The sequence below is a fragment of the Oncorhynchus mykiss genome, chromosome 15, assembly GCF_057628025.1.
Source record: "Oncorhynchus mykiss isolate SJ-2025 chromosome 15, ASM5762802v1, whole genome shotgun sequence".
NCBI lineage: Eukaryota > Metazoa > Chordata > Actinopteri > Salmoniformes > Salmonidae > Oncorhynchus > Oncorhynchus mykiss.
This window is the reverse complement of record NC_143036.1, coordinates 25412465-25480170: the sequence shown is the minus strand read 5'-3', so window position 1 is coordinate 25480170 and position 67706 is coordinate 25412465. Positions and strand designations below refer to the sequence as shown.

Here is a 67706-nt window from a genome sequence, read left to right as displayed (position 1 = left end):
TGTCTGGTCCAAACAAGTATGACATTGTTGCCGTCCGTAGCATTGAAGGCAAGGGAAGCCAGTGAGCATCTGACCTCCCTTGACAAAAACAGTATAAAATAATTAGCCAATCAGCATTAATCGAGCTCAACCGTGAATGCACCAAACAAAGTGTCAAGGTAAACCAGTTTGGATTTGGCTACTCTTCTTCCATGGCTTAATCTAACGAAAGGTCACAAGTGTTTCCCTAAAAGCAGTCTGGGTTTAAACATCTTCTATTGTACAGAATACTAACAGTTTATCAATTGATGGTGACAGAAGTAGATTACTTCCCAAGCAAAGTAAAAATGTTGTCTCCTCGGTTATAGGTTGTAGCTCAGCTTCTGAATGACAAAAAAATAAATGATATCCCCATATGCATCAGAGTCGGACCTTTCCCTAAATGCTTCTGCATTGCTTGCTGTTTTGGGTTTTAGGCTGGGTTTCTGTGTAAGCACTTTGTGACATCTGCAGATGTAAAAAGTGCTTTATAAGTACATTTGATTTGATATTTTACAGCTTGTTTCTAGCATAAAGCATCGCAGACCAAAGCTCTGTTATAGATCACTTTATGTAATCGGATCCTAACAAGGGTTAGGCAGGTGCTTTTTGCCATTTTCTTTCATAGAACGTAGACCTATGGCATACTCTCTCATACCCCCTCAAATTCGAATCTTCATTTTAACAGCCCTTCACTGACACGGAGGTAGGCTATTTAAAGAGTACAAGGTGGGTGGAGGAATTGACCAACAAATCTATGGGTATAGCAGCCTTATAACCTAATTGAATCTGTCAAACAGGTAGGCCTACCTCCTAATTCTTACATAGGAATAAATAGCCATCAACACACAGACTTTTACTAACAAGAGGGCTATTTTAAAATTAAGACGTTTTAAATGAGTTATGCCTACTTTCAGCACCATGAGCTGTCCATTTCCAATTGATTGTGCTGCAGCTGCTGCTTCAAGTTTCAGCACCAAAATATAAATTATTCGAATCTGGCTTATTGTGAGTTCAATAACTCTAATTAAAATGAGACACTGAACAGAGTCTGCTGTTCCTCAGTATTGGCTTGTCAGCTTCAAGGGCCTTGATCTCCTCTGTGAAACTATCCCTCTGGGCATCTTTAAGCAGGGAAGTCTCCATGTCTTGCCTTGAGGGCTTGGGATCCCCAACAGTTGGAATCATAGTTTGGTACACGGACTCACAGAGCTCCTTCCAACTGTGAGTTGCTCCAGTCTACCTTTACAGGATAAGGAGTAAGGTTACCTGACCACAGAAAGTAGATTTGTGAGCATTCAGCGATGTCCTCTTCTCTAGCTGTTCTGGGCGTCACAGGCCAGGTGTCAGGCGACTGTTGTAGGACGGGTAGACCTTGAGTCCAGTGGTTCACTCAGGTTAGCTCAGCCAGAGTTTTTTCCCCCTCGTGATGTCATCTGCTGGGTAGTTAGCAGTGTCGACATATCTCCACTCCCTAACGTGAGATATTGTATCTCAGCGACTCTGGTACTGACAAACACTTTGCAACGTCACAACTTTGATTGCAGCCAGTGTAAGTCGGTCATTGAATCTGACCACAGGGTAGTCTTGCGGATCTCCAAAGTAAGCTTAGTTTGCAGAAGACGAGCTAGTTGTGTTCCAGTCAGGGCAGCACTGAGCTCCAGGCGGGGTATTGTGAGTTGGCGCTTGGGTGCCACACGAGATCTTGCCACGAGTAATGAGACGTACTTGTCCTTGGTCGTCCTCGGTGCGGAGATGGCTCTTTCTGGAGCATCGCAAAAGATGTGGGTGTTGGTGGTCACTATGGCACTGACATAACACCTAGGGGTGATGACCTCTGACAGTGTCGGAAGTTTACGCTCCCACTCTTTCCACTGGTCTAATAGGGGTGCCTGTAAGATGGTGTCTTGCCATCCTTCTTCCAGAGCCCCTGTACCAGGATCTTTGCTCTCGTCGTGTAGGGGATGATATATCCCAGGGGCTCGTACTGGCTGGCAAGAGTACGGTAGATGGTCCTCATGGTGGGTGTCGGCTCCACCACAGGGTGGTACTTGTACCCCAATGTATCTGTAGGTCAGTGCCAGCGGAGTCCTAATGTGGGCTCTTCAGGGTCCACACAGTCTTGGAAGAGCCACAGTTCTGTGCTCACAGATCTAGGTTCTTTAGGGAGATGCTCAACAATGGCCGGGACATTACTCGTCCATTGACAGATCTCGAATCCTCCCGTGGCAGGCAGCGTCTTTGTCGTGTTCACCAGCTGGCGTGCTTCCTGGGATGCAGGGAGGCTATGCAGGCAATTGTCGATGTAGAAGGCATGTTCCACCATCTGTAGCACATCCTCGTTATCATCCTTGTGATCTCACATGTTGCTGCAAGGCGAATGTGGCGCAGCAGGGGCTGTAGGTCATGCCAAAAGGAAGAACCTGCCATTCGTAGACGTCTGGTCCTTGGTCACTTTTCAGATCCCTCCACGGGAATCGGAGAAGGCCTCGGTCTTAGGGTAGCAGGCGCACTTGATGAAACATGGCCTTGATGTCTCCACATATGTCTCCACTGTGTGCTGTATGAATTTCAGGAGGATGCCAAGCAGGTAAAGGACGGTAGGTGGGTCCTGGTAGTAGGAGTTTGCTAAGAACTTGGCCCTTGTATGCTGAGAAACAGTTGAACACTAGCCTGTTCTTTTCATTGTGGTGCAGGATGTACCAGGACTCCTCTTCCATGTCAACCTCTTCTTGGGGGAACTTGATCACATAGCCTGCAGTTTCTAGCTTCTGAAGTTCTTGGCAGTAGATCTTTGCCTGCTCTGGCTTCTTGGGTAAACACCACCTAGGGCTCCTCAGATGAGCCAAGACTGCCTCCTTTGGTACTTTCAAGCGTGGAGAGTCCTTAACTCGGAGCATTCAACATCTCCTGCAGTCACACGTACGGTCTTGGAACGGGTCACCATCTTCTTGTTGTGGTAAGGCATGGTATCAATCTGCCACAGCTTCTCCTCATGGCAGAAAGAGGCCATCTGAACAGGAGATGGTGGAAGTGAACAGGCACTGATGTTCCTTGCCAGAATTGGACGGGGAGTTGGAAGGCCCTTGGAGTGGTTAACCAAGTGTTCTGTTGACTGCAACAGATCCACCTTGAGGGCCCATGTGCACCGGTTCCATTGGTGTCAGCGAGTGGGGGTGATCTGAACCGATCAGGGGACTGGCCTTGGTGAAGGTCTTGAGGGGAAGACCTCGGAGGTGTTGGTAATGCTTCTGCAAAGCCTCCACTGGAGTACTCTGCGAGGTCTAGGTCATCAGCAGTGAAGGCTTTGGTTATACTGAACTGCTTGGACGGGTTGCACACTGGTGAAAACTTAAGTGACTGAGTGGCCTTTTAACTGCACCACCTCTTGATGTACGGTCCTAAGCATCAGGGACGCCAGCTGCTGAACAGCAGAGGGAAGGACAATGGTTCGCTCTGCGCTGTCATCTAGGACTGCATAAGTTTCAAGGTGCCTGTTACCATTGTGGAGCTGGACTTTGACCACCTTTAGCATCACACGGCCAGAGTGATTTGGTCGGTCCAGGTAGACTGTAGTCGGAGGTGTCTTTGCTGATGTTGCACGGCTTCTTTAGGGTGCAGGTGTCCTCGCCCACACCGCCAGCACCGGTCTTTATCCTTGACCCACTGAGCTATTTGGTGTTTGGAGAGCTTCTTAAACTTCTCACAAGAACTGAGGTAGTGCTCTTGGTTCTTGCAGAAAGGGCAGTATGGTTTAGGCTTCCCTTTGCCCTTGGATGCCTTCCTTTCCTGCGGAGCTGAGGACTCTGAATGCTCAGTAGTCTGGTCTGTGTTGTAGAGGACGGTGGCAGACTTGTTCTTGTTGTGGGGAGGTGGGCACTGTTCTTTAACGCTCTTTTCCTCTTTGTGGTACAACTTGAAGGCTCGACTGGCGTTCCGCTTGGCCCGAGACTTGACATATAACAATGCAGTCAGGTATACATGTGGTCTGTGTCCAGAGGGAAACAGGATCAAATAAATTGATACAATGTAAATCCAATAAACACTATTACATTAAACAGTAATGTCAGTAATCTCTATGCACAATTTACAATAAGAGAAAATTAACACCATAATTCCTCTCAAGAATTAACGTTAGTTACTCCAACTGGTAGGTCATAAGGGAATATTAGAATATTCCACCCTGAAACCATATAATTGTATGAAATTTATTAGAATCATAAAACTATAATCTGATGATGCGTGTAGTTTTAGTCAGAATTAGAACAAGGACCTTTTGTTCCTTTTTAGTAGGTAAGCAGGGTGCAAGTGCGAAACAAATGATAAGAGGAGCTATTCCCACCCGTGGAGGGGAGAAACTGTTAGGCTTGCAGAAAATTATGAAACATGTTGCAGATTAAACAATGCATCTGTATAAGTGGAAAAACACAGACTGTTAAGATTTGAATTTACGTAGGATATCTACTGTTTGTGTGGAAGTATGTGCGCAGCTATAAAATGTATGTCTTTGTATAATGGACTTCAGAACGTTCTTGTGAATAAACTGAACTATCTTTTTGCATAAGCTGAGTCTTTAACTAATTATTAGTAAACCCATGGTCTTACAGATCTCGGGGATTGGTCAGAGTTATTGATTGTCAGTTATTATCATTGGGATTGAAAATTCTCGTGATAGTAGGCTAATTACATAATTGTGCAAAATGGTATGAGAACTGGTGAAGAAAGTTACCCCTCTACATACACATTTCTTGTATTTACATATAACAATAGGAATACTATAAAAGCATTTGTTCTGACTTCCATTTGGTAAAGAAACGCACAAATATCCCCTCCACGAAAGCCAACCGAACGGAGAAATTATTTTTTGTTTATATACTAACAAATGGTTGCCATGGTAAATAATCCAATAATAATTGGTAGGACATATGAAAGGAACCTACAAAGAGTTTGCCGGAATCTCTAAATGAAAACACTGGCAGATCAATTCAATTTAGAGGATTCTAAATGAATATCTAAGGGGCTTTTATACACTTTTAAATAGACCTACTGTCACACCAGCCTTCACTTTGGCTCCCCCTCCTGTCCAGCTCAGGCGTTCGACGTTGCCGGCCTTCTAACTGCTGCCGAACATACTGCTGGCAAACGTCCTTCACTCATCAACTCCTGACATGTCTCGTCCTCATTACACACACCTGGTTCCAATCCCCACTCTATCACTGTATAATTACTCCCTCTGCCATTTGTCTTTGTCGGTCATTGTAGATGTTGCTTATTTTCCTGAGAGGAACCTCTCCTACTATTTCCTGAGTACTTTATATTTTGCACTTTGGGTTCGCCCTGTGCCTTTTTGTTTAAGATATATTTTGAGCACAACATTGTTTAGGTTTCGTCTCCTGTCTACTCCTCTCTACACCAGTGACAGAATGACTGAACCAAGAAAACAGGAAGCAGCAGGACATCCAGAACTCTCCGCTGTAGGAGCAAAGCTCCGCCACCATGACTCGTGCCTGGAGCACCTCGGGACTGCCATGGACGAGTTGCTCTGGGTCGTACACCAACTGCAGGCTACACCACCACCTTCCCAGACCCCACCTGACCCGTCTCGGCCCTTCATCGTAGAGGTGGAAGCCTCCGAGGTTGGAGTAGGGGCTGTTCACTCCCAAAGCACTGGAACGCCGCCTAAACTACATCCATGCGCCTTCTACTCACGAAAGCTGTCTCCTGCGGAGTAGAATTACGACGTGGGTGTTCGTGAGTAGTTGGCCGTCAAGAAGGCACTGAAAGCATGGCAGCACTGGCTGGAGGGTGCTAAACACCCATTCATTGTCTGGACGGACCACAGGAACTTGGAGTACATTCGAGCAGTGAAGATGCTGAACCCGCGTCAGGCCAGGTGGCCCCTATTCTTTGCAAGATTTGACTTTACCCTCCTGCCGGATGGGATTAAAGAATGTTAAGGTCGATGCGTTGCCCTGGGTGCATGACACAGAGAATCGGAGGGAGAAAGTGAAACCCATTATTCCCCTGTCCCGCATTGTGGCTCCTGTCATGTGCACGCGGACATCCATCGAGCCCTGCGACAGGAACCTTCACCTGCCCACTGTCCCGAGGGGCGTGTCTACGTGCCCTCTGATGTGCGGGACCGTCTCCTCGCCTGGTCACACACCGCACCTGTGTCGGGACACCCGGGTATAGCCTGTACTATCGACTGTCTCTCCTCCAAGTACTGGTGGTCCACCTTGGCCCGAGACGTCCAGGTTTTCATCTCTTCCTGCTCCACCTGCACACAAAGCAAGACACCTAGACATCTCCCAAATGGCAAACTCGACCCGCTGCTGGTTCCACAACAACCCTGGTCCCATCTCTCTGGACTTTGTCACAAACCTTCCCCCCTCGTAGGGGCACACCACCATCCTGGTTGTTGTGGACTGGTTTTCCAAAGCTTGTCATTTGATTCCTCTGCCTGGTCTCCCTATGGCCCTGCAGACTACAGAGGCTCTCACATCTTCAGGCACTACTGGATCCCGGAGGACATCGTGTCTGACCGGGGTCTTCAGCTCACCTCCCGTGTCTGGAAGGCCTTCATGGATCGACAGGGGGTCACGGTCAGCCTCACCTCTGGGTACCAACACCAATCAAATGGGCAGGTGGAAAGGGTAAATCAGGAACTGGGTAGGTACCTTCGTAGTTAATATCAGGACTGGCCGGGGGAGTGGGCTGCGTTTCTGCCTTGGGAAGAATACGCACAAAACTGCTACTAACCTCACACCCTTTCAGTGTGTTCTAGGCTATCAGCAGGCACTGGCACCGGAGTCAGATCGAGGCTCCTGCCGTGGACGATTGGTTCTGGCATGCCGAGAAGGTATGGAACATCGCGCACACCCGTCTCCACTGCGTCGTCCACCGGCAGAAGGCGCAGGCCAAATGTTACCACTGTGTGGCCCCGGACTTTCACCCCAGTGACAGGGTCTTGCTTTCTACAAAGGACCTTCCCCTCCGACTGCCCTGCCGGAAGCTGAGCCCGCTGTTTGTGGGGCCGTTCAAAGTCCTGAGGAGAGTAAATGAGGTGACGTACAGATTACAGCTCCCTGTAAATTACTGTATCTCACCCTCATTTCATGCATCTCTCCTCAGGCCGGTGGAAACTGGTCCCTTGGCTAGTGATGGACCCCACGATGCACCTCACCCTCCTTGGATGTCGAGGGGACCCCGGCATACTCTGTCCGCAGCCTGTTGAACTCACAGCATCGTGGGGGGCTTTTCCAGTACTGGGTCGAGTGGGAGGGGTACGGTCCCGAAGAGAGGTGCTGGGTTCTGGCGTGGGATGTCCTGGATCCTTCTCTCATTCGGGACTTCCTGACCGACCCTCACCGCGTTTCCGGGGTCACCCCCAAGGTCGGCAGCGCCTCGGGGGGGTGGTACTGCCTCACCAGCCTTCGCTTTGGCTCCCCCTCCTGTCCAGCTCAGGCGTTCGGCGTCACTGGCCTTCTAGCTGCTGCCGAACATACTGCTGGCAAACGCCCTTCACTCATCAACTCTGGACTTGTCTCTTCATCATTACACACACCTGGTTCCAATCCCCTGTGTGTGTGTGTGTGTGTGTGTGTGTGTGTTCCCCCTGCCATTTGTCATTGTAAATGTTACTTATTTTCCTGAGAGGAATCTTTCCTATTTCCTGAGTATTTTGTACTTTTGGTTCACCCTGTGCCTTTTTGTTTATGAAGATGTATTTTGAGCACAACGGCATTAAGGTTTCGTCCTGCTTTGACCTATGGTGCGTAAATAAATTCAGTAGTTCTAAACCTGCGACTGCCTACTCCTCTCTACACCAGTGACACCTACATCAGGGGCAAGAAACATTGTTTTTAATAAAAATCAATTATAGTAGTAGCAAGCTATCAAAGTTGACCTTCAATCCATCCTTCTCGAACAGAACATAGGCTAGTCCTAATCCCAAAAAGCCTTTGACTCTACTCCTGAAATGCAGCGGTAGGCCTACCCAGCACAGCCATTGGTTAGGCAGCACAAAAAATTATTTTTGATCAGCAAGAGCAGAGCAGGCCCAGGCTCAGGGGTGGAATAGCCATTGCAGTGTGTAATGCAGCCTAGTTTTATTTACATCCCAGCAGTGCTCTTAGAAATATAATTTTGCTCTGTGCTTCTCCAAGCATGCACTTTGTAGGCTATTGATCGTTTTGAAATACTATGCCTATAGGTGCACTTTGTAGGCTATTGATTATTTTGAAAACACTAAGCCTATAGGTGCACTTGATATTGCACAGCTAGCAGAGAATCTGAGATGAAGGGCGGCATCGGGCACACAATATATAGCCTAATAAAGTAATTCTAAAACAGAGAAATAGACATTTCATGACATTTACCTTAACCATTCAGAATGAGTGCCTAAACTTAACCAGTAACTTTACCTTTAAACTTGGATAAATTTAATACAGAGCAGCATGAAAAACACTTAGAAATGTGATGTTTGGAGAATGTGGATGAAGATCTAATTCTGCAGTGAGACTGTGAGAGACAGCAGCTTGGGGGCATTCTTAAAGGCACAATCTTTCATTTCAACAGCCTGACCTGGCCACTTCAATGATTATTGAAATAAATAACATCTGCTCATGCCCAATAAATTGTGGAACATAGGTTGATCATATTGTAAAGCAGTTGAAGTCAGAAGTTTACATACACCTTAGCCAAATACATTTAAACTCAGTTTTTCACAATTCCTGACATTTAATCTGAGTAAAAATTCCCGGTCTTAGGTCAGTTAGGATCACCAATTTATTTTAAGAATGTGAAATGTCAGAGTAATAGTAGAGAGAATGATTTATTTCAGCTTGTATTTATTTCACCACATTCCCAGTGGGTCAGAGGTTTACATACACTCAATTAGTATTTGGTAGCGTTGCCTCTAAATAGTTTAACTTGGGTCAAATGTTTCGGATAGTCTTCCACAAGATTCCCACAATAAGTTGGGTGAATTTTGGCCCATTCCTCCTGATAGAGCTGGTGTAACTGAGTCAAGTTTGTAGGCCTATGTGCTCGCACACGCTTTTTCAGTTCTGCCCACAAATGTTCTATAGGATTGAGGTCAGGGCTTTGTGATGGCCACTCCAATACCTTGACTTTGTTGTCCTTAAGCCATTTTGCCACAACTTTGGAAGTATGCTTGGGGTCATTGTCCATTTGGAAGACCCATTTGTGACCAAGCTTCAACTTTCTGACTGATGTCTTGAGATGTTGCTTCAATATATCCACATCATTTTCCCTCCTCATGAAGCCATCTACTTTGTGAAGTGCACCAGTCCCTCCTGCAGCAAAGCACCCCCACAACATGATTCTGCCACCCCCGTGCTTCACAGCTGAGATGGTGTTCTTCGGCTCGCAAGCCTCCCCCTTTTTCCTCCAAACATAATGATGGTCATTATGGCCAAACAGTTCTATTTTTGTTTCATCAGACAAGAGGACATTTCTCCAAAAAGTACGATCTTTGTCCCCATGTGCAGTTGCAAACCGTAGTCTGGCTTTTTTATGGCGGTTTTGGAGCAGTGGCTTCTCCCTTGCTGAGCGGCCTTTCAGGTTATGTCGATATAGGACTCGTTTTACTGTGGATATAGTTACTTTGTGCCCGTTTCCTCCAGCATCTTCACAATGTCCTTTGCTGTTGTTCTGGGATTGATTTGCACTTTTTGCACCAAAGTACGTTCATCTCTAGGAGACAGATTGCATCTCCTTCCTGAGCGGTATGATGGTTGCGTGGTCCCATGGTGTTTATACTTGCATAATTTTGTTTGTACAGATGAACGTGGTACCTTCAGGCGTTTGGAAATTGCTCCCAAGGATGAACCAGACTTGTGGAGGTCTACAAATTTTATTCTGAGGTCTTGGCTGATTTCTTTTGATTTTCCCATGATGTCAAGCAAAGAGGGACTGAGTTTGAAGGTAGGCCTTGAAATACATCCACAGGTACACCCCCAATTGACTATCAGAAGCTTCTAAAGCCATGACATCATTTTCTGGAATTTTCCAAGCTGTTTAAAGGCACAGTCAACGTATTGCATGTAAACTTCTGACCCACTGGAATTGTGATACAGTGAAATAATGTGTCTGTAAACAATTGTTGGAAAAATTAGTTGTGTCATGCACAAAATAGATGTCCTAACTGACTTGCCAAAACTATAGTTTGTTAACAAGAAATTTGTGGAGTGGTTGAAAAACGAGTTTTAATGACTCCAAACTAGGTATATGTAAACTTCTGATTTCAACTGTGTATATCAACCATGCCCATTTAGATGGTTCGTTTGACAAAGTCTATGAAGAAAATTAATGGCGTTTTTGTAGGGTTTTTGAATAAACGCTGAAAATAAAGTATGTGGTAAACCCAGGCTTAGTAGATTTTACACGTTTTTTTTTATATGAGATGATCAGCTAACATCACTTTTTGTGATTTTTGAGGAATGTATGTTATTAAAAAAAGGCTTCATAATTCATAAAGTTCATGTTAACTGACTGCTATTATCTCATATAACCAAACGTATAAGATTTCCTAAACCTGTTAACCTCAGACCTTATTTTCTGCGGTTTACCTTAAATCCCTATTCTTTCCACATTAGTTTATCCCATAGGGATGGCTGAATGAACTAGATCAAACTAATTTCCGGGTTTTAGGACTACACACTGGCGAGCTCTATTGCGTTTCAAATACAACGTTTTTCAATTTCGGACCAACTCCACCTATCTGGCTCCTGGTATCGAATTGAAAGCTTGCTTCGTCATTCCTGTCGCAGTAAGTTTCCGTGTTTTTGCCGCGTTCAAAGCAACTGGGAACTCGGAAATAAGTCAAATGATGACGTCAGTGATCTTCAGGTCGGAAGGTCTGTGCTCTCCAGTTCCCACGTTGGAATTCCGAGCTGGATGACCTTTCAAATTGATTTTTTTTCCCAGTCTGAGCTCGTTTTTTTCGAAGTCCCAGTTGTTTTGAATTCGGAAGTCAGAGATTTCCGAGTTCCCAGTTGTGTTGAACGCGGCATTAGCTCCAACAACATCTCACATATGCTATGGTTGGTGTGCAGTGATGGCTTTTATAAAGAGGAAAGAACGATCGAAAGAAAGGTTCGTAGTTGGAAAATATTATAGGCTTCCTATGGGGTTGTGTTGTAAGAGATTCTTGCAATCTAATGTTGTCGTCGTCCACTTGGAAATTGCCAGGGCGCGTGCTGACAAGCCTGACCGAGCACAGAGGTCTGACTTCGGGCAAGGAAATGCAATTGAGACCCTGGGATTTCCGTGTTTGTAGGCCAGTCTATCTTGTGATTTGACCGTAGATGCTGTTTGTTTTGACTGTCTGGCGGTGAAGAGAATGGATACATTGTTACACGTCTACTAGAGTAGACGAGATGTTAACGATGTATACATTTTTCCAGGACATTAGAATTAAGTTTAATGTACAGTCTGTGATAATTACGCTACATTTGTTGCATTCATTGTTTACCTACTGATTCTTTAAGAATATAACTGATACATTCTTCATGACCTTAGTACAGCTATCTTCCCCCGCCATGAACTCAAATTAGGTTGTGTACTATAGGCCTATTCCATTATAAATATTTTTGCTATGAAAACTAACCAATCGGATTCAAAATATGTTTAAAACTGTTATTTTAAACTGGATGGACTGTCAGTCCTTGAATCCATAGCCCCATCTATGCATTTGAGAGTGGTTTACATTTGTCCAGCACTATACCATCCCTTATAGCCAGTGGCATTGTCCAAATGGCAAATCAATTGGAACTTAATGTTATTATGCGACTTAGTCATTAGATGGGAAAAATGTAGTTGAGGTTATTCTAGGTCATTATTTTGAGTCATGACCTCAAACATGTGGTAGTTCTGTGTGAAAATGCAGCAAAAATGTCTGAATTGAAGGAGCTCTTCACCGCCATTGTTTTTTCGGTGTCTTTCCCCTAGGTTTTCTCTGCTGTTGCTGGACCTGGAAGAGTATTACTTTGAACAGCACACAGTGTATCATGTGACAACCAGTTCAGCCAAAAAAAGGTAATGTCTGAAATTGACTGACTGACAGATCCACCCATTTTCTATCCCCTATCTATGTCATGGTGGATAGCAGCACAGTAGTAGCAGCACTGATACTCTTTACTCCTTGCAGAAAGATCAGAGGGTCACTCAAAGTATGCTCCAAATCCATCATATTTGAACCTGAGGACCATGTGGTGCCCATTTTAAAGGTGTGTTTTTGTGCATTGTAGTACAGCACCACTTGCCACGGAGGAATTACTCAAATGGCGCTCAAGAGCCCGTATTTACAAAATGTTTCGAAAAGGAGCACTGATCTTGCCTTTAAAATCATAATGAATGGATAGGAGGATCTGATCCTAGACCAGAGCGTTGCTTTATAAATAGTTTACATAGGTTTGTTATTCATACTGATTTTAACCTCCACCAGATTCCTCTCAGAGATTGCAAAAAGATTGAAGCGGTTGAAGAAAAGGACCAGAATCCTTTCAATGAGTAAGTCTAATTTAATTTGCAATTAAACTGGGTTTATACACATACATAAACCAATAAGATGACAACTTCATTGATTTTAATGTTTTATTTTATAGGAGCAAACCAGCTGGCCTCACCATTTTATGCAAACAGGTGTGTTTAATTCAAGTGTTTACATTTGAATTAAGGAACATTTACCAACATTTTGTCATAGAATGTTGCTGACATTATTCTGTATAAATAGGTTTAGTACAACTAATCTAATGCACATTTTAACTTCAGGTTTACCTCATCAAAGAGAACAATGTCGTTGCACCTTACAGAGTTGAAAGGGTGAGTACATGAAATGTCAATTAGATTTGTGATGCAGGTTGTCCGATTATAAACATGACATGATTTAGAATCAGCAGCTGTAGGAAAATTGATACTTTTGCACATTGTATGACTTTTCAAACCATTTCTAATAGGGAGACAGTACCTTTCTCTTCCATCTGGAAGTTTCCAGTAAAACGGAGGATGTTGTCCAAACATTACTTCAGGTATGCAACAGTACCATAGCCGGATTATTACAACCGTGAAAGTGCTTGCCTTCCATGTTGTAATGCAGCTTTTGCTTGCTCTCATTTATTGTTTTCATCCACTTCTCCAGCTGCATAGGGCCTCTTGTCTGGACAAGCTTGGAGACCAGACTGCAATGGTAAGTCATAACTGTACAAAACTGCAACACTAGAAGTACCAAAACATTGTGAAAACAGATGGTTTTATCGTGCAACTGAGAATATTGTTTGTCAACATACAGTAAATCGAACTGGATTGAACGGTTGAATAAGTAGTTTCAAACCCATTTAGCTTCCCTGTTTACCACAGCGTTGTTGTATACAGGACATGTAAACTGTTTATTTTTTGTGCTTCTAGATTGCTGCTAATTTACAATCCAGATTGGCAAGAACTTCATTTGACAAGAACAGGTATGAGAATATGAGAATAAGCTCTTGGTCACAACCTTGATGTGATACTGAAGTACTTACATAATGCACTGAGTGTCTAATTCCTCTCCAGCTAGCTACAATATATACCACAATGTATGGTTTGTTAGTTTAAAATGCATATAATACAATATTTTGGGGTTCTCAGCTTTCAGAATGTTTCAGAAATTCCACACATGGAATGCGAGGCGGAGATGGTCACTCCATTGGTTACAAACCCTGGTCACGTGTGTATAACTGACCAAAGCCTCTACTTCCAACCCCTCAATGGCTATCCTGTGAGTTATCCATACGTACACATGTTATGCCAGTTTGCTATTATTAATTGCGATTTCTCTAAGATGGAAAATGCCTTCCTTGTTAGGATTTTGTGAAGATACAATCTGGTTTCTGTCTCCTCTTCCGCAATGTTCGTTTCAGGAACAGGTAGTCCGAATCGAGCTCCATCGAGTGAAACAAATCTATAAGAGAAGGCATGGACTCAGGCCATTGGTGAGTGCGATGCTCAGGAGGTTTTTCAACCAAGCAACGTAGAAACTGATTAATTTCTCATTCTGGTTATTATCTAGTGACCTGAAGAGTAGTGGTTGTATTCGTTTCAAGTCATTCATCTGAAATATTTGCATCATGTTGATCTAACTAGTCAGATTATGCCGCTTTTTCATACCCCGACCAAGTTTAGTTCCATAAATGTAGACACGCCTGAGGCTGCTCTGTCCCCAACTATAATGTGTTTTAGTCTCCCTCCCAAACTAACTCGCTCTGTCTTGATCAGGGGCTGGAGGTGTTCTGTACCGAAAACGACTTCTGCTCGGACATCTATCTGAAGTTTTACAAGACCAGCGACAGAAATGACCTCTACTACTACATCGCCACGTTTCTGGGTCAGTAACACACAGCAAGTTACGGAGCAAACATACAAACACATTTTGCAGGAAGACCTCGCGTCAGCTCTTTCTCTCTTGAGTTGATCCCGGTGAGACCATAAATACCTCTATGGGCCCTGGTCAAAGGCACTGCGCTATAAGGAAATAAGGTGCTATTTGGATTGCATTCCCGTAAACATACCAGATTCCTGATTTTTGTCTCTCTCCCCCTCGCAGAGAACCACATGGTGGAACACACAGCGGAGAGTTACATGCTGCAGTGGCAGCGCGGTCACCTCAGTAACTACCAGTACCTTCTGCACCTCAACAACCTAGCTGACCGCAGCGGGAACGATCTGTCTCAGTACCCCGTTTTCCCCTGGATCATCGCTGACTACAACAGCACAGAGCTTGGTGAGTGGGGCGCAAGGTCTAGTTTACAACACCTTTTGACTGCCAGAAATTTGACGGACTGACAGTACATTGGGATCCCGTAGCGCTGTAGCTTCGGGCTGAAATATTTTTGAGCCAGTGTTGTATATTAGCATACTTGGACGTTGTCCATCTTTCCTATTCATTTGGAATTGCTCTACCTGTATAGTAACACTGTAATTACTGTAGTAACACCAACATGTGTTTCCGTAGTTATTAGGTCATTGTTTTGTAATGGATCCTTTTGATTCTGTCTCAGATATGATGAACCCTGCAACTTTCCGTGACCTGAGCAAGCCTGTGGGAGCGCTGAATAAAGAGAGACTAGAGAGATTGTTGGTGAGACTACCCTTTGTCCCAGGCTCAATGGCCCCTTGCATTATTTCCCCCTTTGAGTCAGGACTGATGTGCCGCAGTTTAGAAAATAGGATTAAATAATTGATATTTGTAAAAACCTAAGGATGTTAATCGGTTAGCCGGTCTTATCGGTCTATAGGTTAATTTGCATACTTTTGTGGAATGAAATTGGCAAGTGTGTATTTTCATTAGTCGTTATGTATTATATTTATCACATTTATCCGACAGCTCGAGAGTAGTTACTCAAAAAGTAGGTAGTGGAGTGAAGCCTGCTTTTGTAAGCCCAGTCATTGCGCAACAAATTACAATTCTAAATGTAAACGCGTGCTAAACTGTTGTGATGGCAACGATTAAAAAAAAATATCTAATTAAAGCGTGCATCCCAGTCGCTATTTGATTGCATAGGCTGTAGTCAACGGAAGGCAAGCGATCAGCACGTCACCTACAACTTTACAATGTGAGACATCATTTTTTGGGGGAAACCTGAACGTTTTACTCTACTTCAAATAATGAGGCATGTCTAACATTGCTTCAAAGTAGCCTAGCCAAAATCCATCCATAGAAACGTGGAGGTAATTATTTTATAAAGACTTCCTCGTGCCATTAACCAGCAGTTCTCTCCTGTTCTATTGTTTTTTTTTATATCAACTTTCTTTCGTTGTCCAAAAGCCAAAGGCACAATCCTAGTCATATTAACAACCCCCATCCTAGTTGTTCCTTGTAGATTCCCCCTCATTCTATGTTTTTAATAGATATTTTTCTCTCTGTCACATATGGAACCGCTGACATTAGGTGTGCAGTTTAGAACAGTTTTCTTCCCCCAAATTGTATTTTGGCAAATGTTTGAAAATGATGTTTAATTAGCTGCATTATTACAGCAGTTGCTGCTATATCCTTTTGACTAAGACATAAAGACATAAAGCTGGCTATTGTTGCATGTTTTCATTGAGCTCTTAATGAAAAATGTCAGTTCCTTGCATGCATGCATAGTATTTTCTGTTGGTCACATAATTTTACTGGTTGGAAAAGAAATGTGATCATTTGTTAATAAAGGTTGGTTAGTCGGCAGCAAAATTTACTGAAATTTGCATCCCAACTAAAAGCACGATAAAATGTTCTAACTAGGGTGCATCTCTCGCTTCCTTACAGTCCCGGTACAGAGACATGCCTGATCCTCGTTTCATGTACGGCAGTCATTACTCCTCTCCAGGCTATGTGCTTTTCTACTTAGTCAGAGTTGGTATGTCAACGCCTTCTTATATTGTTTGACATATTTTGACTGTACAAACATTGCCGCTGTGTGTGTGTGGTTATTGCAAACGGAAGCTTTTACATTATTTAATGTACTCTCTGAGAAGGCTTTCATGACATACTATTTCTTTTTTCTGACCATCTTCTCCCTTGCAGCCCCAGAACACATGCTGTGTCTTCAAAATGGCCGCTATGACAATGCAGACCGCATGTTCAATAGGTTAGTAGCTTGCTTCTAGTTCTGCCCAAGAAAGTTCATGTCACCAGTTTTGGTTATTCATTTAAAGAAGGGAAAATCACCTATTACATAACTATTAGAGAAAAATATAAAAGCAATGTAATGGCCCATTTGCTGTAAGGTATCTGTGACCAAAAGATGCATATCTGTATTCCCAGTCATGTGAAATCCATATGGTAGGACCTAATTAATTAATTTCAGTTGACTGATTTCCATATATGAGCTGTAACTCAGTAAGATCTTTGAAATTATTGCATGTTGTGCTTATTTCTGTTCAGAGTACTATGTAGTTCAAGTGAAACAACCTTTGCAGACAATAACCTAACCAGGATAAATTAGGAGACAGGTGGAAATGATGTGTAACCCTTTTAGTAACATTGTAACAATCTTTAACAACCAACTCTGTAATTACAATGTTGTTACAAGGATATACTGTACGTCTATTTACAATGTACTTACCCAGGACCCCTTAGAATCAATGTCAGCTCCCCCGCAAACATCAAATTAGCATAATAGAAAAATAGAATTCTTTCAGTTTAAGCTAGAGATGTTTTTTTTGCTTTGGATGCATCTCCGTCCATCACATCCGCCGATGTTGCACTTCCGCATCGTCGGTGAAAGGTGACAGAGCTAGAGCGGTGTTTGTCAGATCATGAGACATCTCTAAAATCGGTCTTCTCGCAAAATTGAAAGTTTGGCCTACTCTTGAAAGATGAGACTTGCTCTACGAAAACGTCTTGGGACTCGTCTGAAGTCGGTAAAGCCGATCTTCCTGTAGCATCCGAAGAGTTTGGGCTACACACTAATATGACCCCTCTATGGAAAGGTGAGACTGTTTTGCTCTAGGACACCACAGGCATCACGAGACTCGTCTGAAGGTCCCCTGGTACCAGTTGAAAAAATGAATGGAAGTATACAGTGCATTCGGAAAGTATTCAGACCCCTTCCCCTTTTCCACATTTTGTTACGTTACAGCCTTATTCTAAAATTGATTAAAAAAATGTTTTCCCTCATCAACCTACACACAATACCCCATAATGACAAAGTGAAAAAAGTTTTTTTTAATTTTAGAAACAACAGAAATACCTTATTTACATAATTATTCAGAACCTTTGCTATGAGACTCGAAATTGAGCTCAGGTTATTCCTGTTTCCATTGATCATCCTTTCCGATGTTTCTTTAACTTTATTGGAGCTACCTGTGGTAAATTCAATTGATTGGACAGGCACACATCTGTCTATATAAGGTCCTACAGTTGACAGTGCATGTCAGAGCAAAAACCAAGCCATGAGGTCGAAGGAATTGTCCGTAGAGCTCCGAGACAGGATTGTGTCGAGGCACAGATCTGGGGAAGGGTACCAAAACATTTCTGAATCATTGAAGGTCCCCAAGAACACAGTGGCCTCCATCATTCTTAAATGGAATAAGTTTGGAACCACCAAGACTCTTCCTAGACCTGGCCGCCCGACCAAACTGAGCTATTGGGGGCGAAGGACCTTGGTCAGGGAGGTGACTGAGAAACTTCCAGTAGGACAACACCAATCAGGCCTTTATGGTAGAGTGGACAGGCGGAAGCCACTCCTCAATTAAAGGCACATGACAGCCCACTTGGAGTTTGCCAAAAGGTACCTAAAGGACTCTCAGACCACAAAAAGCAAGATTCTCTGGTCTCACTAAATCAAGATTGAACTCTTTGGCTTGAATGCCAAGCGCCACGTCTGGAGGGAACCTGGCACCATCCCTACGTGGAAGTGTGGTGGTAGCATCATGTATGGAGATGTTTTTCAGCGGTAGGGACTAGGAGACTAGTCAGAATTGAGGGAAAGATGAGCAGTGCAAAGTACAGAGAGATCGTTGAATAAAAATCTGCTCCAGAGCGCTCAGGACCTCAGACTGGGGCGAAGGTTCCCCCTCCAACAGGAAAACGACCCTAAGCACACAGCCAAGACAATGCAGAGTGGCTTCGGGACAAGTCTCTGAATGTCTTTGAGTGGCCCAGCCTGAGCCTGGACTTAAACCTGATCTAACATCGCTGGAGACACCTGATAATAGCTGTGCAGCAATGCTCTCCATCCAACCTGACAGAGGTTGAGAGGATCTGCAGAGAAGAATGGGAGAAACTGCCCAAATACAAGTGTGCCAAGCTTGTAGCGTCATACCCAAGAAGACTCAAGGCTGTAATCTCTGCCAAAGGTGCTTCCACAAAGTTCTGAGTAAACGGTCTGTGATTTTTTTTTATTTATTTTTATTGTGTAGATAGTTTTTTACTCAATTTAATCAAATATATATTTATTTCCCATCGCTGCAACTCCTGTACGGACTCTGGAGAGGCGAAGGTCGAGAGCCATTTATTCTCCCCCGAAAAACGACCCTGCAAAGCCGCACCACTTGCTTGACCCGGAAGGCAGCCTCACCAATGTGTCGGAGGAAACATAATACAACCGTGTCAGCGTGCATTGCTCTGCCTCATGGGTCTCCTGGTCGCGGACGCCTCAAGCACTGCGATGCAGTGCCTTAGACCGCTGCGCCACTCGGGAGGCCTAATTTCATCAATTTTAGTTTAAGACAGAATGCAGCCAAGGTCCAGGTGTCTGAATACTTTCCAAATGCACTGTGTATGGAGAATATTTAGTGCCAAAAATAACGTTTAAAATACATGTAAAAACAGAACCAATGTTTCCTGATCTTTCTTATATCGCTCAGAAAATGGGTTTCCATGGCCTAAGATCACCATGCACAACGCAAAGCATCTGCTGGAGTTGTGAAAAGCTCGCCGGCGTTGGACTCTGGAGCAGTGGTAATGTGTTTTCTGGAGTGATGAATCACGCTTCACCATCTGGCAAACTGACGGACAAATCTGTGTTTGGCGAATGCCAGGAGAACGCTACCTGCCCCAATGCATAGTGCCAACTGTGAAGTGTGGTGGAGGAGGAATAATGGCCTGGGACTGTTTCTCATGGTTCTGGTGAAGGGAAATCTTAACGCTACATCATAGAATGGCATTCTAGTCGATTTCTGTGGTTCCAATTTTGTGGCAACAGTTTGGGCAAGGCCCTTTCCTGTTTCAGCATGACAAAAAAGTGCAACGCGAGGTCCATACAGAAATGGTTTGTCGAGATCGGTGTGAAAGATCTTGACTGGCCTGCATAGAGCCCTGACCTCAACTCCATCGAACACCATTGGGATGAATTGGAACGCTGACTGTGAGCCAGGTTTAATCGCCCAACATCAGTGCCCGACCTCACTAATGCTCCCCGCAGCAATGTTCCAACATCTGGTGGAAAGCCTTCCCAGAGAGTGGAGGCTGTTATCGCAGCAATGTTCCAAGATCTAGTGGAAAGCTTTCCCAGAAGAGTGGAGGCTGTTATCGCAGAAATGTTCCAACATCTAGTGGAAAGCCTTCCCATAGAGTTGAGGCTGTTATCGCAGCAATGTTCCAACATCTAGTGGAAAGCCTTCCCAGAGAGTGGAGGCTGTTATCGCAGTAAAGGGGGGACCAACTCCATATAAATGCCCATGATTTTGGAATGAGATGTTCGATGAGCAGCTGTCCACATACATTTGGTCATGTGGTGTCGCAGTAAGGCAAATCAATTTTTAAATCAAATATTTTTTGTATATATTTTTGGGATTCTTCAATGGGTCTTACATGTTTTTTAAAATCAAATCGCAAAAGGATGCTTGGTATGACCTTCTTAAAACGATTCCATATAGCTTAGTAGTACTTCCCTCCCCCGGCTTAGACAGGGCTTAGACTCTTATGGATTTGACAAAGATTCATATTCCAGACTCAAAGCAATAACTATTAGTAAAATGTACTAGTATTAGTTAGTAAAACGTACTAACATAGGTTGGTGAAGGTCCTAGACTATTTATCAACCTTTGTATTACATGTGGATTCATTGGTAGTGGCACGTGTAACAAGATCAGATTTTGGTTTGAGTAAGTGACATGGTAATTCAGAGCTGACTTTCAAACATGTAATTACAAAAGGTTAGTTACACAGTGGAACAAGAAAATGTGCAATAGCATCAGTAATTACACATGTAGATATATTAGTAGATAGTAGTAGATATTACACATTTCTTGTTCCAATTGTGCAACTACTATGTTACTACAGTTGTTGCTGTGTAGTTACATAGTAATAGGGGCAATTTAAAGATGCACTATGCAGAAATAGCTGCGCCATTTCCTGGTTGCTAAAATTCTAATAGTTCGCATCATTTCAGTTTATGTGACAAAACAAGCAAGTATAGTGTAGAGAATCATTGTACCATCTAAACTGCTGTGAAATATATTTTCCATAACCAAAAATGTTTTATTTTCAGTGGTTTGAAGCTGGTGTACAAATCCAAACGTAGAAGACTCAAAAAATAAACTTAAGAATGGGAAGCATAGAAATAGTGTGTATAGAACTACTGTTTTTTAGACTTGCTTTCAATGAGAATGACAGATCTATACACACTCTTCTAAGTGAATTTGGTCTGGTCACACGAAAAGTTGCATATTGCAGCTTTAATGTAAAGGGTTAGCCAATTAGGTTTACAATATTTGACTGAATCAACCATGCCATATTGTTGAAAAATGGGTTTATTAATGTGTTTGCAGCATTGGAGAAACGTGGAAAAATTGCTTAGAAGGTGCAACTGACTTCAAAGAGGTAAAAAGTACCTTGAGTGGAAAATATTTTATAATGATCAGAATTGTATAATACCAAATCTCCCTTTGCACATTATTTCTGTCACATGTGGCTGTTTCCTCGTCAACCATCTGTTTCAGTTAATCCCAGACTTCTATGGGAATGACCCCAGCTTTCTGTTAAACTGCCTTAGTCTGGATTTGGGGAAGAGGCAAGGTGGAAGCTCGGTTCAAGATGTAGTTCTTCCGCCATGGGCTGCAGGTAACAACTACAACAGGGAAACCATTTTTCGGGTGTTGTATTTTTAGTGATATTATTTTGGTTGTGTGTGTTGTTTATGTTCATTATTCTCCTTCCTGTATGTATGGTGTAGATGCCAGTGATTTTCTTCAGAAGAGTCAGAAAGCGCTGGAGAGTCAGTACGTGTCAGAACACCTGCACGAGTGGATCGACCTGGTGTTTGGCTTCAAGCAAAAAGGAAGTGAAGCCGTGGCAGCCCACAATGGTACAAGACCCTAGGATCTTATCAGAGACTGAGTATCCATTTGCCTGATGATGAAACCTTGTTTTTAATTCATATGGGTGTGATGTAATGATGTTGATTTCCCTGGTTTTAATGGCAGTGTTCCATCCGTTGACATATGAGGGTGGCATCGACTGTGATAGGTAATGAAAGCATTAGTGTTATCCGCCTCTCCATATTTCAGACATATCCAGGAAACTGATTAAATGATTGATGAAATACTGTTTCCTTCTCTGTTCTCTCCCTCTGAACAGTATAGAGGACCCCAATGAGAAGATTGCCATGTTGATTCAGATCCTGGAGTTTGGGCAAACCCCGACGCAACTGTTCACCACCCCACACCCACAGAGGATAACACCCAGATTCCAGAGCATATCGCGAACACCCAGTGTAAACACACCCCTCAACGAGCTTTCTCCAGGTAACACCCTCACCCACACACTGACCGACAGACAAACACAGGGAACAAACTCACTCACTTGTACTGACTGACAGACAGACAGTCAATCAAATACTGACATTGCAAAATGTCGGTTTGTTGGATCTTTTTCCCAGTCAGACTCAACGTTTTTGCTTTTGCGATATAATCGCAAGTGCCAGTTGTTGAAGTTTGGAGGTGTAGTGTTAATTAACCCGTTCTTCTTTTTTAGCATCCACCAGTGAGGACTCCTCCTTTGAAGACCTAACCGAAGAGACTAGGAGACTGGCTTGGAACAACATAGCTAAACTCAAGTTGATGTCTACCCACAAAATCCATAAAGAGTGAGTGAGAATTTAAACTGTCATTTTTCTCTCCGCCCCTAAAATATGTTCACCCTGTTCTTGGACGGTGACTTTTCAACTTGATCACCTCTGACTGAATACACTCCTTGCAAAAACACAGGGCTGTGACGGGCATCGCAGTGACGCGGACCGCGTCGTCTGTCTTCACAACATCACAAGGTCTGGAAAACCTATCAGCTTGTAAAGTAGACTTTGGTTATGTTTTAGCATATGGTGAATTCAAATATTGCTGAGCCTTTCCATTTGAACATGAATGTCCAATTAATATGAGTATCATTTGCTATTGAAGTCTGATAAGGACTAAAAGTACTTGTCTCCTCCAGACTCGACACTGAAGATGTTCTCCAGAGAGTCTAATGGATTGCAGAGAAGCATGTCCTTCTCCAACATGGTACTGAGCAGAATGTTATCCCCTCTCGCCCCCTTTACTGTGAAACCATTTCCATTATTATGAGATGAATGTATGAATTGGTATTCTGCATTTTTTGCCTGCAGGCATTATCATCGTGCTTGATGCTACCAGAGGATAAGGCCGTAGTCTGCTCCTCTTGGGACAATAATGTGTGAGCATTTTCAGTTCATCACTTGACCATTACCTTAACATTATTCATCATAACATGGCCTATTCCAGTCAGCACAGCATGGCCTATTCCAGTCAGCACAACATGGCCTATTCCAGTCAGCACAACATGGCCTATTCCAGTCAGCACAACATGGCCTATTCCAGTCAGCACAACATGGCCTATTCCAGTCAGCACAACATGGCCTATTCCAGTCAGCACAACATGGCCTATTCCAGTCAGCACAACATGGCCTATTCCAGTCAGCACAACATGGCCTATTCCAGTCAGCACAACATGGCCTATTCCGGTCAGCACAACATGGCCTATTCCGGTCAGCACAACATGGCCTATTCCAGTCAGCACAACATGGCCTATTCCAGTCAGCACAACATGGCCTATTCCAGTCAGCACAACATGGCCTATTCCAGTCAGCACAACATTAATATTTCATCACATCCATTCATACTCAGTGTTCTTCCTCCCCAGGTATTTCTACTCGATACCATTTGGCAGGCGTCAGGACACGTTGATGGGTCATGATGATGCCATCAGTAAGATGTGCTGGAAGGACAACCAGCTTTACACTGCATCCTGGGACTCGACAGTCAAGGTTAGGGACACATCATGATCTTGATGATGAACACCAGGGGTGTAAAAGGACAGCCTTTTTCCAAATGATCTTTGTATTGCTTAATTCATTTCTAATTCAGCTGTTTGACAATATAATAGGCCTGTATGAATGTTAATATTTCTATTTCTATTGAAGGTTTGGCAATGTGACTCTGCCGATATCGCGAATAATAAGAGATGCCAATTCCAGTTGCTGGCAGAGTTTGAACACGAAGCGGGGGTAAGGGCCTGCCTATCACCTCACATGATACTAACGTGTCTCTCAGAAATTACTTTACTGTTTGCGATCTGTTTGAGTCTTTCTGTCCAACAGCCTTGCCCTAACCTATGTTTTCTCCATGTCCAGGTGAACACTATTAACCTAAACCCAGCAGGTACTTTGTTGGTTTCGGGGACTAAGGATGGAACCGTCACCATTTGGGATACCAGTAGCTCAGTACAACTCCATCAAGTCCACTGCCATTCAGGAAAGATCCACGATGTGGCCTTTAGTCCTGGTACGTATGTAATATTAACTAATACGTCCCTCAGTCCCAGTATGGACTATACATGGGAGCATTTAAAACACGTTTACTGGTAGTTTAACCCTTATCATTGAGGCCGCCACCCACAGGAATAACTGTACTAGAGTAATACAATTAATGATGAGGTCTGCTGGTCATTGTCAATGGGGTTTATAATTACTCCCTTTCACTCTACACCTTCGCTATCTCTGCATAATATACACCAAGCATGACTGAGCCAGCTTATCAAAGGCATTTATTTATTTTCAGACAGCAGACACATCTTGAGTGTAGGAGAGGACTCGTGTCTGAAGGTAATCGACGTCCAGACGGGCATGATGATCTCGTCTGTGCAAGCTGATGAGGAGCAGCGGTAAGGCCACACCCACGCTGTCCCACTTCCATTTCAGTCCATGGCAACTTCCTTTAGTCCCTGCTCAGAAAGATCTGGAAGGAACTTACCGGGTAAAGCAATATGGTGATAGCCTCTTGAATCCCTCTAATTAGCTGAGTGTAGCTTCTGCTGTATTTCTTACACCTATCCAACCCTGGGTTTGTGAACAGAGGCGAGGGGCCAGAATAGAACAGGTTACTATACCTGTATCCTCATTCGTCCCTGGCTCATAATGTGCATCTGCATAAATATAATGACCCTTGCCTGACTGTTTCCATGTCCCTGGGGACAGTTGTTTCTGCTGGGACGGGAACACGGTCCTGTCGGGCGGTCAGTCCGGACACCTCCAGGTCCTGGACCTGCTAAGCAACAAAGTGACAACCAGGATCCCTGGACATTCAGGTACACCAAACATCATCACTAAAATGCCAAAACACAAATGAAACAGCATAAATGAATACCAGTACACTTCAATTAAATCTGGTATCATTCAAACGGTCCCTCGTGTATACATGTGCAGAATAAATTGCTCTTAATCTTTTATTTTTCTTCGGCCCTGACCAGGTGCAGTCACAGCGATGTGGATGAACGAGCAGTGTAGCACAGTGATCACAGGTGGCGAAGACAAGCAGATCATCTTCTGGAAACTTGACTGTTGACCACGGTGCTAGATAGTCCCTCTGTACGTGTATGTACAGAGGTGAAGTCCAAGAGGGACACTCACAATGAGACATCTTTTATACTGTCTGGCTCCAACCAAAGAGACTATCATCGTCGGTCAAGGTAACTACATAGGCTGGCTGGCCTGCTGGCTGGCTCACCCAGAGATGGTAATGCATTATCATTGCACATATGACTTTACAAATATACTGGTCCAGTTAGCAGGGACAACAATCATACTCCTGTCTGGAGTTCTCAAACAAAATCTAATTATGAACAATATAACCATCCTCAACCATGTTAGCGTAATAACTTGGCCATCCTCAACCATGTTTGCGTAACATGTTGGCCATCCTCAACCATGTTAGCGTAACAACTTGGCCACCCTCAACCATGTTAGCGTAACAACTTGGACATCCTCAACCATGTTAGCGTAACAACTTGGACATCCTCAACCATGTTAGCGTAACAACTTGGTCACCCTCAACCATGGTAGCGTAACAACTTGGCCACCCTCAACCATGTTAGTGTAACAACTTGGCCACCCTCAACCATGTTAGCGTAACATTGGCCATCCTCAACCATGTTAGCGTTACAACTTGGCCATCCTCAACCATGTTAGCATAACAACTTGGCCATCCTCAACCATGTTAGCGTAACAACTTGGCCATCCTCAACCATGTTAGTGTAACAACTTGGCCATCCTCAACCATGTTAGCGTAACAACTTGGCCATCCTCAACCATGGTAGTGTAACAACTTGGCCATCCTCAACCATGGTAGCGTAACAACTTGGCCATCCTCAACCATGTTAGCGTAACATATTGGCCATCCTCAATCATGTTAGCGTACCATATTGGCCATCCTCAATCATGTTAACGTAACATATTGGCCATCCTCAACCATGTTTACGTAACAACTTGGCCATCCTCAACCATGTTTGCGTACCATATTGGCCATCCTCAATCATGTTAACGTAACATATTGGCCATCCTCAACCATGTTAGCGTAACATATTGGCCATCCTCAATCATGTTAGCGTACCATATTGGCCATCCTCAATCATGTTAACGTAACATATTGGCCATCCTCAACCATGTTAGCGTACCATATTGGCCATCCTCAACCATGTTTGCGTAACATATTGGCCATCCTCAACCATGTTTGCGTAACAACTTGGCCATCCTCAACCATGTTTGCGTAACATATTGGCCATCCTCAACCATGTTTGCGTAACATATTGGCCATCCTCAATCATGTTGGCGTAACATATTGGCCATCCTCAATCATGTTGGCGTAACATATTGGCCATCCTCAATCATGTTGGCGTAACATATTGGCCATCCTCAACCATGTTGGCGTAACATATTGGCCATCCTCAACCATGTTGGCGTACCATATTGGCCATCCTCAACCATGTTAGCGTACCATATTGGCCATCCTCAACCATGTTAGCGTACCATATTGGCCATCCTCAACCATGTTAGCGTACCATATTGGCCATCCTCAACCATGTTAGCGTACCATATTGGCCATCCTCAACCATGTTAGCGTACCATATTGGCCATCCTCAACCATGTTAGCGTACCATATTGGCCATCCTCAACCATGTTAGCGTACCATATTGGCCATCCTCAACCATGTTAGCGTACCATATTGGCCATCCTCAACCATGTTAGCGTACCATATTGGCCATCCTCAACTATGTTAGCGTACCATATTGGCCATCCTCAATCATGTTAGCGTAACATATTGGCCATCCTCAATCATGTTAGCCAATAGAAATGTCCATTTGAACCTAGTGAGGGTGGTATGGCGATGATTAGATTCTGCACATGCCCTCTTGCAGCATTCCCTTGCTAATTTTGCACTTCAATGCTTTTGCCAGACAGTCAACCCAGGTTTCTTTAGATTTTTTTTTTTTTTTTTTTACATTATCTTACTGTACAGCATGTTTTGCTTGTCAGTCTATTGTTTCATTCAGTTGTCATAGTGCCTTAGCGACTGACCATTTAATCATGATGTAATTGACCGCATAGTGGTCGGAATAAACCTCTGGCACAAAACAAACTGTATAGCAAGCAGTGTTTCAGAAATACCTGCAGTAGAGATGATCATGACAATAAATAAATGTACAATGTAACACACTTTGAGCAGCTGGAAAAGCTCTATAGAAATCCACTCCGTTCATAGTATTATTAAATACACACATGCTACATAAAAATATATTCATTCAAATTTATTTTCACCCACAATTTTCATTTGAGAGCAGCAGTAATTCATTGCTAATGCATGGGAAATGTCCAAGAGTTATTGTAGATTTAAAATAAAAAATAAAATAAAAAAGGAATATATTAATGCACCTAACTGTTGAACTTACACTGAGGCATAATTCTAAATAATGTTTATAAGCGCTTTGGCCCAACTGTATTTGGGGAACTGCTTTACTGTGACTGAGTAGACTCAGGAACTGCTTTACTGTGACTGAGTAGACTCAGGAACTCTCACCCATGCAAAGAGTGCATTTCTTTCAAGTTTGTCAACCTTGTTATAGCAAGATAAATATGTGTGTTACTGAAGCGTTGTGCTATGGCATAGACTGCCAATGCACTGTAACTAACCATATACCACCCTGTACATCCATTTTAATAGAGATGACCCATCTTGTTTTATTACTTTAGATTGTATTTACATTATGTGGAGCTTAAACCTGTATTAACAAGGTAGTTACATAGCCAAGTACTGTAGAATGTAATTGCAGTATTGGAACATAGTTTTAAGTACTATGATACATGTTTTCCATTTGTGTAAAATTACACATTTAGACTTTTTTTATATACATCGGATTTGTGAGGGGGAAACCTCCAATTTAGATGTAGTTTAACCTCCCCTTTTCCTATTGCTTTCAATTGCACAGTTGTCTCCACTGTGATCAGTTTATTTGCGAGTCCTTGTAATCCTTAGACAGGTGTAACAGTTGTAAGTAATATGTAACAAAATGTACTCAGAATCTAGTACCACTACTAGCACTGTAAGTAAAAGCTGCCAGCAGCATTTGGCCTAATGGGAAGTAGCTAAAAACGAAGCAGTGCCCTCCTAGTGACGTAAGTGAATGTATTTGAGTGAGGTTGCTGAGACAAACTATGCTGTAAATCGGGATGTCTACTATCTTTCATGCCTCAGGGCTAACAGTGTTATGTTGCTGCAGTATGTCCTCCCAGCTTTTGTGTACTGTACAGATCCTGCTCAATAAAATATTGCACATCTGTGAATATAAGTGTATTTTTTCTTGGTGTCATTTTGTGGTAATGTTAGGTTTCACTGTAAACATAGCAGAAGACATGAAACGAAGAGGAACGTTTGTATGGCTTTATTTAATTAACACTGGAAAGCTGTCAATAGTAAAACACAATTGTGTATTTTGTGCGAAAATGACGTTGATGATCATGCAGGGCATTTTAACCCACCAATATATGCAGGAATGGATTGATAGAAATGACATACAGTTGAGATTAAACTAAATTATAGTATCTACATATTATTGTGGGCTGGTTTTGAATATTATTATGTTAGGATACCTTCAAACACCCAAGCATTTTCACTTTCTCAGGTAAATAGTTTGTTCTTAAAGCTTACAACATGTACTAGAAGGCATACGTGTGAAACATTTCAAACGTATACAATAGAAGAGGGCAAAAAAATACGGGTAATTCAAAGTACAGAAGAAGATAGATTGTGTCACTTGACTACAAAGTCATAGAAGAGTAAAGTCATTTCCACGGACAAAAAAAGGAGGGTATGAGATTTGTTCATTGATGAGCTCAAGGTATCATTCAATCCAAAGACTGGCTACAATGGAGCTTTAGCCCATTGGGCAAGACGGGGGTCTATTGCTCAGGACCCTATAAAATCAAATCTGTTAACCTGAATTTGTGGGGTAATTCAAAACCATAACTCCTCTAGCGCTGCAGGAATCGACATCTGAATCCATACGGACTTCTTTTAGAGCTTGAAACAAACATACTGTACAGAGATGATTTTACACACTTGACTTTTTTAATCGCAGAAACATGGTTATGGGTTTTGATTGAAGTAATGGCATAAAGATGCACATGTGACTGGTCTGTTTCACGAACGCAGGATGCAGCGTGGAGACATGGGGTCATGAGCACAACTCAGCAGAATCATCATTTCTCATCAATTCATATAACGTTATTGGTACTCCTCTTCATTTCCCATCACATGACTGCCGCCCTCACACCTCCGGGATAGAGTGATCCATTAGGCTCTTCACAATGCTGGAAGACATCCTGGAGAAACGTAGAGAGAAACAGATGGACAGAATATCAATGATTGTTCCTCCCAGACTGTCCTGTGGGCGTGACCGTGTCCTAGCCTCGAGATGCCAAATCGCGGTTTCTCCAGAACGAAAAGGAGAGTTCTGGGATCGCGAGACTAGTGTCCTACAAAGACAGACTTTTATATTAGCATATTCCCATAGGCATTTCCACCCCTTATGTGGTTTCACAGTATTACTGTTGAAAACCAATCAATATTCTGTTAATTTTAGATTTCTGGGGCGATTAGTGGTTAATGGTTTTTGTGTCCGTTTCAACAGATCCCTCGATACATCGTACTCACTTTTTCGTCATGTGCTCAAAGATGATAGTGGGTGTCACCGTGACAGTTATCACTCCACCAGCGGAGTTCAAGATGTCTGTAATCTGGGGATCCTGAACCCAGGAACAAAAGCAGAGGGGAAAAGTGAGCAATTGCTGGCACAAAGAACAGAACAGCAAATTGACAAAAAAATACACATTTTCTGATGAATACAGCAAAAGGATCAAAGAAAAAAATGATTGTGAAAACATTGCTTGTTTTTGAGTGCAACCAATCAGGACAGCTTGTTTACCTTAAGTCCAATGACATTCTGCCCATTGACTTCACAAATGTGGTGATCAGTCAGGAGGCCGTTGCGGGCAGCAGAACTGTCCTTCACGATAAAGGTGATCTTCCCCTTCTTAAAGATGAAACCCAATTGGCCGTTGATGTCTTTGTGCAGGGTGATGGTGCGCTCAAATGGTCTGTCAGAGGAAATGTACAGTTGCAAACACTATAATACACACCACAGTACTATAATGATATCTGTTGCAGCTAGAGTGTTTTGGCACACAGTATCCTCATCCCGAAGCATGATGGACCAAGTCAAGTCAATAATTCAGTGATGTAACTGGATCCTCAGTTGAATTATGAATGGCTGGTGGGAGCTCACCTGTCCCGTACCACAAAGGCTATCCTCTCGGCGCTGGCGTTCTTCAGCACCTTGTGGGCCTTGTCCGTGCTCCACCCAGCGCAGTTCTCCCCGTTTATCTGCAGCACCTGATCTCCAAAGCGCAGGCCTCCCAATGCCGCGGCAGTGTTCGCCTGTACCAGCTGAACAAACACACCCTGCCAAGCAACACTGATACTCAGCAACAGAACTGTATCCAAGGGAGACATTTTCAGTACAAAAGTGGTGCTATAGTCAGGCTTGCTAAAGGGAAAACCTAGGGTAGCCTACTATTTTGTTCATACTTCCAACTGGATCGTTTTATATTACTTGACAAGTCATTGAATAGTGCCAGTGTCTTACATTGTCCACAGATTTGAGGCGCAGTCCGATCTTGCCGTCGCTGTCCTTGCAGAGGATGACCTCCCTGATGCCTTGTCGTATCTCAGCCCTGCGGATGCCACAGTCATTCCCTGTGATCGGAGCGCTCATGTAGCTCAGAGCGGAAGTCCTGGGAGCCACTGCCTGCAGAAACCACACAGAGCTAGCATATCACTCTCAAAGAGCCACAGAGGTGAGAACATTCATCAGCATCCCATGGAGTAGATGACAATTAACGTTACTTTATGGTTCATTTCTGCAGTTTTAGATTAAACAGAGACATGATAGTAAAGTAATAGTAAACAGGGTTGGTGTCAATTGTATTTTATTTCAGGACCGTGGACTGAAATTCAACAAAATCAACCCTGCCACCATTTTATATCAAATTATAAACGCAGTGTGTGATTACCCCAGAGTAGTCTTCTGCTGGTACCATGGACAGCGCCTGGCGAAGTGCATCCTCACTGAGGTTCAGCCCCATGAACTCTGAGAGCTCAGGGTACAGTTTGGGGTAGAGTCCTGCAAGGCAACCAACACCAACAGATACAGTGAAATGAGAAACAAAGGCAAGCTACGATCAATAATTATTTCCCATTTGCTCTAAAAGTGGATACAATTCTACCATCATTTGTGAGACATGATATCAAAAGGTTAGTAGAGTCAGCACGTGAAGACATTACAACATATCCAGACTGCATTATTGATAATGGAAGACTTATGGGAGGAATTGGTTACCTGTTTCTTCCTCCACAGGATTTGGATTTGGAGCATCCTGTACAGCAAGTAGAGCAGGTGTCTTGCTTGGACTGGCGGAGTAAGTACTACTTCGAGCCTGGTAAAATAATGAGGCCAATTAGTTATACATGTGCTCAATATCAATGCATTAGGTGTTTCTGGAGTGTTGAAACAAATGTAGGACTCTTACCTGTATAAATTGATCCACCTTCATGTCCTCCAATGATGGATACAGCGACATGGTGGTTTCTAAAGAGAAAAGTTGCAAAAGATTGTCAGCAAAGACTCATAGCTATTCTAATAGGTTTCCCTTATTCCTCGGTGTAATTACAGGCTTTCGGCATCTGTAGGCCTAACTGGTAATGTCTAATACATCAACAACTACCTAATTTATGTCTGAAAAATGTACATCAAAGGTCGTCTTGGTCTAGCTGGCAGTCCTATCAAATGTTGACTAAATGCGGATAGGCCTAAACCCAATATTGTTATTTCAGTAATCCAGGGCAGCGCCAAATCGAATCCATGAAAACAAGCTCCTGTCTATTTTAATTGATGTTTATCAAACTGCACATGAGTTAGGCTATGTTCTCATTCCCCGTAAGGGATTTATTCATGAGACATCAAAGCATAAGCCTAGTATAAAAATTCATCGAAAAACCGCATTATGACGCGAACCCCATTGAGATGCTTCCAGCTATTTTTATACAAGGGAGCATTAGACGCAGTGAACCTAAACCAGAGGGACGAATTAGCCAACTCCTCAGATATGACCTGCGAATATAATAGGCTACTCATATTTGATACGAATAAAAAGCGTGAACTAAACACTGTAGCCAAAATGTAAGAGAAGGAAACCGGAGGCAGAGATATAACCGTGTCCAACATTGATAAATACCACGCGCAATATTATGCTAACAATAGACTACCACCCTAATATGCCGGACAAAAAATAATGTCGGTTATTTGGCGTTTTTCTTCTAAAGCATCAATTTAAAGACTATATTGTATGCATCATTGTGGCTATTTGCAATATAGATGGGGATGTGTAGCTTAATTGAGAAATTGCCTACATTGTTATGTTTGAGAAAATAAAAGACAGGAGTAAAACGCCAAAACTCACCTGGCAAGTGCGAGGAAGACCGAGAGAATAGCCTACTTATATGTGTTTTTATTATGCGATATATTGACTGTCCGTTATACATGCACGGTCGCAAATGGTCTAGTCTACTGTGCTGTTTTTTCCATTGAGGTGTAACCGTTTCTGATATCCGTACGTTTGTTGTGGAGACAGCTAGGCGGCTATGCGCGTCTTGCGCGACCTTGTCCAGCCCATTTATTATAGGACAAGGTAACGTAACAGCCAGATCAGTTACCTAGAACGGCTGCTGTATAGCTTAAAAGCGCAATAAGAATAGTCCCTTAAGGCGTTTTACTGTGTTAGATATCTATATAAGTGAACATAGTGGAAAATAAAAACATGTGTTTTCTTTAAATTAGTATATCAGAGAGGTTTTAATAAAACATTAAATTTTTCAGTATTTTATTCGTTTTCTGTTCCTCATCTAACTGCTTTGCCATTCATCTAACTGTTAATTGATTGAACAATTATATGTAGTAGCCTAGCAGAGATTCGTCTTTAGTCAACTGAGAAAGCAGTTTGTGTCATAGAAATAGCCTATTAGCCTAATCTCTATGGTTTGTGTATTGGAGACAGAAATGGAGGAGAACCCATTATTTTATAGATTTATTTCTAAGAATATTTGGTGTAGGGGCATACATGTGAGAATGAAATGCTAGTTTACATAGGGAGCAGGCCAACACAGACAGGATAGGACCAGAACTCTGGAGTACCATAATGTCATCATTCTGGTTCTGGGGCATCACAATGCTGTTGTCATGACAACATACCCAACAATCTTGCACTTAAATTCCACTTCAGAGTCACTTTTGCTGAACACTTGAAGCAGAGCACAATGCAAACCTATAAGCCTGAATGACACCCATAAGTCTGAATCCTTAAACTCAGCAGGTGGAGAGAGGTAGAGGGGATGAAGGAGAAAGAGGTAGAGAAGTTGAAGGGGTAGAGAAAGAGGTATAGAGGAGGAAGGAGAGAGAAAGAGGTAGAGAGGATGAAGGAGAGAGAGAAAGAGGAAGAGAAGATGAGGGAGAGAGCGAGAAAGAGGTAGAGAGGAGGAAGGAGAAAGAGGTAGAGAAGTTGAAGGTGGTAGAGAAAGAGGTACAGTGCCTTGCGAAAGTATTCGGCCCCCTTGAACTTTGCGACCTTTTGCCACATTTCAGGCTTCAAACATAAAGATATAAAACTGTATTTTTTTGTGAAGAAGCAACAACAAGTGGGACACAATCATGAAGTGGAATGACATTTATTGGATATTTCAAACTTTTTTAACAAATCAAAAACTGAAAAATTGGGCGTGCAAAATTATTCAGCCCCCTTAAGTTAATACTTTGTAGCGCCACCTTTTGCTGCGATTACAGCTGTAAGTCGCTTGGGGTATGTCTCTATCAGTTTTGCACATCGAGAGACTGACATTTTTTCCCATTCCTCCTTGCAAAACAGCTCAAGCTCAGTGAGGTTGGATGGAGAGCATTTGTGAACAGCAGTTTTCAGTTCTTTCCACAGATTCTCGATTGGATTCAGGTCTGGACTTTGACTTGGCCATTCTAACACCTGGATATGTTTATTTTTGAACCATTAAATTGTAGATTTTGCTTTATTTTTTGGATCATTGTCTTGTTGGAAGACAAATCTCCGTCCCAGTCTCAGGTCTTTTGCAGACTCCATCAGGTTTTCTTCCAGAATGGTCCTGTATTTGGCTCCATCCATCTTCCCATCAATTTTAACCATCTTCCCTGTCCCTGCTGAAGAAAAGCAGGCCCAAACCATGATGCTGCCACCACCATGTTTGACAGTGGGGATGGTGTGTTCAGCTGTGTTGCTTTTACGCCAAACATAACGTTTTGCATTGTTGCCAAAAAGTTCAATTTTGGTTTCATCTGACCAGAGCACCTTCTTCCACATGTTTGGTGTGTCTCCCAGGTGGCTTGTGGCAAACTTTAAACGACACTTTTTATGGATATCTTTAAGAAATGTCTTTCTTCTTGCCACTCTTCCATAAAGGCCAGATTTGTGCAATATACGACTGATTGTTGTCCTAAGGACAGAGTCTCCCACCTCAGCTGTAGATCTCTGCAGTTCATCCAGAGTGATCATGGGCCTCTTGGCTGCATCTCTGATCAGTCTTCTCCTTGTATGAGCTGAAAGTTTAGAGGGACGGCCAGGTCTTGGTAGATTTGCAGTGGTCTCATACTCCTTCCATTTCAATATTATCGCTTGCACAGTGCTCCTTGGGATGTTTAAAGCTTGGGAAATCTTTTTGTATCCAAATCCGGCTTTAAACTTCTTCACAACATTATCTCGGACCTGCCTGGTGTGTTCCTTGTTCTTCATGATGCTCTCTGCGCTTTTAACGGACCTCTGAGACTATCACAGTGCAGGTGTATTTATACGGAGACTTGATTACACACAGGTGGATTGTATTTATCATCATTAGTCATTTAGGTCAACATTGGATCATTCAGAGATCCTCACTGAACTTCTGGAGAGAGTTTGCTGCACTGAAAGTAAAGGGGCTGAATAATTTTGCACGCCCAATTTTTCAGTTTTTGATTTGTTAAAAAAGTTTGAAATATCCAATAAATGTCGTTCCACTTCATGATTGTGTCCCACTTGTTGTTGATTCTTCACAAAAAAATACAGTTTTATATCTTTATGTTTGAAGCCTGAAATGTGGCAAAAGGTCGCAAAGTTCAAGGGGGCCGAATACTTTCGCAAGGCACTGTATAGAGGATGGAGGAGAGAGAAAGAGGTAGAGAGGATGAAAAATGTGAGGGAGAAAGAGGGAGTATATGGAGAAGAGGGTCAAGAACGAAATAGAGCAGGTGAGAGAGGAGGTGCAGGGAGAAAAGGAGAGTGAGCGAGATGATGGAAGGAGAGAAGGAAGAAATAGAAAAAGAAAGACAAGGAAGCATACATAGACACATTGATGGAGCTGGAGAGAAAAAAGATATACCGGAGAATGTAAGACAAAACCTGGGAGACGGTGAGACAGTGTGTTGAGAAGGCGAGAGATGCTCAAAGACAGAGCAGAGAAAGAGAGAGCAGGACTATGAGATGAAGATTAGCAAGTTGCGGGATGAGAAGAGGGAATTGATCCGCAGACTTGTCAAGTAAAATAGACTGGGGATGGAAAATACAGGTACAGAAACTCCAAATGACCTTCTGTATGTATTCTGTTTGGTATACTGCACATAGCCTGAGCTATAGGAATAGAAACACTATACAGGTGCCTCCATGGCCACAAACACTTTTCACTAACATTAGGTTATATACACAACCAGAGACACTATTCACTAACATTAGGTTATATACACAACCAGAGACACTATTCACTAACATTGGGTTATATACACAACCAGAGACACTATTCACTAACATTAGGTCATATACACAACCAGAGACACTATTCACTAACATTAGGTCATATACACAACCAGAGACACTATTCACTAACATTAGGTCATATACACAACCAGAGACACTATTCACTAACATTAGGTCATATACACAACCAGAGACACTATTCACTAACATTAGGTTATATACACAACCAGAGACACTATTCACTAACATTAGGTCATATACACAACCAGAGACACTATTCACTAACATTAGGTCATATACACAACCAGAGACACTATTCACTAACATTAGGTCATATACACAACCAGAGACACTATTCACTAACATTAGGTCATATACACAACCAGAGACACTATTCACTAACATTAGGTCATATACACAACCAGAGACACTATTCACTAACATTAGGTCATATACACAACCAGAGACACTATTCACTAACATTAGGTCATATACCTACCCAGAGACACTATTCATTTGAGATTGAATAGATCTCAGGTAGTATACTCGTGTTTGGTTGCATAAACCACCTCAAAGCACTGATGCGGTAAGTACATGAACTCTTTCTTTCATTGCCAGACAGGACAGCTACAGTGATTACATCCCTGACCTCATCAAAAGGGAGTAGAATGGAGAGAAGAAGACACACACACACATTTCTACTCAAATGATAAATAAAGGCATGCAAAGGCAACGTGGTTATTTGTAGAACCTTAGGAAATGACAATTAAACAGCAGGAAATCTTACCTGGCCTTTAACACATGCAAGAGCATGGTTTATTTTATTACTGGTAAGTGCAAATATGTTGGAATGGTCACTGACTAGAAAGGCGAACTCCCTGTTTATTGGCTGTTGATTTTATGAGAAGGGTTTCGCAACACATGTGCTTGTGGTTTTGCCATTTGTGTAAAAAAAACAATTTTTTAAAGAACTTACTAAAAGTTTTGCAGGATAATTCAAATGTGATGAAATATGTCTTGCTCCCAGGCAGACTAAATAACTTTTTTTGCCCGCTTTGAGGACAACACAGTGCCACTGACACGGCCCGCAACCAAAACATGCGGACTCTCCTTCACTGCAGCCGACGTGAGTAAAACATTTAAATGTGTTAACCCTCGCAAGGCTGCAGGCCCAGACGGCATCCCCAGCCGCGTCCTCAGAGCATGCGCAGACCAGCTGGCTGGTTTGTTTACGGACATATTCAATCAATCCTTATCCCAGTCTGCTGTTCCCACATGCTTCAAGAGGGACACCATTGTCCCTGTTCCCAAGAAAGCTAAGGTAACTGAGCTAAACGACTACCGCCCCGTAGCACTCACTTCCGTCATCATGAAGTGCTTTGAGAGACTAGTCAAGGACCATATCACCTCCACCCTACCTGACACCCTAGACCCACTCCAATTTTCTTACCACCCAAATAGGTCCACAGACGATGCAATCTCAACCACACTGCACACTGCCCTAACCCATCTGGACAAGAGGAATACCTATGTGAGAATGCTGTTCATCGACTACAGCTCAGCATTTAACACCATAGTACCCTCCAATCTCGTCATCAAGCTCGAAACCCTGGATCTCGATCCCGCCCTGTGCAACTGGGTACTGGACTTCCTGACGGGCCGCCCCCAGGTGGTGAGGGTAGGTAACAACATCTCCACCCCGCTGATCCTCAACACTGGGGCCCCACAAGGGTGCGTTCTGAGCCCTCTCCTGTACTCCCTGTTCACCCACGACTGCATGGCCATGCACGCCTCCAACTCAATCATCAAGTTTGCGGATGACACTACAGTGGTAGGCTTGTTTACCAACAACGACGAGACGGCCTACAGGGAGGAGGTGAGGGCCCTCGGAGTGTGGTGTCAGGAAAATAACCTCACACTCAACGTCAACAAAACTAAGGAGATGATTGTGGAATACAGGAAACAGCAGAGGGAGCACCCCCCTATCCACATCGATGGGACAGTAGTGGAGAGGGTAGTAAGTTCCTCGGCGTACACATCACAGACAAACTGAATTGGTCCACCCACACAGACAGCGTTGTGAAGAAGGCGCAGCAGTGCCTCTTCAACCTCAGGAGGCTGAAGAACTTTGGCTTGTCACCGAAAGCACACACAAACTTCTACAGATGCACAATCGAGAGCATCCTGTCGGGCTGTATCACCGCCTGGTACGGCAACTGCTCCGCCCACAACCGTAAGGTTGTGAGGGTAGTGAGGTCTGTACAACGCATCACCGGGGGCAAACTACCTGCCCTCCAGGACACCTACACCACCCGATGTCACAGGAAGGCCATTAAGATCATCAAGGACAACAACTACCCGGGCCACTGCCTGTTCACCCCGCTATCATCCAGAAGGCGAGGTCAGTACAGGTGTATCAAAGCAGGGACCGAGAGACTGAAAAACAGCTTCTATCTCAAGGCCATCAGACTGTTAAACAGCCACCACTAACATTGAGTGGCTGCTGCCAACACACTGACTCAACTCCAGCCACTTTAAAATAATGGGAATTGATGGAAATTGATGTAAAATATATCACTAGCCACTTTAAACAATGCTACTTAATATAATGTTTACATACCCTACATTATTCATCTCATATGTATATGTATATACTGTACTCTATATCATCTACTGCATTTTTATGTAATACATGTATCACTAGCCACTTTAAACTATGCCACTTTGTTTACATACAATTACTACACTACACTACTACACTATTACATTACTACATTACTCATCTCATATGTATATACTGCACTCGATACCATCTACTGCATCTTGCCTATGCCGTTATGTACCATCACTCATTCATATATTTTATGTACATATTCTTTATCCCTTTACACTTGTGTGTATAAGGTAGTAGTTTTGGAATTGTTAGGTTAGATTACTCGTTGGTTATTACAGCATTGTCGGAACTAGAAGCACAAGCATTTCGCTACACTCGCATTAACATCTGCTAACCATGTGTATGTGACAAATAAATTTGATTTGATTTGATAAAAGACAAGGCCTAAGCAGTTAATAAGCTATTTAATACAGTAACAAGCAGAATTGAGTCTTTCATAGATATGGTAGCAGTTGAAGTGCTATGCATGTCCTTATACAGTATACATTATACAATACAAAAAGATCTTGGGCCACTGGTACATTGCATTGGTGATGCATTGACACGTAGAGCAAGCCAATAGTCCCCAAACGCAACCATCCGGTCCTAATTCGCCAAATGAACACAACAGTGACCACATGGAGGGAACTACAGAACCAGTACAAAACCAAATAGAAGTTGATAACATGCTTTGCCAGCTAAAGAGTTTATATTCACACAGCGCTTGGACACAGACACACACGCGGGTATTGATCAAAGCACACAGGAGCAAAGCATCAACACTGAAGTGCAAATAGCAGGACATAATGCGCTCAGCCTCGGGAATGACTTTGAGTAACAGTCCATGTACCCAGACAATGCTGACTGTGCCAATGCTGCTTAACTCATTTTTTTCCCCCGTTTTTTTTTATAAAGATAGTAAGGTACTACAGCAGCCATCTTAAAATCAAGGTTCTGTCTGAGAACTGCAGGTTTGGGGAAGCATGCAGGCTGACAGGACAATGTTTTCAGGACCACAAATACCTATTGTAGATCAAATAATGCATAATGGATAATGAATTACATCCACTGTGTCTACAGGGAGCATTTACAACCTTACTGTAAGCACTAGGTAAACATGATGAAACAGCAGTATATAGGGTTACCGTATGAAAACGTCACAGTTTGACATAGCATCACCCTATAGTGCATCTTATCCTTAAAGGACAAGACAGACCAACACGAATGTTGGCCGTGCGCAGTAGATCACCTGCTGGGTGTCAACGAACGGTGTCGATTCAACATGTAGAACCGTAGGGAAATAAAAAGAAAAGGAAGGCTAATGTTCTGTGGTCAGAGGCGTTAGGACTGCCACCAGCGGGTAGGTATGTCTTGTCCTTTCGTTGGAACTTTGGTTAGCAGTCCTTAGGTCCAAATTTGAATTGTGGGAAGGTTCTGTAATTGGAAACATTTCTATTTGAATGCCTGCTTTTGAAATTCTTATAAACACTAATCCATGTAACCGTGTTTACCTTTATACAGTATAAGGCCTGTTGTCGATGATTCAAGACATACTTTACACATATACATGTTTTACTATACATATGCATGTTTTACTATACATATGCATGTTTTACTATACATATGCATGTTTTACTATACATATGCATGTTTTACTATACATATGCATGTTTTACTATACATATGCATGTTTTACTATACATATGCATGTTTTACTATACATATGCATGTTTTACTATACATATGCATGTTTTACTATACATATGCATGTTTTACTATACATATGCATGTTTTACTATACATATGCATGTACTCCAACAAGTGTTTAATGTTTACACATTTTACGTTTCTTTATCATGTAGATATTTCATAGTGTTTCTGGATGTCTTCATGAGTGACATTAGTGCTATGACATCTGGCATGATAATGAATAAAAAATAATTCAATTGTGTTAACTTACTGTTAATAAATAAGCAAATGCAGAATACATGATGATTTATAGTTTACTATTGATTTACAAATGGTTCAAAAATATCAATAATGATATTATACTTTCACATAAATGCACTGTAAGATGCTATGTTCAATACATCACAAAGCGTTTATCAAATACCTATATAGTATTTATATTTATTTAGTGCTTATGGATGGGGTTATGAATGCCTTTTGTAGCTAGTTCCGCTAATCATGACCTAATAAAGCTTGAGTCCTCTCAAACATGGGAGACTTTCTGAGACTCTCGTGCATGTTTGATGCTATACAGCCATTTGATAACGCGTGCATTGCGCTCGACGGCAGATATTCCGTAGGGGACGCGCTCAGCCGAATCCGCGTCGTCTGTCAGGTTGTCGTTGCTATGCAGCGATCGCTCGCAGTCGGAGCTGATCATGCTGGCGCTGCGGAAGTTGAGGGAGAGGAGGTCGGAGTTGGCCCGGGCAAAGCTCTCCACCACACCGAGGCCCTCCAGCTCCCCGGGGTCCAGCCCACAGTAGTTAAAGAAGCGCTCCACGTCAGCGCCTGCCCGGGCATAGCGCTCACTCAGGTCAGATTTGGACCGGTTCAGGGATGGTCTCCGGGGAACAGAGGCATGGGGTTTGGGTGGCGGTGGCGGGCCGGAGCCACCGCTAATGCCGGGTTTCACACGGAGGGGCAAACGCAAGTCTGAGGAGCTGAGTGAGAGGTGCAGCAGGCCCTCGACAGGCCGCTCCTGCAGAAGGCTGGCGCTCAGGTTGAGGTTGGCACCCTGCGTGGGGAACACCCGCAGCGACTCAGCAAAGGAGCGGCGGTGAAGCTCGCTGGACCGGGAGCGCTGTGGGGCCCAGCTCCTCGCCCCATTCCCCTGGCCCGCCATGCAACTCTCTGAACTGTTGAGAAGATTCCGCAGGATCTCTAAATTGAGGTTGGCACGCTTGGCTTGGCCCACATCAGATTTACCGTTGTTTTTGTTGGAGGCTTTGAGGGCAGGGCTGCTGCCAGCTCTCTTGGGACCATATGCAGGGCCACCAGGGGGTCCAGGAGGGCTGGGCAGGAGTAGAGCAGCCGTCACAGGCTCCTGCTTGGCGTTGATCACCTCTTGGCTCTTCACGTACTTGGCCTTGTCCGCCTCCAGCCTCTCCACGGCGCTCATACGATGGGGTTGGTGCTGCTCTGCGGCCTGCCTGCGGAAGTATTCAGGCCCCTTGTTGAGGATCCGCAATGGCACCGCGCCGGGTTGAGCCGGGCCGGCTGTGGCAGCAGGTAGGGTGACATCCTTGCCCACGCCTTCTGACTGAAGCATCTCCGTGGGCATGTCAGAGATTTTCTCCCCCGCCACAGTCGTGCTGGATTTGGTGGTACTACGCACCACTCACAGCACTGCCTCAGAATAGCAGACATCCAGCCGGAGGAATGCCCTGCTGCTGCTGCTGTTGCTGCAACCTGCGTCTGGCCAGTATCGATAACACAGCCTCATTGCACCTCCCAGCAGGTAGCACCGGCCCTGTTTTGCCTCCCGTCTATATACAAATCTATATTTATCTATATCTTTTGTGCTAAATCTATGACTCTCCCTGTATCTATCCCTCTCTCTCTCTACATCCTGAAATATCTCTCTCTATTTTTTTCTGGCTGTGCGCAGTCTCGGTCTGGGTCTCTGAGCAGACGTGGGTAATGGAGCCTGTGGCGTTGGTCTTCTTCTCCCAATCCAGTGGATTCTTCCAATGCAGAGATGGATGCAGCTTTCTCCCCCAGTCCTTTGTGCTGCTCAGCCTAGGCAGCGACCTGAAACCCAGCACAGCCTCCACAGCCAATCATGTCACAGGAGAGTTGACATCACTGTTCTAGCAACAACAGGAAGAGAGGGCAAGGTAGGCTTGTGGTTGGCTGTTAAAGCAAAAACTATGATCCGATTGGTTGATCAAGCACCAAGGGGAGGGCTGGGTAAAGGAGTTTCTGTAATAACATGTGGGAAGGTATTATACGGTGGAGCACTACTGATTCTTCAGAGAGGTGAATAGGATTTTCCAGAGTGGAATAAAATGTTTCACATTGAAACATTAATTCCACTATGGTGATGATACTGTCCACATATACTGAAATTATTCCAATCCATACCACAATATGAATTCAGGGAAAACCCTCATGGAAAAAAACACGTGAATTTAATATGATTTTATGGGGGCAGCAGGTAGCCTAGTGGTTAGAGTGGTGTGCCAGTGATTGAAAGGTTGCTGGATCAAATCCCAGACCTGACAAGGTAAAAATCTCTTGTTCTGCCCCTGAGCAAGGCAGTTATCCCACTGTTTCCCGTCATTGTAAATAAGAATTTGTTCATAACTGACTTGCATAGTTAAATAAAGATTACTTTTTTTAGATCAACTAATGTGATAACGTGAAATATGATGTAATAGGATCTCATGTGAAATAAATGTGGCAACATGGGGATGCAAAATTTCAACATGTGAACATGTGACAACATTTGAGCACATGTGAAAATCCAGGTGTCAAATGTCATTCAGAATATTTTACTTTAAAATGTATAATTTACATGATTTCAATTTTAACAGTCCCCCTGCTTTGATAGGTGGGTGCAATGTACTGGTGGGGTCATTAGCATATTTGGGGACGTGGTCAAATATATTTGTGCCTACCGTCAGTGGCAGTGTTGTAGCATTTGAACTGTCTGATAGTTAATGTTGCTGGAAGTTGAGTGTCTCTTTTGACATGGTCTATTTGACTAATTCTGTTAGAGCATGTGGCACTGATGAGCGCCACTGTAAAAAAAGGTATTGACTGTTGTCCAGTAGTTTCACTACTGGAATTTGTCTTTTCCTATCTGGAAACCATATGTCAGTAAATGATTGTAAAATTCACAGTAACATACCAGTAACCTATTGTGCCTTCTCTGACTCTTCTGTTGACAACAAGCAACCTTACTTGCTAATTAGCAGCCTATCAGAATATTGCAGGCAATGGCTTTTAACTAGCTCTTTTTGGTCTCCCAAGAGTGGGAATGGCTTCCCAGTTAATATGGTCTGTTGTGTTCTGTTTATAATTCTGTGCTTGTGGGCTGTCAGTTCTCCAGCCTGACATGACTGTATGTGATACCAAATAACTGTATAATATTGAATTAATACAGTACCTAGTCACCATGTCATTGTACTACACCCTTCCCTACTGCACATCAGACAAACAACTAATCATTAACTTCACGTCAGCTTTCTGTAAACCAGTAGACATTAAACTGCACACTACTCTCTTAACAATACAGCTCCTGAGTGTCATAGGTTCTTATAAAGATTTCAGAATTAACCGTGTCAGAAGGGGTGTTTAACAACTTTTATTAACATGATGATTAACCACTTAAACACATACAACATTTCCAATGATGATTGCCACAAAAACAACATATTTTACACTACGCCCCCAAATATGCTAATGAGTCCGAGCCAGCACATTGTTCCCACCTACATTTCAGTGCTGTAATAATTGTACCTTATACTGAATATGTTGTGTAGAAAAATATAAACCCAACATGTAAAGTGTTGGTCCCATGTTTCATGAGCTGAAAAAAAATCTCATATTTCTGTCTGTAATAAAGCCATTTTGTGGGGAAAAACTCATTCTGATTGGCTGGTCCTGGCTCCCCAGTGGGTGGGCCTGGCTGCCAAGTGGGTGGGCCTATTGGTTGCTCCCATCCATGGGTGCTCCCATGCCCAGTCATCTGAAGTCCATAGATTAGGGACTAATTCATTTTTTTTTTCAATTGAATGATTTCCTTATATGAACTGTAACTCGGTAAAATCTTAGAAATTGTCCCATGTTGCATTTCTATTTTTGTTAAGTATAGATTAGCCACACATGTACTCTAAAAGGCACCGACCAGTACTGTGTGAATTCCTATTTGTACCTCTGAAGGTACCTTATGTGTACCTTTTGACCTTTTTGTAAACCAGGGACAACATTGTACTGTAACCATACTCTTATTTTCAAGAGTGTGTGGATATATGTTCTTGGTAACAAATAAGTATCGGATGTCAATGCTGAGACATTGAGGCTCTGCAGACGAAATCATATGAAAACGTGTTTTTGGAACATGTCACGCCCTGACCATCGGAGCCGCCCCCCGATGGGGGGGGGGGGGGGGGGGGGGGGGTACTGTCACGCCTGACCATAGAGAGCTGTTTATTCTCTATGTTGGTTGGGGTGTGATAGTGACTAGGGTGGGTCATCTAGGTGATTAATGGTTTATGTTGGCCTGGTATGGTTCCCCATCAGAGACAGCTGTTTATCGTTGTCTCTGATTGGGGATCATACTTAGGTAGCCATTTTCCCCATTGTGTTTGTGGGATCTTGTCTACAGTTAGTTGTCTGTGTGCACACCAGTAGCGTCACGTTTCGTTTGGTAGTTTGTTGTTTTTGTTCGGTGTTCATTTATTAAAGGATAATGTACGCCTACCATGCTGCACCTTGGTCCATTCCTTATAACGATTGTGACAGAAGATCCCACCAACAACGGACCAAGCAGCGTGCCCGGGAGGTAATGGCATCCTTGTCTGTGGCGGAGATTAGGGAGAGAACATCCTGGACTTGGGACGACATAATGGCAGGAGAGAAGAGCCTGCCATGGAGGCAGGCAGAAGCAGCGAAGGAGGGACAGCGACGAAGTCGGGGAGGTAGGCCACAGGAACCCCAAGACATTTTTGGGGGGAGCAGTCGGCAGAGCCGAGGAGTGAACCAGAGCCAGTCTGGGAGAAGGAGAATTTGGAGGAGAGAGAAATGGGAGAGTTGTTGAGTTGGTGGAGGACCCAGGGATTTGGAATAAAGGAACGTGTTGTCAGTTTGGTGCCACCTGAGTCAGGTACTCGTCATGAGAGATGTGTGTTAAAGTTCCGGAACAATTGATGCCGGCTATACACACCAGGTCTCCAGTGCATCTTCACAACCCAGTGCGTCCTGTGCCAACTCCTCGCACTCTCCCTCAAGTGCGCTTTCCCAGGCAGGTGTGTCCTGTTCCTGCTCCTCGTACTCCCCTCTCAAGTGCGCTTTCCCAGGCAGGTGTGTCCTGTTCCTGCTCCTCGCACTCGCCCTGAGGTGGGTGTCAGCAGCCCGGTGCCACCTGTACCGGTCCCACGCATCAGGCCTCCAGTGCGCCTCCACAGTCCAGTACATCCTGTGCCTCCTCCCCGCACTCACCCTGAGGTGCATGTCATCAGCCCGGTGCCACCTGTACCGGTCCCACGCATCAGGCCTTCAGTGCGCCTCCACAGTCATCTCCTGAGACGGTCTGCGGTCCGGAACCTCCTGAGACGGTCTGCGGTCCGGAGCCTTTAGCAGGGGTTCTCAGTCCGGAGCCTCCTGCGACGATCTACGGTCCGGTTCCTCCGGCGACGATACACGGTCCGGTTCCTCCTGCGACAATCCCCGCACCAGAGCCGCCATGGAGGAAGACGTCATATCTGCGAGCGGAGTGGGTACTTTGCCCCGCACCGGAGCCACCCCACGAAGGTAGATGCCCAACCGGACCCTCCCCTATCGAGTCAGGTTTTGCAGTCGGAGTCCGCATCTTTTGGGGGGGGTACTGTCACGTCTGACCATAGAGAGCTGTTTATTCTCTATGTTGGTTGGGGCGTGATAGTGACTAGGGTGGATCATCTACGTGATTAATGGTTTATGTTGGCCTGGTATGGTTCCCAATCAGAAACAGCTGTTTATCGTTGTCTCTGATTGGGGATCGTATTTAGGTAGCCATTTTCCCCATTGTGTTTGTGGGATCTTGTCTACAGTTAGTTGCCTGTGTGCACACCAGTAGCTTCACGCTTTGGTTGGTAGACTGTTGTTTTTGTTCTGTGTTCATTTATTAAAGGATAATGTACGCCTACCATGCTACACCTTGGTCCATTCCTTATAACGATCGTGACAGAACACTTCACATTGTGACATTCTAATACAAGTTCATTACCTATAATGCATCTCTGCACTTAGAGTGCCATCTTATTAGTTATCAAATAATTGGACTATTCTCACGTCATTTGATTTAATTGACTTATTTCACCAATTTGAGGGTTTTCTGTATAGTTGTCTAATGTTGGTGGGGTATGTTATTCAATGTTACTCATTTTTATCAAGTTTCTTTTTAACAAAGCCGAGATTCACTTTTAATTCCAAAGTGTAAGAATACAGGTGAAATAAGTTGTTAGCACAGGCGTTGTCTAATGTGGCGTAGCAGAAAGATCGAAATGCTGTGAACCAAGAGGTTGTAAATTCAAATCTGAGGTAAGACACGTTGAGTAATAAACATATGTTGAAAACACTGCATGATAAAAGCACTCTGTGTATCACAATGACTTATTTTTGTTTTCACATATGACTTTAATTCCAAAACCACATGTTTTCACGTGAAATCCTGTGTTTTTTCTGTAAGGGAATAATCAATAAGGATGGGTTTTTTTTAAATAAAAAAAACATTTTAAATACCCAAAACAACCCCAAACCTCTATGTATTGTTCATAAAAAAATATGTATTAACACAAGTATAATAAAACAAAGGCCTTCCCCTTCCAACACAGACATACTATTGTACTACTATTGAAGCATGTTCAAAACTGACTGAATATTAGCTCCTGTGTTTGTCCTGTTGCCATGGTTAGAGAGGATGGATAGTTGGATACCGAGATGGCCATGCAAGGCCAGTCTGGTCTACTTATTGCCCCACCCAACGGATCGGGTGCCACAGAAGCGAAAGAACTTACTGGCAATTTTTTTCTGGTAGTGGAGGGGCAGGTGGAGAGAGCGGGGAGGTCAAAATAAGTAGACCAGTGCTCACATTTTTTAAAATTTATTTTAACAGGCAAGTCAGTTAAGAACAAATTCTTATTTTCAATGACGGCCTTATTTTCAATGACGTCCAACCTTCCGGTGGGTTAACTGCCTGTTCAGGGGCAGAACGACAGATTTGTACCTTGTCAGCTCGGGGGTTTGACCTTGCAACCTTCCGGTTACTCGTCCAACGCTCTAACCACTGGGCTACCCTGCCGCCCCTGAGAGAGAGGGAACGCCCACTTACACAGAAAGGAATCTTTATCATTATTTCCAATGGTAAACTGCCTGAGTAAGACATCTTCATTTATCCACCATCTTTGGTTGGATACCTATTCCAATTTAATGACAGCCCTTATAAATGTATTTCTCATATGTTACCAATGGGTGGCGACAACATACCAGGTTCTACACAGAATCTAGTGCTGCAGATAGATTAAGTGCCCTGCACAAAGCCACAATTGAGTTACTTTGCCTGAGACCTGAATACTTGCATTAGGTCTTCAAGCTCAGTCTGCAGGCTTTCTCAGGCAGCATATAGGCTTGTGGTGCAAGGGGAGACCCAGGATCTAAGCCAGACAGTAACACCAGTAACCATCCGGCTCACTTCTGACAGATTTGTCTTGTCAGCCCTGTGATTCGAACCAGCTGCCGATAAATTACTGTAAAATTCACAGTTGCCCCTATGTAGTGCATGGTAAGAGAGGATGGGTACCTATCCCAATGTAATGACAGCCTCATGAATGTATTACTCCTGTGTTACCATTGGGTGGGGCAACATACAAGGATGGATATTGCGCTGAATGCTGCTATTGCCATGAGGTATTGTGCTTGTTCGAGAAAAACATGTCAAAAGAGCTTCAGGCATTTAACCGATCAATTTGCCATAAACCTCATTTTCTTTGCAGAATAAGTGGTAAAATACCTTTTTGATTTTCTGAAAAATAAAAACTATTTTTCTACGGTTAAAATAGATCACTGCAAAGTACTACCCAACCGATCTGATATGGCACATTTCATTTTGCTCTGAATATGCAAACAAATGTCAAATAGTCAAGATTACATGCCGTGAATGCAAAGATTATAAAGTGAGCCAATCGATCGTCAGGGAAAATGGTTACGTCAGAATTGGGCCTTAAATGTACGCAAGCCTCAGAGGACTTCCACTCTGATCCACCTGTAATGTACACGCAGGGATGTAATATGAGAAGCCAAGCAAGACAATTCAATTGAATGGTTGTACTTCTGTGCACAGCATGCTATTGAAATAGTTCAATGATGAATGGTTTCCCTTTGTTCACTTGACCTACAGTCCGGTTGTTGTTTAAGTGGCAATTATTTTCTGCTGATTCAAGATTGAAATCCTGCCCCTGGAGTTATGGCTGGTCAGATTGGAGTGACCTCCCCCCCCCCCCCCCCCCCTCCCCAGCAATGGGGAAAAAGTACCCAATTGTCATACTTTAGTAAAAGTCAAGATACCTTAGTTGAAAATGACTCAAGTAAAAGTAAAAGTCACCCAGTAAAATACTACTTGAATCAAAGTCTAAAAGTATTTGGTTTTAAATATACATAAGAATTAAAAGTGAATGCAATTTCTAAAATATACTTATAGTATAATATACTTAAGTATCGAAAGTAAAAGTACAAAAATCCTGATATTAAGCAAACTGGACGGCAATATATATATATATTTTTCTTACAGATAGCCAGGGGGCACTCAGACATCATTCAGAAACAAAGCATTTGTGTTGAGCGAGTCCGCCAGATAAGAGGCTGTAGGGATGACCAGGGATGATCTCTTGATAAATGCATGAATTGGACCATTTTCCTGTCCTGCTAAGCGTTCAAAATGTAACGAGTACTTTTAGGTGTCAGGGAGAATGTTTGGAGTAAAAAATACCTTATTTTCTTTAGGGATATAGTGGAGAAAAAGTAAAAGTTGTCCAAAATATAAACGGTAGAGTAATGTACAGATGCCCCAAAAACACTACTTAAGTAGTACTTTGAAGTATTTTTACTTAAGTACTTTACACCACTGCTCCCCAGCCATGCATTTTCAATAGTCAATTTCTGATTAGATTATAGTTTTTAAAAATCGTTAGACTAACATTTCAATCTGAACAAAATTAATATTAAAGAGACATTAAGTGGAGGGTCAAGTTCTGCTTTATTAGCCGATGAAACAGTCTACTGAAGAGAGCTCTTTTGTCTGGTTTGTGATCTGATCTCAAATCGCTATCGCTACGTTGCATTTGTGGCTGACTGAATGTGTCAAAACACCCTTTACCAAAGCAGTTGTGACCTCTGTTACAACTCACGCACCAGCTTGGCCCAACACAAACAAGGCCATTACCATTGTGAAGACCAAGTCTGTCAAGAGATGAATTAAACATGACTTTTCAGTAAACAAGGAGCGAGAGAGAAGGGAGAGACAGAGACTGAACCGTACTACCACAATAGCACCCGACCCACCATAGCCCACTGAGCAGACCAGACAGACACCATGGAATAATCCATGACAAAATGTCTTCATGTTGCCTGGCAACTAACTCACTGTGTTGTTTAGCAGTGCTTGAGGCAATAGATCTATGCAAATTGTTTTTTTTTTTACATGCCTCTCTCTATCCCCTAGCTGGCAGCGACAAACAAGCAGCAAGTGGATCTATTCTCACAAGTCAGCACCCTTCAGGGATTGTTGCTGTTATTGATTAATGTGACAGATTTACTTGTCAAAGCTATTGCCCAAGTGTGAATTATAGCACATGAAGCTCTGTGTTTAGACCTCACACTGCTTTCAACTGCAGCTTGCGGACATCAGTAGTCGTTTCAGTGTGGGGTACAAGAAACATGTTCAGTGTATTATACACAGCTGGTTCCTCTCAACAAGCATCGCCAGCCAACACCTATATCCCTTGTATAGATCATTTCATTAAGCCAAGTGTATCTTTCATTTCACCAGCTGTCAAAGCAATGGTAGACTACTACGCAGACCCCTTATCAATAGTTATGGTGTTTAATTTGTATTCCGATGTATATATCTATGACAGTGGCTTTGAGGATTACCTCTCTAAATGTTTTTTGTTGTTGTATTATTATAGATGGGGGAGTAAGGGAATGTGTGTGTGTGTGTGTGTGTGTGTGTGTGTGTGTGTGTGTGTGTGTGTGTGTGTGTGTGTGTGTGTGTGTGTGTGTGTGTGTGTGTGTGTGTGTGTGTGTGTGTGTGTGTGTGTGTGTGTGTGTGTGTGTGTGTTTGCATGTCTTGTCTCTGCAGGTTGATTTAATAGGAACATAGCCAACAGATGTTTCCCTCCTACGTATAGGCCTATCTAAATAACTGACTCTGGTCCAATTATGAAAATGTCTCTGAACAGAGCAACTGATGACGCTAATATTCTGCCATTCTGTCTGTGAAAGTTGACGAAATGGATGATGCATTTACTTTCAGTACTGCAACACATTGTGTTGACAACCTGAACTTCATTAATTTTACAGCAAATGTGAAATGAATTGTGTTGTTTTATTTTGGCTAGCCACATGTAACTGCATAACAATGACTTGATTGTGCTATTATTTTTTTTTAAGTTAACAAAACAAGTATATTGTTTATTTTTTTGCATCTTGCAGGTTGCCTATTTATGGACTGCTGCCTATGTAAGGCGCCATACAAATAGTATTTGTTTTTCTTCAAATACTCTAGATGCACTTGATTGAGCCCAGGCTGGCACAATGGAGCCAATGGGATAATCCCAAAAGTGCAAACCCCTCCCATCTATAATTTTTTTATTGTATAAACAGGACCACATTGACTGAAAATTACCGTATACGCAAAGAAAAATGATTGCTTCTTCAAATTGCTCGACCTACCGTACAGAAGAATAAAGTGTGTCGTTTCCACCCAAGGTTGAATGGACAGTTAGCAGTTAGCAGCTGATTGACAGCATAACAAACAGAAGAACCTATTTTCCTGTCCCTAAAAAACATTAATGTTCTGTAACTGGTTACCTCAGATGTAAGGACACATTACGTTTGAAATGTTGCGTAGGAGAGCAAACAAAAATGAGAACCAGTTATTCAATGGTAGTCATTTCATTTCCAATTTCTGGCGGTGTTCATTACGCAGGGTCACGGCACTGGGCCGTAAATGTATATTTTCCCAGTGGGTGTGCTGATTGGTCTATCCCAGCCACCCTGACATCATGATTTTTAACCAAAGCTAGTTAGTTTAGTAAGCCAAATAGGTACAAATATACTGTTGAAGTCGGAAGTTTACATACATCTTAGCCAAATACATTTAAACTCAGTTTTTCACTATTCCTGACATTTTATCCTAGTACAAATTCCCTGTCTTAAGTCAGTTAGGATCACCACTTTATTTTAACAATGTGAAATGTCAGAATAATAGAAGAGAGAATGATTTATTTCAGCTTTAATTTCTTTCATCACATTCCCAGTGGGTCAGAAGTTTACATGCACTTCACAGGCCGGTGTGCTCGGTGCCAGCGTCCCGCATTTGTCGGGTGGAAGCTGGCATCCAGCCAGAACTGGTGGGGCCAGCTCTGTGCTCGAGACCGCCAGTGCGCCTCCACGGCCCAGTGTGTGCAGTGCATCGGCCAAGGAGGAGGCCACCTGTGTGTCTCCCCAGCCTGGTGAGTCCTGTGCCTGTTCCTAGAACCAGGTCTCCTGTGTGTCTCCCCAGCCTGGTGAGTCCTGTGCCTGTTCCCAGAACCAGGTCTCCTGTGTGTCTCCCCAGCCTGGTGAGTCCTGTGCCTGTCGCCTGTCCGGAGCTGCCAGAGTCGCCCTCCTTTCTGGAGCTGCCAGAGTCGCCCTCTTGTCTGGAGCTGCCAGAGTCGCCCTCCTGTCCAGAGCTGCCAGAGTCGCCCTCCTGTACGGGGCCCGTTGCGAGGGTCCCCAGTCCGGGGTCAGCGGCGAGGGTCCTCGCTCCAGAGGCGCCACCTACAGTGCCTTGCGAAAGTATTCGGCCCCCTTGAACTTTGCGACCTTTTGCCACATTTCAGGCTTCAAACATAAAGATATAAAACTGTATTTTTTTGTGAAGAATCAACAACAAGTGGGACACAATCATGAAGTGGAACGACATTTATTGGATATTTCAAACTTTTTTAACAAATCAAAAACTGAAAAATTGGGCGTGCAAAATTATTCAGCCCCCTTAAGTTAATACTTTGTAGCGCCACCTTTTGCTGCGATTACAGCTGTAAGTCGCTTGGGGTATGTCTCTATCAGTTTTGCACATCGAGAGACTGACATTTTTTCCCATTCCTCCTTGCAAAACAGCTCGAGCTCAGTGAGGTTGGATGGAGAGCATTTGTGAACAGCAGTTTTCAGTTCTTTCCACAGATTCTCGATTGGATTCAGGTCTGGACTTTGACTTGGCCATTCTAACACCTGGATATTTATTTTTGAACCATTCCATTGTAGATTTTGCTTTATGTTTTGGATCATTGTCTTGTTGGAAGACAAATCTCCGTCCCAGTCTCAGGTCTTTTGCAGACTCCATCAGGTTTTCTTCCAGAATGGTCCTGTATTTGGCTCCATCCATCTCCCCATCAATTTTAACCATCTTCCCTGTCCCTGCTGAAGAAAAGCAGGCCCAAACCATGATGCTGCCACCACCATGTTTGACAGTGGGGATGGTGTGTTCAGCTGTGTTGCTTTTACGCCAAACATAACGTTTTGCATTGTTGCCAAAAAGTTCAATTTTGGTTTCATCTGACCAGAGCACCTTCTTCCACATGTTTGGTGTGTCTCCCAGGTGGCTTGTGGCAAACTTTAAACAACACTTTTTATGGATATCTTTAAGAAATGGCTTTCTTCTTGCCACTCTTCCATAAAGGCCAGATTTGTGCAATATACGACTGATTGTTGTCCTATGGACAGAGTCTCCCACCTCAGCTGTAGATCTCTGCAGGTCATCCAGAGTGATCATGGGCCTCTTGGCTGCATCTCTGATCAGTCTTCTCCTTGTATGAGCTGAAAGTTTAGAGGGACGGCCAGGTCTTGGTAGATTTGCAGTGGTCTGATACTCCTTCCATTTCAATATTATCGCTTGCACAGTGCTCCTTGGGATGTTTAAAGCTTGGAAAATCTTTTTGTATCCAAATCCGGCTTTAAACTTCTTCACAACAGTATCTCGGACCTGCCTGGTGTGTTCCTTGTTCTTCATGATGCTCTCTGCGCTTTAACGGACCTCTGAGACTATCACAGTGCAGGTGCATTTATACGGAGACTTGATTACACACAGGTGGATTGTATTTATCATCATTAGTCATTTAGGTCAACATTGGATCATTCAGAGATCCTCACTGAACTTCTGGAGAGAGTTTGCTGCACTGAAAGTAAAGGGGCTGAATAATTTTGCACGCCCAATTTTTCAGTTTTTGATTTGTTAAAAAAGTTTGAAATATCCAATAAATGTCGTTCCACTTCATGATTGTGTCCCACTTGTTGTTGATTCTTCACAGAAAAATACAGTTTTATATCTTTATGTTTGAAGCCTGTAATGTGGCAAAAGGTCGCAAAGTTCAAGGGGGCCGAATACTTTCACAAGGCACTGTAAGTGGGCCAAGCCGGAGGTGGGGTCTCCATCCCTCATCAGATCCGCCGCCGTAAAGAAGGCCCACCCGGACCCTCCCCTCGGGAGTCAGGCCGGAGTCCGCACCTTTGGTGGGGGGGGGGGGGGGGGGGGGTACTGTCACACCCTGGCCATAGAGAGGCTTTTATTCTCTATTTTGGTTAGGCCAGGGTGTGACTAGAGTGGGCATTCTATGTTCATTTTCTATGTTTTGTATTTCTTTGTTGTTTGACCGTGTGGTTCTCAATCAGAGGCAGCAGTCTATCGTTGTCTCTGATTGAGAACCATACTTAGGTAGCTTTTTCCCACCTGGGTTTTGTGGGTAGTTGATTTCTGTTTAGTGTTTTTCACCTTTCAGGACTGTTTCGGTTATTCCCTTTGTTATTTTTTGTGTTCAGTGGCAATGAACAAACAAACGCTGCACCTTGGTCCTCACCTTCTTTCACCAACAGCCGTTACAGATGTCAAGCAGAGAGGCACTGAGTTTGAAGGTAGGCCTTGAAATACATCCACAGTTACACCTCCAATTAACTCAAATTATGTCAATTAGCCTATCAGAAGCTTCTAAAGCCATGGCATCACTTTCGGGAATTTTCCAAGCTGTTTAAAGGCACAGTCAAATTAGTGCATGTAAACATCTGACCCACTGGAATTGTGATACAGTGAATTATAAGTGAAAATCTGTCTGTAAACAATTGTTGGAAAAATGACTTGTGTCATGCACAAAGTAGATGTTCCAACCGACATGCCAAAACTATAGTTTGTTAACAAGAAATTTGTGGAGTGGTTGAAAAACGAGTTTTAATGACTCCAACCTAAGTGTATGTATACTTCCAACTTCAACTGTATGTTGGTACTAGCGCAGGTTAACCTACTACAGGGTAATACTACTACTACTGAATTTACATTTACTTGAAAGATGTGTTCCAAGTTGCATACGCTATATTAGTAACTACAGTGTAACTAGTCCCTTAACCTCACATGGGTGCTGGAGGGAGGCTTTGGTCCTGGTAGCAACGCGTTACACATAAGGATATCTGAGTGTCAGGTGTTTGTTTCGACCTGTCAACATCTATCAGTGTACCTCCAGGGCAGTGGGGCAAATTCAGACACCTGGTGTGTGTTTGTGTGTGTAGGTGGGGGTGACGGGGTGAGAATAACTTGCAATGACAAGGGTGTAGAGGTGAAACCTCTTGGATCCTATCAGGACTGCTCCTTCGGGCCCCATTGATGTCAATAGCTTAGGGACCCAATATCGTCAATAGGTTAGACCACATCCAGACAGACCTTTTGTCTTCTATGGTACCTTCATGTGGTCGTGCTCGGTCTGTTGTCGTCACTGTTGTTTAGACCACTGGCCCTCCAGGGTCGTCGTGTCTGAGTGTCTCACCCACTACCTGAATAATTACCCAGCCATCTGCTCAAATATGTCAAACAGACGGAAATAAGAAAGCACTCCATGCTCCAGTGTCATGCCCAGAGCTGCAGAACTGGGGAGGAATATGACCTCTCTCACGAAAAGAAAAGAAACAATTAACTCAGAAAGCTAGTGTCCTCACTTATCTCCTGTGAAATATTGATGTCAGCTAAGATGGTGAATATGTAGCTGGAAAGTATATATAGCGAGTTTGTGGCTAGGTATATAGCTTGCTTGCATATGAGAACCTGATATTGGTAGCTAATATAAATTACAATTGTAGCTAGTTCTTGGCTACTGGTACCCTATAGTTAGCTAGCTTTCTCACCTACAGTACCTACCAAACAACTACAAAGAAGTTAGGAAAATTGGAGAGGAAGACAGTGTAATAAAATACAATAGGTGTATAAGGAGAATCAAAAAGAGTAAGACAGAGAAATGCAAATCAAGCCTTTGTGCTTTTATATTTTAAAATGTAACACCCTGTGGCCTCCTCAAACTCCATTGCAGTCACTTCTATCTGCACAAGAGGATCAAAGTTGGTGTGCTTGAATTGATGAGTAATAACTTCTCCACATATACCCTAACATGTCAAAGGCAAAAATAGCCATATTGCACAGAGCTGGAATTCTCCGTAGGCTAACCGTGTGTCCTGTTTTCAAAGAGCAATAGCACTGAAGACCAGACCGAATGACAACTGATCCTCTTTAGAAAATACCTTAGAAATGCTGTAGGGTAGTTACAGGTAGCTCGGTAGCTAATGTATTCATATGCCATTTCACCGCACAATAACCAGCTGAACGAGGGGAGGTTTTTGCAAGGTAACGTTCACATCCTGCTATTGGCTAAGAATGAATTCAGCATGCTGCTCGAAATAAACCCCCCCCCCCCCCCCCCTCCAAAGCAATCATTGGTGACTGAAATGATTCCATTGCGTTTAATGAAAAGGAGCAGTGAGATTTGGAGATTACAGAGCAGTAGGGATGACATAGTAAAACCTGAACATTTGTGTTTCATTACTCAATTTCTACCACATGGGCTGTATCCCAAATTGCAGAAGCCAGCGTGAGATATTCAAGAATGGCATAAGTTAAAAGCAGTCTTAAAGGGGAAATCTGCAGTTCCAACAATAGCAGAGTGAGCACCCATCCTCTGTTCTGGTAAATGGATGGAAAAAATGCAACCACAGTCAACCACTCTCAAATTCGTAGATGACGCTATGGATGCAAGGGCTGACCATCCATGATATACACAAAATAAAATAATAGCTTTATCGATGTTTTGAGGCTACACAGTGTTTGTTGATAATTGTGTTGTTTGCAAACAAAGGAATAAAACAAGGGTGTATTTAGGTCCTGGTGAGGTATGACAGTTGAACAAAGCTCATAAGGCATTTACAAGTTATATTCTTCAATAATCAGTCAGTATGTACCGTATCATTATTTAACAAAATGGATGTAGCAGATTGCCCCTTTAAAAAAATAAGTGTATATAGATATAGAACCATATTGTCTAATAAATCTTTATACAACACAAACAAAGACAGACTTTAACCTAACTCCAGCCGCGATAGACATCAACAAGCAAGAAAAAGACGTCATTCATTTCATTAGAAATGACCTTGAGGACAAAAACATAACACCAGTGGTCCGCATCGTTAAGCACACCCATTTATCCAAAGCTAGTAGATAGGTTAGTTGTTGGAGTATTGCCATAAACCAGTGTGATAACAAAATGAATTTAGAGTTTAGGAGGTTGTTTTGATCATTTCGGCGGGCCTTTTTTGTGGTTATGTCTCTGTCATTAGAATGAACGGTCGGTCGTCTGTAAAATCTCTGTTCTCTCTAGTGAACGCCTCATGATGTTACTTATATGCCGCAATATTATGGTTCCTTTTGACAAATGTCCAGGATTTTTGTGTTCAACTGGTGCATGGTTTGTTTGTAATGTATTGAGTAAAAGGGACTACTGTTCTGTCATTTTATGACTGTATAGCAACAGAAAGTCTGTTCTCATGCAAATGTTGACAGACCCCAGTGTGTCTCAAATGAACAATTATGCACCTGACAAAACCCATTTACAGTTCAAATCCCTTCCCCTATTCTGATGTGATTTCTGACAAGGCTTACTTGTCCGAAAACTTGTCATAATCTTTAGTTAATTATCCTAGCATGCCCTTATTAAGTAGAAAACCACACAGGGTCCTTTAAAATGTAAGCCGTTAAAGACATCATTTTCTTTTAATTAATCACTGTTTGCAAATTCAATTAGCATAGCTCAGTTTATTGGCTCAATATTAATTAATTTTTTTCTATAGCTTAGACTTGTGAGGACATGCTTAATTGGAACTTTGTTATCTGTGTTAGCAGAGGATTAGCTTGCTACGGGGATGTATTTGACAGGTTACACAATGACAGGCTCGGGAACTGGTTGATGTTATGTAGCATATAGCCTATGACTTATTGTCAAAACCCATTGTAACGACAACAAAAGCAAAAGACCAAGAGGTGAAAACACCCCGAAAAATGGTGGCAAATTGTACGTCATTTCATATTTTGGTCACCTTTTTATTTACTGTGGAAGTCAATTAAAGTCACCTGTTAAGTGTTAAGAATGATCTGAAATGCATGCCTAAATCTGGAATGTGTCAGTTGATGGGAACGTCTACTACACTCACTTCAGGTGTGTGTGTGTGTGTGTGTGTGTGTGTGTGTGTGTGTGTGTGTGTGTGTGTGTGTGTGTGTGTGTGTGTGTGTGTGTGTGTGTGTGTGTGTGTGTGTGTGTGTGTGTGTGTGTGTGTGTCCACCATCTACACTTGCATCGAGACAAAGTGCTACTCAAGGAGACAAGGTGTGACAGGGCTGGTCTCTGACTGTGAATGATAATGAGTTCATCTCCTGAAGAGGCCCTTGGGCCTGGAAATGAAGAGTGCATGCTGCCACCCTGCAGACCATTTCACTATACCGAGTTAGAAGAGTCTGTTCATTCTCCCTGTTATAGTTCCCCTTGACCTTCCACAAACACACTGCGTCTCTGTCCCACATTCTCATGGCTGTCTGCAAATGTCATGCAAAGGAATTACATGCACAAACTTTCTGTGAACCTCCACTGCCGTTGGTTTACCATCATTTGTTCCTATCCATCCTCTGATGCACAGAGAATAACATTTTTCACAGTGTTCATGTATGCACTCTCATTTTCAGTTTGAGAAGGGCATGGAAGAAATGTCTAACATACAATAATGTAGCATACAGTGCTTTCAGAAAGTATTCACACCCCTGAACTTTTTACACATTTGGCTGTGTTACATTTGTCATATTTTTGTCCACGCTCTACACAATATACTCTGTAATGTCAAAATAAAACACTAATATATTTCCCCATTATTCTTTGCAAAAAATTTTAGCTCTATAAAAACTGTTTGTTGATCATGGCTAGACAACAATTTGAAAGACTTGCTATAGATTCTCAAGCAGATTTAAGTCAAAACTGTAACTCGGCCACTCAGGAACATTCACTCTTCTTGGTAAGCAACTCAAATGTAGATTTGGCCTTATTGTCCTGCTGAAAGGTGAATTCATCTCCCAGTGTCTGGTGGAAAGCAGACTGAACCAGATTTTCCTCTAGGATTTTGCCTGTACTTAGCTCCATTCCAATTCTATTTTATCCTGAAAATACGCCTGTGTCTTTGTAGTGACTGGGTGTATTGAGGATATACCATCCAAAATGTAATTAACTTCAACATACTCCAAGGGATATTCAATGTCTGCTTTTTCTTTTACAGTCTACCAATTGGTGCCCTTCTTTGCGAGGCATTTGAAAACCTCACTGGTCTTTGTGGTTGAATCATCTGTGTTTGAAATTCACTGCTCGACTGAAAGGCCTTACAATTATCTGTATGTGTGGGGTACAGAGGTGAGGTAGTCATTAAAAAATAATGTTAAACACTATTAATGCACACAGAGTGAGTCCATGCAACTTATTATGTGACTTGTTAATCACATTTTTACTCCTGAATTTATTTAGGCTTGCCATAACAAAGGGGCTGAATACTTATTGACAAGACATTTCAGCTTTTCATTTTTTATTAATTTGATTAAAAATATCTGAAAACATAATTCCACTTTGAAATTATAAAGGTATTGTGTGTAGGCCAGTGACACAACATCTAAATTGAATCCATTTTAAATTCAGGCTGTTAATACTTTCTGAAGGCACTTGTAGGTAATATTGGTTTTGGACCGATATAAGAGGAGGCATCATCTTCGTATATTCCCCAAGTTTAATATTCAAGATTGTACACAGCAACTTCTCATTTAATTTCATCTTTGTCCTGACAACACGATAGTACTACATGCACGTGCTATTGACAGACAGAAAGATTAGAAAACTATTTTAGAACTATTTTAGAACTTAGTCAATAACATGTGACTAACACGGTATACATGTAAGAATATCAGACCTGATTGCTACTTTTGAGGAATGTTACTTCAACAGAATAAAAAAATCAAGCACTTCTGGTATTTGCAAATGCTTGAACTGTCAAGTAATGGTGTTGACAAATTGTATTTGCAAATGCCTCAAAATAATTCTTATTTTGAAATACATATTTTCTCATGTGTTTAACCTATGTAGGTCTGCACAACAGCTGTAACATAAACTCAGATACAATGATTGAGATCTAAAGGGGGAAAAAAATCATGACTTTAGCATTTCAAAAGCGCTCTTCTCTACTGGTAGTGATCAACCCACTCCTTTGTGTGAGGTGATTATCGTTGGGATTATTCCCATCTTCACAGTAGGTGAAATTGACATAATTGGATTTTCTGTAATGGTGCGGGAGGAGGAGGATAAAGAGGAGGCTGTTACATATTCATGGAGAAACAGGGAACACGAGGAAGACACACTCCACGCCAGTGTGGCGCCGGGTGGCAATCTTAAATGCCGCCCTAATCCAGTCACGAATCTCTTTATTTAAAAAATGAATGAAGTGAGATGAAAGAACAAAGGTGCATGGTCGGGGAAATTGCCTTTGATGGCTTTGAGGACGCACGAGTATCTCAGGTTGACTTTCTCCTTGATAAACTATTTTCTTCTCATGTCAAGAGTTAGAGACAAAGAAAGACTGTGGGAGAGATGACGTGTGCGATCGATGAGAGGAGGCTAAAGTGAGAGAGAGAGAGAGACCGAGCCAAACAACCCACTGGGCACACACTGGTTGAACCAATGTTGTTTCCACGTTGTTTCAATGAAATTACGTTGAACCAACATGGAATAAATGTTGAATTGATGTCTGTGCTCAGTGGGAAAGGTCTGACACCTGCATCTCCCTTTAGACACAGTACAAGTCAGCGCCACACTGACCATTTCGAATCCCACCGTACCTTCTCCGCTGTGCAATCCGGTTTCCGAGCTGGTCACGGGTGCACCTCAGCCACGCTCAAGGTACTAAACGATATCATTACCGCCATCGATAAAAGACAGTACTGTGCAACCGTCTTCATCGACCTGGCCAAGGCTTTCGACTCAGTCAATCACGGTATTCTTATTGGCAGACTCAATAGCCTTGGTTTCTCAAATGACTGCCTCGCCTGGTTCACCAACTACTTCGCAGATAGCGTTCAGTGTGTAAAATCGGAGGGCCTGGTGTCCGGACCTCTGGCAGTCTCTATGGGGGTACCGCAGGGTTCAATTCTCGGGCCGACTCTTTTCTCTGTATATATCAACGATGTCACTCTTGCTGCGGGTGATTCCCTGATCCACCTCTACGCAGACGACACCATTCTGTATACATCTGGCCCTTCTTTGGACACTGTGTTCACTAACCTCCAAACGAGCTTCAATGCCATAAAATACTCCTTCCGTGGCCTCCAACTGCTCTTAAACGCTAGCAAAACCAAATGCATGCTTTTCAACCGTTCGCTGCCTGCACCCACCCGCCCGACTAGCATCACTACTCTGGACGGTTCTGACTTAGAATATGTGGACAACTACAAATATCTAGGTGTCTGGCTAGACTGTAAACTCTCCTTCCAGACTCAAATCAAATATCTCCAATCCAAAATCAAATCTAAACTCGGCTTTGTATTTCGCAACAAAGCCTCCTTCACTCACGCCACCAAACTTACCCTTGTAAAACTCGACTTCAGCGATGTCATCTACAAAATAGCTTCCAATACTCTACTCAGCAAATTGGCTGCAGTCTATCACAGTGCCGTCCGTTTTGTTACCTAAGCACCTTATACCACCCACCACTGCGACCTGTATGCACCAGTCGGCTGGCCCTCGCTACATATTCGTCGCCAGATCCACTGGCTCCAGGTCATCTACAAGTCTATGCTAGGTAAAGCTCCACCTTATCTCAGCTCACTGGTCACGATAACAACACCCATCCGTAGCACGCGCTCCAGCAGGTATATCTCACGGGTCATTCCCAAAGCCAACACCTACTTTGGCCGCCTTTCCTTCCAGTTCTCTGCTGCCAGTGACTGGAACGAATTGCAAAAATTGCTGAAGCTGGAGATTACATTTCAAGATTACACTTACATTTCCCTCACTAACATCAGCTATCTGAGCAGCTAACCGATCGCTGCAGCTGTACATAGTCCATCTGTAAATAGCCCACCCAATCTACCTACCTCATCCCCATATTGTTTTTATTTACTTTGCTGCTCTTTTGCACACCAATATCACACACACTTACACACCATCATCTGCTCATCTATCACTCTAGTGTTAATCTGCTAAATTGTAAATACTTTGCTACTATGGCCTATTTATTGCCTTACCTCTTCAAGCAATTTGCACACACTGTCTATAGACTTTCTTTTTTTTTCTATTGTGTTATTGACTGTATGCTTGTTTATTCCATGTAACTCTGTTGTTTCTGTCGCACTGCTTTGCTTTATCTTGGCACGGTCGCAGTTGTAAATGGGAACTTGTTCTCAACTAGTTTACTTGGTTAAATAAAGGTGACATAATGTTTTATTTATTTAAATGATGGACATTGACACAAATGACACAGTAAAGCATACACTAATATTTACACACGTAAGAGATTTAACTGTAACCTTTGGAATGTTTACATCTATCTGTGTAGATAACTTGTGTTAATATAATGCACAATTAGTTCTCACTAAGTAAATGTAATGAACTTAAATTATGAGACTGCATGGCCTTTCGTATGGATGAAAAAATGTGTTTTTGAATCAGTGAATGGCAATGACCTGCTAAACAGATGGAGACAGAATTGCTGCAAAGTCATTAGAACTGAATTGGAATTGTGATGAATACTCTGTTACTCTGATCTCCATGTGGATGTATGGTTCTGTATCTTCATGCAGATGTCACAAGGTAGATAAGTGACAGGTTCCAGGTTTGGGATTGAGCGGGAAGCAGAGGCAGAACACAAAGTACCCTTTTCAACATTTGCTCTGTAAGGCATGGTTTTCAAAGTTTAAATACCCAATTCAAAATCACATTATATTTTAAATCAGCCAATGAGATCACTCATTAAATTAAACACGTAAATAAGGTACACCTGTGACACTGACAATGCAACACATTAAGTACCTAATTTATGATGAAGAACGACTGATCAAAAAAAATTGCAAAATGAGATCATTTCAAAAGGATACATTCAAAAGGATCCTCCAAAATGCAGCACATTGCAATCTGTATATCAGAACTGGGACTACCATCTAGCTGTCAGCTGCACATCAGCATTCATTCCTCTAGCACGTTCTTATCCGTAGCGACACACAAGGGCAGCAGGGGGAGGATATGTGACATGTCTTAACACGAGAAGCCAAACTCCTCTGCGTGTCTCCTCCTACGCAGATAAAGCTTGTTCTTCTGAAGGCCTCCAGTGCCTTGAAGTATGTATGGAGACTATGGGGCTAAGTATAGAAGCAACCATCAAAAACCTAGAACATTCCATGGTTATCATTTGCCTTTCAAAGCCCAGTGAAGTCAAAAACTAGATTTGTCCGTGTTTTATATACACTCAGTAGCCAGTTTATTAGGTACACCCATCAAGAACCGTGTTGAAATGTTGCTCAATTGGTATCAAGGGACCTAAATGTGTACCAGGAAAACATTCCCATAAACATTACACCACTGCAACCAGCCTGTACTGTTGACACCTGGCAGGATGGGGCCATGGATTCATGCTGCTTACGTCAAATGCTGACCCTGCCATCAGCATGACGCAACAGGAACCGGGATTCGTCACGCCCACTGGTCACTGATCGCGCGCCCACTGGAGCCGCTTCTTCTTGTTTTTAGCTGATAGGAGTGGAACTTGGTGTGGTTGTCTGCTGCAATTGCCCATCCGCGGCAAAGACTGACGAGTTGTTCGTAAACCCTAGAGTGTCTAGTTGTGCATGAAAAGCACAGGAGGCCGGCTGTTTTTGAGATACTGGAACCGGCACGCCTGACACCGACGATCATATCACGCGCAAAGTCGCTTAGGTGACTCATTTTGCCCATTCTAACATTCAATCGAACCGTAACTGAATGCCTCGATGTCTGTCTGTCTGCTTTATATAGCAAGCCACCGCCACGTGACTATCTGTAGGAGCAGCTATTTTTGGGAACGGGGTGGTGTACCTAATAAACTGGCCACTGAGTGTACATTTCCACACTATGAAGTTGGTGGAAGGCCCGGGTTAAAATGTAAAGGTCATTTCCGATTGAACCGACATATGCAGCGTTTACGGTGAATGCAGTCTCCACAAACGCAGGAACATTGCCTTTAAATTTCAATCGAGCTTGAGGTTGGAATAATACTGTGAAATTGTGAAAATGATGATAATGGCGTTTTAGTGTAAGAGCTGTTTGAATAGACCGCCTAAAATTTCTGCCTGTTCTGGTGGGATGGTGTAATAGCCGGCCTGGCAACATCACCAGGTGGTATGAGTTCAAAGACAAATAACAGATTGTTTTCAGGTTACATCTCCCTTCCATTAGGCTCGTCTAATTAGGCCCCTCACTCAGACCACTCCCAAACAGTACTAGCAAAATTCATACTTGAGAAATGACTCTTTTGTAACAGTACGGTACTTAATTGTTACTCGGAAATGATTTGATATTGAGATTAAAACGGCTGCTTTGGGCCTTTAAAGCATGCTAAACACAGTATTAGATCAGTGTTTCCTAAGCCTTGGTACAAGTACTAACAGAGGGTATATACGCTTTCTCCAGTGGTACTTAAAGAGTAATCCACAAATTCCCTAATTCAATTCCCTTTCCCATGAAATGCAGTTCCATTCTGTCATTCCCTATATATGGCATTTGCTTCAACTAACACCTCATTTCTTTTCTTTTTCAGTCCATCATCAGTGACTGTCCCACGTTAGGGGGACATGAAGAGAAGAAGATTATAGGATGCCAATGACGTGTATTTTGGAACGATTCGAAGATTTCAAGGGAACAGCATTGTGCCTCTGATAGCTGGGACTGTCTTTTTCATTATCTGTCATTTGACATTTTATGATTCTAATCATCATTACTGATGTCACTCTTATCAAAAACAGCTCTGGGTTAAAAGAGCTCACCTACGGAGTAATCAGCTCTCATCAGTGTGGGAGGCTGACGGAGAGAGGAAAGAGGAGGGAGAAGGGGCGCCTGCAGCGCTCCACTGTGGGATCCATATCGACGGGAAATGCATTTCCGCAAGCAGAACGATAGATAAAAAATATATTGGTTGGATAAATGTTGATTTTGGAAAATGTAATGTATCTTCAATCCTTTTTGGCTCATTCTACATGAGTGTTTTCATGTATTTCAACAAAAATTATGAATAGCTCTTTTGATATTGGAAACATTGGACAATACCTGAGACAAGGCATCATAAGACTATTGAGCGGTTGAGAATGATAATACCTTTTTTTGTCTAGACTGAAGAATATTCCAAGAAAGCGATGGCTCATCTTTTTCTGGGCAAAGATGAGCTCCATCTCTGATTTAATGTATTTCTGTCTGAGAGGTAGCCTCCACCAGCAGTCAAGGGCATGAACTGCCTGAGTTCTGTGCTGAGCTCAAAGTTTTAATCAGTTGTAAACTTTGTTGAAACTTAGTCACTGTGGACACAGAGAATTCCAGAATGCACAGTATGCTTTCACAAGATTCTTTCTTTTAATAATAAATATCTATACACAATATCTATACTTTTCATTGTTATATTGGAGTCGACGCATATGCTAATAGTGTAAAGCAAGTCTACAACTGTCATTTCAGTTTTGTGATAAACACAGCTGTGTTTGAAATGACCAAAATATAATAGTCATGGTCTAACATGTAATGGCCTTCCTATGCCTTCCTATGCCTTCCTATGCCTTCCTATGCCTTCCTATGCCTTCCTATCTCTGTCATCTAAAATCGTTGGCCTTGATCCAACTATAGAGATGGAAGTAAGGCCTTGGGGGTAGAGTCATTGATCACTATCGGTTAGAGTCATTGATAACTATTATAGCACCGCTCACTTTAGCTGACAAATAAAAGTCTTGAGGCATATTAGAACATTTAAAAGTGAGAAAGTATTTCATTAGCCATTGGAAAGCCAATCTCAATTTACATTACAGCAAAAATTCTTGCCATTCTCCTTCAACCTTGTATCAACAAGCTGTTTTCACCCACAGGACTGCTGCTGACTGGATTTTTTTTGGTTTGTTTCACCATTCTCTGTAAACCTCAGGTACTGTTGTGTATGAAAATCCCAGGAGGCCAGCCGTTTCTGAGATTCTGGAACTGGTGTGCCTGGCATCGATGATCGTACCACGCGCAAAGTCACTTAGGTCATTCGTTCTGCCTATTCTAACTTTCAAACGAACAGTAACTGAATGGCTCGATGCCTGATTTATATAGAAACCCACGGCCACGTGACCCATCGTCTGTAGGAGCAACCATTTTTGTGAAAGGGTACCTAATAAACTGGCCACTGAGTGTATATTTCCAAACTTTGAGGTTTGCGGAAAATCTGCAATAAAATGTAAAGGGAATTTTCGATTGACCCGACATATTTAGCATTTACTGTGAATGCAGTCTCGACAAACGCGGGAACATTGCCTTTAAATTTCAATCGAGCTTGACGTTGGAATAATACTGTGAAATTGTGAAAATTATGGAAAAAAAATCATTTGTATTGTCTCAAAGACAAATACAAACACAGACTAGTACAACTACAGTGATTGAAAAAGAAAGGAGAAATGTTACTGCATTCCTCTAGCTGTGCATGGAAAAATCAATGGTTAGCTACTGGTTTAGAATGAATAGGGCCATTGGCATGACGCCCTTTGTGTCTCCACTCTCACAACCCCAACTCCTCCTTCTGTAAAATCACTGTAATGGGATCACATTGGGCCTAATTGCCTCAAATTACCCCCCTTCATCTCTGCCTGCCTCCTCATTTTCCAAAACAAACACAGTCGGTTTAATTATGAGGCTGGTACACAGGTCTGGTAATGACAGGTGGCTTCCCTTTGTTCTCTCCTGCACCAAGATAACCTGCCTTTTAGACCAGCTTTTAGGATGATGTGACAGTCATTTTGGGGAAAACAGAACTTTGAAAACCAGCATTTTAGGGATATGGTAGGGCAGTTTGTGTCCAGAGGAGTGGGTACTGGACCAAGTTTTCATTTCTGTAGCACAATCTCTGTAACAGAGACCTTGCAACTATTCCACACTGAAACTGTTCCACCACCAATTCATTCAAATACCAATGTTTCCTTCAAACAACATAGGCACAGCTATGGGGAGCATTATGGCTCCCAATTTTGCCTGGCAGACTCAACACACCAAGCTAAAACGAAGTCTTATAAACAATGGCATTTCCTGTATAGTGCAAGTGGAGCGTGTTTTGTAGATTTCATGGCCCACAAAACGTTTCCAAATTAAAATAATAGACATTAAAAACTGGCATAATGCCAAGCTGATACCTACATTTGTATGCTAGAAGCTTGGCAAATGGTAGTGGGTAATTCTGGGTTTTGAAGAGTGGTTACTTCACAGGCTAGACAGAAGACTTGAAACATATAAGGAAGG

General features: G+C 42.8%; 3 protein-coding genes across 4 annotated transcripts; 1 reads left to right on the top strand and 2 right to left on the bottom strand.

Annotated features, from left to right (window-relative positions):
- Window positions 1–10780: 10780 nt before the first annotated feature.
- On the top strand, window positions 10781–28631 carry nsmaf (neutral sphingomyelinase (N-SMase) activation associated factor). The gene is made up of 31 exons (XM_021562813.3): window positions 10781–11139; window positions 11995–12081; window positions 12194–12272; window positions 12491–12555; window positions 12651–12687; window positions 12817–12867; window positions 13002–13073; window positions 13184–13231; window positions 13450–13502; window positions 13669–13798; window positions 13941–14012; window positions 14296–14404; window positions 14624–14800; window positions 15078–15157; window positions 16325–16415; window positions 16583–16646; window positions 21274–21325; window positions 21445–21565; window positions 21678–21809; window positions 21928–21970; window positions 22082–22248; window positions 22478–22589; window positions 22711–22769; window positions 22934–23001; window positions 23106–23173; window positions 23660–23783; window positions 23940–24023; window positions 24150–24300; window positions 24577–24679; window positions 24993–25102; window positions 25265–28631. Exons 1-31 carry the CDS (start codon window positions 11102–11104, stop codon window positions 25357–25359), a joined length of 2742 nt encoding a protein of 913 aa, XP_021418488.2. The 5' UTR covers window positions 10781–11101; the 3' UTR covers window positions 25360–28631.
- An 83-nt stretch (window positions 28632–28714) lies between these two features.
- On the bottom strand, window positions 28715–33094 carry sdcbp (syndecan binding protein (syntenin)). 2 transcript variants are annotated; one of them, XM_021562811.3, is made up of 9 exons: window positions 32865–33094; window positions 31935–31993; window positions 31745–31841; window positions 31419–31528; window positions 30992–31153; window positions 30632–30807; window positions 30272–30443; window positions 30001–30092; window positions 28715–29669 (listed from the first exon to the last, which is right to left on the bottom strand). In XM_021562811.3, exons 1-9 carry the CDS (start codon window positions 32944–32946, stop codon window positions 29615–29617), a joined length of 1005 nt encoding a protein of 334 aa, XP_021418486.3. In that variant the 5' UTR covers window positions 32947–33094; the 3' UTR covers window positions 28715–29614. The 2 variants fall into 2 exon arrangements, with proteins under 2 accessions (XP_021418486.3, XP_090055808.1); XM_090199682.1 differs by lacking the exon at window positions 32865–33094 and adding an exon at window positions 32130–32652.
- A 6173-nt stretch (window positions 33095–39267) lies between these two features.
- Window positions 39268–42750, bottom strand: LOC110489862 (protein FAM110B). The gene has a single exon (XM_021562810.3). The coding sequence runs from the start codon at window positions 42146–42148 to the stop codon at window positions 41072–41074; it is 1077 nt and encodes a 358-aa protein (XP_021418485.1). The 5' UTR covers window positions 42149–42750; the 3' UTR covers window positions 39268–41071.
- Window positions 42751–67706: the final 24956 nt, after the last annotated feature.

Excerpts from the sequence above, each read along its gene's own strand:
- nsmaf (XM_021562813.3), top strand. The coding sequence starts at position 11,102 with ATGGCTTTTATAAAGAGGAAAGAACGATCGAAAGAAAG. Across the intron at positions 12,273-12,490 it reads ATGTGGTGCCCATTTTAAAG|ATTCCTCTCAGAGATTGCAA; the intron begins GTGTGTTTTTGT and ends AACCTCCACCAG. Across the intron at positions 24,024-24,149 it reads AGTTTGAACACGAAGCGGGG|GTGAACACTATTAACCTAAA; the intron begins GTAAGGGCCTGC and ends CTCCATGTCCAG.
- sdcbp (XM_021562811.3), bottom strand. The coding sequence starts at position 32,946 with ATGTATAACGGACAGTCAATATATCGCATAATAAAAACACATATAAGT. Across the intron at positions 31,842-31,934 it reads AGGTGGATCAATTTATACAG|GCTCGAAGTAGTACTTACTC; the intron begins GTAAGAGTCCTA and ends TTATTTTACCAG. Across the intron at positions 31,154-31,418 it reads CAGCAGAAGACTACTCTGGG|GCAGTGGCTCCCAGGACTTC; the intron begins GTAATCACACAC and ends TGGTTTCTGCAG.
- LOC110489862 (XM_021562810.3), bottom strand. The coding sequence starts at position 42,148 with ATGCCCACGGAGATGCTTCAGTCAGAAGGCGTGGGCAAGGATGTCACC.